The following is a 72,089-nucleotide window of genomic DNA, read 5'->3' as shown; positions in this document are numbered from 1 at the left end:
CCAAAGGAAATGCAAAATTTGCATGGTTGGGTGATGGTTTGGGGTGCCATGTCATCTGCTGGTGTCGGTCCACTCTGTTTCCTGAGATCCAGGGTCAACCAGCAAGTTTTAGAGCACTTCATGCTTCCTGCTGCTGACCTGCTCTATGGAGATGGAGATTTCTGTTCTAAATTGGCCCGCCAACTCCCCTGACCTTAGCCCCATAGAAAATCTGTGGGGTATTGTGAAAAGGAAGATGCAGAATGCCAGACCCAAAAACGCAGAAGAGTTGAAGGCCACTATCAGAGCAACCTGGGCTCTCATAACACCTGAGCAGTGCCAGAAACTCATCGACTCCATGCCACGCCGCATTAACGCAGTAATTGAGGCAAAAGGAGCTCCAACCAAGTATTGAGTATTGTACATGCTCATATTTTTCATTTTCAAACTTTTCAGTTGGCCAACATTTCTAAAAATCCCTTTTTTGTATTAGCCTTAAGTAATATTCTAATTTTGTGACACACGGAATTTTGGATTTTCATTTGTTGCCACTTCAAATCATCAAAATTAAATGAAATAAACATTTGAATGCATCAGTCTGTGTGCAATGAATAAATATAATGTACAAGTTACACCTTTTGAATGCAATTACTGAAATAAATCAAGTTTTTCAAAATATTCTAATTTACTGGCTTTTACCTGTATATATATATATATATATATATATATATATATATATATATATATATATATATATATATATATATATATATATATATATATATATATTGATATATATATACATATATATATATATATATATATATATATATATCAATATATATATATATATATATATATATATATATATATATATATGACAATTTTTACAACTGGAAATATCAACAACATTGTTTTTAAAACTGTCCAATGTCCAAACCTTAATGATGATGCATCCCAGCATCTTTTCTTCTTTACGCAGTAAGTCATACAAAGTCCTCATGTAAAGCTTCATGTCCTGATCTTACACAGATTCGAGTGCTGCAGATCAAGTCCACTGAAGTCGCTGCCAGTTTAATGCAGGGTGTTTACACGCTCATGACCCTGACTGCTGGGTGCTGACATGTCACATTTTCAAAGTCACATTTGAATATTCTACCTGTGCAAGATGATGTCACAGTCTTGCAGGGAATGTTGAAGTGGCGATGACTAGGTCGTTGGTCGAGTTCTTGCATGGTCAGCAAAAAAGAGGAAAAAAATGTGCCTTTTCTCCTGAAAAGTAAAAATAAATATTTAAATAATATGTTTAACTTCATTGTAACATACATGATATCAATACATACTGTAGATTTTATCAAATTATATTACTTACAAATTGAATCGTGTTATCGTTTTTTTTCTGCTGGTGTGCGTTTATAAAAAGAAAGAAAAAAGGTAATCAGAAAAATCCTTGCTTGTGTCAACTATTTTTTATTCAATTACTTGATCAATCTAACAAATTACATTATTAAAATAAAGGACAGCTGAATCCTAATTAATAATATTAAAATTTGATAATGCTCGCAGTCTGTTGTAGATACAATAATTATTGTATCTACTGCAGATGAGAGTCGAAACATGTCAGGTAAAGATTCCATCTAAATATACCGAAAATATTGTCTGATTACAAGAAAATTTGAAAGAGTATAATGATCACAGCGGCAGATTGTAGGTGCAGGTGCTCCAGTTATTGCAGTAACGATGGGGATAGCGTGGTGGGTAACCTCACTCCAAATGAGAAAATAATTGTTGAGTGAATGTTAAGCGATTGAGAGGACAATAGCTTGCTCCAAAGTAAGAAAAATTGATGCAGAAAACCGAATATTTAAAATTGAATGGATGGACTAATATATGTTTATTCTTCCAGAAGCTATAGTTCCACACCGCTGTGTCTCGAGCGGGAATGTGAAGTTCCAGGATGAGACCAAACACAGATCCTTTGAGAAGTGGTCAGCCAAGTATAGAGCCTAGTATGAAATAGCAATTGAATCTAACAAGCTTTTATTGTGATTGCACACTAAGAACGAAGAAATAGGCGCAAGCTGCCATGCAAAGCACTAACCAGGACCCATCAGGAGCAGTTAGCGCCAAAGCTGTGGAACAATAGAAGAAGGGATAAAGGGTGTTGAGTATTAAACTCTGCGACTGTTTTTTTCGGATATTGACCATGATGGGGTTCCGGTCAGAGAACACAGTCATCATTTGGACTCCTCCAACTTTAATGGTGCATATTGGTTTAGGTTAATTTATTTATTTAGTATCTATAAATCACAAGCAAACACCCATCAACATTTATGTCATTTAACTAAACACCAATATATATATATATATATATATATATATATATATATATATATATATATGTATATATATATATATATATATATATATATATATATATATATATATATATACATATATATATATATATATATATATATATATATATGCTCAAAGTAAAATACTAGAGACTTAATATATTGCATTTCTACAATGGCATGTGAGCTAGCCACATTAGCAGCAACAATGCTATCCTTAACAGGGAGATGTTAGCTCGTAACATTCTGACAACACAGCACCAATAATACTCATCAAACACCACTAAATGTTACACAAACACAGTGATGTCTATTAATAAACTAAATTAGTCTTATATAATAATCAACATACTCACATTGTCAAAGACTAGAGCACCGATTAAACGTTGCAGAGAAACAAGTCAGCACACATTAACACACGTCAAAAGGGAAGCGGAAGTGACACCTCCAGGAAGGAAGCGGAAGTGACACTGTCAAGAAATGCTTCAAAATAAAGTATCTGAAAACGTAGATAAACATGGAGAATTCTTAACAAAGGGGGAAGAAAGGGTGAAAAAAGAGGAAAAAAGAGAATGGAACCCAACAAAAGGTGGTTTGTTAATGGTTGTTTGCTGGTCCGAATAAGGATGAACAAAATGCATTACTTTTTGTGTGCCTTGGACTGGTGTCGAACCTGCGTCCGTGACAAACCGAAGTTGCACATTTTAAAGTCAGCTAACTGTATTAACGATTATTTGACTTTCATTACAGAATTGTTCCATAATTAATGAAACAAAAAAATGTACTTGATTTATAAGTATTCATTTGGTATTTGGTAAGAAACAAGATAACTAGGAAATTAATAACCCGTTTATGCGATTTTTATTACTCATAGTAATTATATGAATATAGTCATAAACGGTAATGTGTGCAAAATAGAAAAGAGGCAATAAATGCTAACCTGAAATCAGTTCAATAACAAAACAAACAGACACTTATTTCAATGTTCTATCAGTTACATGTATTTGCATCAACAAAAATACATACTTGCATATGAATTGGGGTAAAAAGCCCCTTTGCTATGATTTCCCAGTACGTGAAGAACAGAGAGTATAAAACCAACGTTTTGTACTCTCTGTTCTACTTCACTTCTGCCTGACCCGGGGTTCAGCAACCCGCGGCTCTCAAGCCGCATGCGGCTCTTCACTGCCGCCGTATGTTTTTTTGTTTGAGGACAAACATGACACAAACCTTCCCAATTGTTAGAAAGCCCACTGTTTAATGTGTTTGTGTGTATGCTTCACTGATGAGAGTATTTGGTGAACATTGTTTTGTCCTACTAATTTCGGCGGTTTTTGAACTCACCATAGTTGTGTGGACTGTGACGCAATAGTTTGTTTACATGTAAAATCTTCCACTCCTTTTTTGTCTCATTTTGTCCACCAAACGTTTTATGCTATGCGTGAATGCACAAAGGTGTGCTTTGTTGATGTTATTGACTTGTTGGGGTGCTAATCAGGCATATTTGGTCAGTGCATGACTGCAAGCTAATCAATGCTAGCATGCTATTTAGGCTAGCCGTATGTACATATTGCATCATTTTGCCTCGTTTGTAGGTATATTTGAGCTCATTTAATATCCTTTACTTTTATCCTCTTTGTATATAATTTAGTTTTGCATGTCTCATGACGCATTACCTGTATGTAATATTGGCTGCATTTCAGATAGTTGTTTGTGTGTCATGTTGTTCCAGACCACAGCAAACATTACCTAGCTTGCCAAAGATTGTAATAAATCTATTAAAAGAAGACAGCCTGCCGTTTCCTTTAACTTGGACACACAAAACTTTACCTTTGGCCATTAAAAGCCAGTCATTTCAAGGCGTTATCTCACCTTCTGAGTAGCCTCTGATTTACTAATGTTTTCTAATGTTGTAAAAATGTGTAGAATAAATATTACATTTCAATATTTCTGTCAACGAAGATTTGTTTCAGCCTGCGACACATAGTCATTTTGATAGTAGGCTAATATAGCTAATATAGACAATTACAACATGTGTTGTCTTCATTATATTACTTATAAACGGCTTTTCAATTTTTGCGGCTCCAGACAGATTAGTTTTTTGTATTTTTGTATTTTGGCTCTTTCAGCGTTGTGGGTTGCCGACCCCTGGCCTAACTCAACAGGTCACAAATTGCATTACATGCACAAGGGGCATGTTTTTGTACTAAATAAGCTGACTTTTTCCGTTTGATTTTAAGACCGCTTTTTGCTGCTGCTATTATCGCATTGTAAGGGCTGGTCTCCTAAAGCTTTAGTAAAACTTGGAAATAATGCTGTTCTTTCTCGGTGGTCCTTCTTACTCAACATATATGTCATCAGAAAGAACTTGGAATTGACCAGTGGGTTTTCCCTGAGAGGAAGACTGGTCGGACGTAACACCCTTTACCTGTCTTGCCAGGTACACGGTAAATGCTTCACAGTCTTATAAAAATGTTTTCCAGCATCCTGAAGCAGTCAGGCCACTGGCTTGGTGCATGGATAGAACCTAACAGTGCTCTCGACACCAGATGTTTTTAGGGTTTTGGTGCCTTGAAACCCCACTCAGAACTTTACCTGGTGTCGAGCTGAATAAATCACCCACTGCTTATCAGCATTACTCTGTCTACCCCATGGTAGACAGAGTTAATTATTGTTCACTGGTAAGATGTTAAATCCAGCAGGCCCACCAAGTATTCAGCAATTCTATCTATGTGCTCGTATCCTTGCGAGGACTCTTCAGCAGCCTAAAGAAGAATCAAACATTTGATAAAAATGAAATTGTTAGTTAATGAAACATAAAGATGCAATACACATGAGAAAAATAACTAATGTAATCATCAGTCTTGAATAATAAGACTATGGAAAAAAAAAGTACCATATCTTCCGACGGAACAAGTCCTGACCAGGTAGTTACACTGGGGCTGGTTGGATGTACTATGGGTTGCTGCCTCGGTGTACTGGGTTGCTGGCTGGATCTTTTGCAGGGTGGCTGTCTGGATGTGCCAGGTGGCTGGCTGGATGCACTGGGTTCTCTTCTAGCTGTTTTGCAACCCTCGTAGGACTGTTACCAAGGCCTCGTTCACGCAGAAGACATATCACAGTGATGCCACACGCATACCTTTTGGACATATGGAACCAAATATTTCAGTCACAATGCAAAGTATCACTTTTATCTTGGGTGACAGTGAGCCTTAACAAGACAAGAATGTCACAAAATTCTGATCGGTGAGCCAAATCCAGTTGTTTAACGATTGCCTGTCTCTAGGACAGGTGGGTGGATCTACGTTTGTCGTATTTCAACGTTTCCATCACGACATTGTACATATGGTCCACATCTACGACTATTCATTCCTTCTTATGGAGTACTTATGTGAGTCGGTTCGGTCCACAAGCAGGGTTGAGGCAAACTAAGTTGTACGGCATCCAAAAAAGTAGTGGGTGTGCAAAAATACGGTTTGGAGTAGGAGCCTGGCGGTACAGACTAGTTGGTTGTTGAGTAGGAGCCTTGCGGTACAGGGTAGTTGGTTGTGGAGTAGGAGCCTTGCGGTACAGACTACCGGTAGTTGGTTGTGGAGTAGGAGCCTTGCGGTACAGACTAGTTGGTTGTGGAGTAGGAGCCTTGCGGTACAGACAAGTTGGTTGTGGAGTAGGAGCCTGGCAGTACAGACTAGATGATTGTGGAGTAGGAGCCTGGCGGTACAGACTAGTTGGTTGTGGATTAGGAGCCTGGCGGTACAGGCTAGTTGGATGTGAGGCGAAGTACCAAAGTTTCAACGTGTCGGGAGATGCACTTGTCTTTTTGATCCCTTCCTAAATTAAATTTTCCAAATCCATTCATGAATTTCTGGTGGCCATCCCCCTGACCACAAAAGAAGGAGTTTAGAAACGTGTATGTCAGTCAAAGGTTTAAACAAGATTAACATACCATGTTTAGAACCGGAAGAAGCACAGTGATACACAGGTCAATATTAATTGCTGTCACTCAAAACATAATAACCTGAAAGTATTTTTTCAAAACAACATGTAGGACTTGGCAGTTAGAAGTCAAGTCAATGAAACAAGGAGGTCGATAAAAAGCATCATAGCATCGTAGCATAGGATGAGATCTGTAAACATTTTCAATAAATTGTAAAAAAAACAATAAATCTGAAACAATTTTTCAAGACAACATAACATCTATATTTGACAAGTAAATATATAAAATAAGGTTGTAAACCAGGCAGGTCAACAAAAAGGACAGCTATTTTTGATGAAACATTAAATCATTGTTTATAAAGTTAACATAACACTAAATAACATGACAAAGTGCTGCTGCTTCCTAGTTTTTCAGTGGCGACAGCAGTGGTCTCAGTCTGTCAAACATTTGAATTGTAATTATTACAAGGTTCAAATCATACATACACAGCATGATAATTCCAAGCAATTACTACTTGCTTGTCTTTCTCTTCTGGCCACTAAATTTGGTTTTAGCAGCGGCAGAATGGCTGCCACCAAATCTTGACTTTGTAAACTAAAATAAGAAAAAATATCTCTAATTTAAATGGGTATTTTGGTAATCTGAGGATGTAAATGTTTTTGTCATGTCAGTGATGTCACACCATCATTTAGTGGGCATTTAGTGGGTGAATACAAGCCTACAAGTGTTCCCTGCTGTTTAAATCTCTGATCCGAAGAAGTGTTGTTCACCCGATAATTGTCCATAGCGTTTTTACTCGTGCAGATTCTTCATTAATCACCCCAAGCGACGTTTGTAGGTTTTAGAACCTAACTAAAACAATTCTTACTTGCCAAACCGTCCCATGTGTGATGTCTCTAGGAGTGTTTTCATGCATATTTCTATGTGCTATTGTAATGATGACGCTACGTTAATGTTTCCGTGTTAGTATTAAAGGCCTACTGAAACCCACTACTACCGACCACGCGGTCTGATAGTTTATATATCAATGATGAAATCTTAACATTGCAACACATGCCAATACGGCCGGGTTAGTTTACTGAAGTGCAATTTTAAATTTTGCGCGAAATATCCTGCTGAAAACGTCTCGGTATGATGACGCCTGTGCGTGACGTCACGGATTGTAGAGGACATTTTGGGACAGCATGGTGGCCAGCTATTAAGTCGTCTGTTTTCATCGCAAAATTCCACAGTATTCTGGACATCTGTGTTGGTTAATCTTTTGCAATTTGTTCAATGAACAATGGAGACAGCAAAGAAGAAAGCTGTAGGTGTTGTGCCGGATAACGCACCCCCGCCGTAGAATGCACCCCCTGACTGTTGTGCCGGATAACACAACCGGTGTTTTATTGTTTACATTCCCGAAAGATGACAGTTAAGCTTTACCATTGGCCTGTGGAGAACTGGGACAACAGAGACTCTTACCAGGAGGACTTTGAGTTGGATACGCAGATGCGGTATTGTGAGTACGCATGCAGCTGCGGCTTCCAAACATTTGATCGCTTGCCCGTACGTGTGTGCCGCTATGTGCATGTCACGTACGTAACTTTGGGGGCTTTGGGGAAATATATGTGCTGTATGAACTTTGGGGAGGTGAACGATACTTTGGGCTGTGGGATTGAGTGTGTTGTGCAGGTATTTGAGTTGTAATGGGGGGTTATATGGACAGGAGGCGGGAGGTGTTTGTTATGCGGGATTAATTTGTGGCATATTAAATATAAGCCTGGTTGTGTTGTGGCTAATAGAGTATATATATGTCTTGTGTTTATTTACTGTTTTAGTCATTCCCAGCTGAATATCAGGTCCCACCCGCCTCTCACAGCATCTTCCCTATCTGAATCGCTCCCACTGCCCTCAAGTCCTTCATTCTCACTTTCCTCATCCACAAATCTTTCATCCTCGCTCAAATTAATGTCGCTTTCTCGGTCCGAATCGCTCTCGCTGCTGGTGGCCATGATTGTAAAAAATGTGCAGATGTGAGGAGCTCCACAACCTGTGACGTCACGTTACTTGTCTGCTACTTCCGGTACAGGCAAGGCTTTTTTTATCAGCGATCAAAAGTTGCGAACTTTATCATCGATGTTCTCTACTAAATCCTTTCAGCAAAAATATGGCAATATCGCAAAACAGCGCTCAGGGAGACAAGCAGGAAACTGAACCAAAATAAGAGCTCTGACAGAAAATAAAACAAACACAGAGGAAAAACTAAAACATAACCAAACTGTCAGTGACAAGCCTGACAAGTGTTTTGCCTGAAGGAAGACCACATTTCCCATGAGGACCAGCGCATAGTCAGAAACTACTGTCATGTACATACAAAGTGACACGATAATACCACAATGATTTAGTATGACTGATATTTCCACAGTAGGAACCTAAATATTTTATTCCAACTTTGTATTTGCGGTTTGCAGTCATTGCATTGTGTTTACGTTGATGATCCTTTACTGTCTTTTTATCCGGGTAGCCTCCCTTTTTCTTTTTTTAGCTCCTCAAGACAAAACTATTTTATTTTTTATTTTTTTTTTGTTATGCAGCTTTTGCCATGACAGCAGTAATTGCACGTAGGGGTTCGCATTGACTTACATCTTTTTTAACGAATTGGGAAAGGGGGAGTGACGTGTGCCGTAAAGCAAGTCAGCACATTTGTGGTTTTTTCTGTGGCAGGGTTCCTGCCACCCTTCTCAAAATTGTTTAGTGCCAGTGAAAGCGACACAGACCCAATCAGGCCATGACAGATGTGTCATTTAACTAGTTGTAAGTCCATGTATCATCCCAAAAGTAATGCTAATATTTTATGATGGTTGAAAAGTTACTTAGTGCTGCTTTAAGGTATGAAAATGTTCATGAATGGACCTTACTCATTTTTAATTGCAGACCCTCGACGCAGAACATTACAAACAGAATGAAACCTGCTCAGTGGTCATACCAAAGACTATAAAAATGGAAGCTACTGTCTCCCTTGCTTGACACTCAGCATCAAGGGTTGGAGTTTGGGGTTAAATCACCAAAATGATTCCCGAGCGCGGCCACCACTGCTGCTCACTGCTCCCCTCACCTGGGGGTGAACATGGGGATGGGTCAAATGCAGAGGATCATTTCACCACACCTGGTGTGTGTGCAGGGATGATGTTTGATAAGAAATTATCGAGTTCGAGCCCATTATCGAATCCTCTTATCAAACCGATTCCTTATCGATTCTCTTATCGATTCTCTTATCGAATCCAGATAGGTTGTTGTATATGGAAAAAAACACAATATTTGATTTCACAAAAGCTCACTTTTATATTATAAGAAAAATAATAATTAAATAAATAAATAAACATTGTCTGTTACCCCCCTCAAAAATTAAATAAATAAATATTGACTGTTGTTACCCAAAGTATATTAAGTGGGATTTTTCAGAAAAAAAAATATATGCAGTAACACAAAAAAAACCTTTCTCTGTGATCACTATAGATGAATAGCCATGCCTTGAGGCGTTTTTTCCAGTCCATTATTTTTGCTGCTTGTGTGACATCACAGGTAATGACGTAGCTCAGTCTAATGCAGGGGTCGGCAACCCGCGACTCTAGAGCCGCATCTTTAGCGCCGCCCTAGTGGCTCTCTGGAGCTTTTTAAAAAATGTATGAAAAATGGAAAAAGAAAAGAAAAAATCTATTTTTTGTTTTAATATGGTTTCTTTAGGAGGACAAACATGACACAACCCTCCCTAATTGTTACAAAGCACACTGTTTATATTAAACATGCTTCACTGATTCGAGTATTTGGCGAGCGCCGTTTTGTCCTACTAATTTTGGCGGTCTTTGAACTCACCGTAGTTTTACATGTATAACTTTCTCCGACTTTCTAGGACATGTTTTATGCCACTTCTTTTTCTGTCTCATTTTGTCCACAAAACCTTTAACGTTGTGCATGAAAGGTGAGTTTTGTTGATGTTATTGACTTGTGTGTACTGCTAATCAGACATATTTGGTCACTGTTTACAAAACAAACTAGCGAAAGGAATACCTTTGGGATACAGAAAACTAAATTCCCAATCAAAACACAGTTACAAAATACTAAACTGAGGGTCAGCAACATGCGGCTCTTTAGTGGCTCCCTGGAACATTAAAAAAAAAAAAAGAATTGAAAATGGAAAAAGATGGGGGAAATTATTTGTTTTTTGTTTTAGTATGTTCTTTGTTTGAGGACAAACATGACACAAACCTTCCCAATTGTTAGAAAGCCCACTGTTTAGTATGTTTGTGTGTATGCTTCACTGATGACAGTATTTGGTGAACATCGTTTTGTCCTACTAATTTTGGTGGTTCTTGAACTCACCAGAGTGTGGACCGTTTGTTTACACGTACAGTCTTCCAACTCTTCTTTGTCTTATTTTGTCCACCAAATGTTTCATGCTGTGCCTGAATGCACAAAGGTGCACTTTGTTGATGTTATTGACTTGTTGGAGCGCTAATCAGGCTTATTTGGTCAGTGCATGACTACAAGCAAATCGATGCTAACATGCTATTTAGGCTAGCTATATGTACATATTGCATCATTATGCCTCATTTGTAGCTATATTCGAGGTCATTTAGTTTCTTTTAAGTCCTCTTGATTCAATTTATATCTCATGACACACTATCTGTATGTAATATGGCTTTTAATTTTTTGCAGCTCCAGACAGATTTGTTTTTGTATTTTTGGTCCAATATGGCTCTTTCAACATTTTGGGTTGCCGACCCCTGGTCTAATGACTGAGCTACGTCATTTCCTGTGATGTCCCACAAGGCATTTCTTGTGGGACGGCATCCGTTCCCAGGGATTCGAATAAAGAACCAACTCTTTTTCTTTACTATAGTGGCCTCGATAACGGGAACCGGTTCTCAAAAAGGGATTCGAGTCCATGGAATCGGTTATTTTCTTATCGAACGGTTATTTTCTTATCGAACAACCGGGAGAACCGGTTTCGAACATCATCCCTATGTGTGTGTGTGACCTTTAACTTAACATTAACATTCATAGCACATTAATGCTTGCAGAGAGGCGTTAACGTCACTGTTTTAGATTCATACCACTAACAAGTATTTTGTTAGCTAAAATATGTGATTGTTTGCTTTATTCTAATAATATTGCTTATGTGTGCTTATTAAACAAACATTTGGTACTATAAGTTCAACATAAAGCGGTGAACCGTAGTTGACTTTTTAGAATTGCGACATCATTTTAAACTTTGGGATGGTTGCTTGGTTTAGAAGAAAAAAATGTACTCTCATTTATTTCAATTACTGTGAATGGGTTTATCTTTCTTCCACTCTTTTTTTATTTTGTGTTTCTTTCCTGTGTGGCGAAATGTGGTGTGTAACAGAAGTGATGTGCAATGATTGTTGGGACTAATTGAAAGGAAATCGTCCCTGATGCTTCGTGCGACTGCATGCGGACACACCGGCATCCGTGTCCAAGCAATCAGGGAAAAGGTACTCGGTTGTGTCGACTGGTAACTCTGAGCTCAATCACACTTTAGGAAGAGTCCCGTCATCCCTGAGCTGCAGGGTGGACAAATGATGCTGGTATTAGAAAGGGTCTCGCTTGACGTGGGAGACCACAAGGGAAATCATCCACATAGATGGATGCAAAATCAGCAGTGATGCACTCCAGGGTTTAGTGAGCAGATGCGAGGGAGAGCAAAACACTTATCAAGGAGAGGGAGGCATCAACTGTTTCCACACAATTATTTGACTGAGCACAGAGCAGCACATTTACTTAAAGTTAAAAGTTAAAGTACCAGTGATAGTCACACACACACTAGGTGTGGTGAAATTAACCTCTGCATTTGACCCATCCCCTTGTTCCACCCCTTGGGAGGTGAGGAGAGCAGTGAGCAGCACAGCGGTGGCCGCGCTCTGGAATCATTTTGGTGATTTAACACCCAATTCCAACCCTTGATATTGAGTGCCAAACAGGGAAGTAATGGGTCCCATTTTTATAGTCTTTGGTATGACTCGGCCGGGGTTTGAACTCACGACCTACCGATCTCAGGGCGGACACTCTAACCACTAGGCCAGTGATTTTCAACCTTTTTTGAGCGAAGGCACATTTTTTGTGTTGACAAAATCCGGAGGCACACCACCAGCAGAAATTATTAAACAACGAAACTCAGTTGACAGTAAAATGTCGTTGTCGCAATTGTTGGATATGAATTTAAACCATAACCAAGCATGCATCAATATAGCTCTGGTCTCAAAGTAGGTGTACTGTCACCACCTGTCACATCACGCCGTGACTTATTTGGAGTTTTTTTGCTGTTTTCCTGTGTGTAGTGTTTTAGTTCTTGTCTTGCGCTCCAATTTTGGTGGCTTTTTCTCTTTTTTTGGTATTTTCCTGGAGCAGTTTCAAGTCTTCGTTTGAGCGATATTTCCCGCATCTACTTTGTTTTTATCCTTCTTCGTGGGGACATTGTCGATTGTCATGTCATGTTCGGATGTACATTGTGGACGCCATCTTTGCTCCACAGTAAGTCTTTGCTGTCGTCCAGCATTCTGTTTTTGTTTACTTTGTAGCCAGTTCAGTTTTAGTTTCGTTCTGCATAGCCTTCCCTCAGCTTCAATGCCTTTTCTTAGGGGCACTCACCTTTTGTTTATTTTTGGTTTAAGCATTAGACACCCTTTTACCTGCACACTACCTCCCGCTGTTTCCGACATCTTTAAAGCAATTAGCTACCTGCTGCCACAAGACGTACCCCTGCAGCAACCACACTGAACAAAACTATAAACGCAACACTTTTGTTTTTGCTCCCATTTTTCATTGGTTGAAAGATCTAAAACTTTTACCATGTATACGCAAAAGACCTATTCTTCTCAAATATTGTTCATATATCTGTCTAAATCTGTGTTAGTGAGCATTTCTTCTTTGCCAAGATAATCCAACCCACCTCACAGGTTTGGCATATCAAAATGCTGATTAAACAGCATGATTATAGCACAGGTGTGTCTTAGGCTGCCCACAATAAAAGGCCACTCTGAAATGTGCGGCTTGATCACACAGCACAGTGCTACAGATGTTGCAAGTTTTGAGGGAGCGTGCAGACGGCATGCTGACTGCAGGAATGTCCATCAGAGCTGTTGCCCGGGAATTGAATGTGCATTTCTCCACCATAAACCGTCTCCAAAGGCGTTTCAGAGAATTTGGCAGCACATCCAACCGGCCTCACAACCGCAGACCACATGTAACCACACCAGCATCAAGCAGGTGCACCTCCATGATCGTCTGAAACCAACCACCCGAAAGGCTGCTGCAACAATTGGTTTGTATAACCAAATAATTTCTGCACAAACTGTGAGAAACCGTTTCAGGGAAGCTCATCTGCCTGCTCTTCATCCTCATCGTGGTCTCGACCATGACTGCAGTTCGTTGTCGTAACCGACTTGAGTGAGCAAATACTCACATTCGATAGAGAGGTGTTCGCTTCACGGATGAATCCCGGTTGTCACTGTTCAGGGCAGATGTCAGACAGGGGGTTAAAATGGGTGCTTGTTGGTCACTCTCCAGGTGGGAGTGTCACTAATCTCATATAAATAATTGTTTTTTTCTATTATTTTCGCTATTGACCGGTATAGTCCCAAAGATCGTCTGGTCGATCGCGGTCGACGGGTTGGCGAACCCCAGCTATATAGGCTGTCCGCATCATTCAATTTGTGGTCACTAAGCATTGCCCAAAAAACTATTACCACTCCACTTCAATTTAAAGACAGCATAAAAGTCCATTCCAGACTGTTAATAATGAATAAGTGCGGTTTGATCAAGTGAAATTAGTCAGAGAACAATGGCAGGTATAAAAAAAACACTAACTTTATATCAGATGGGCAAAATTTTGGTCAAATTGAGCAATTGTATGCGGTCCAAAAAGGTTAAAGATTGTCTGCCTGCCTTTTATCGTCCACCAAGTGTGGCTGGGACATCTTGAAAAAGCAGCAATCAGATAAGCTTTGTCTCAACATGTTTTCGTCGAAGGCTAAAGAAAAGATGCAAGTGTAAAGATAACTTCAGCTATAATCTTTTACGATCATGACTGTGCCATCTCAGCTGAAGAACAAATGAGAATTTATTCACTAAGCAATAAAACAGCTGCTTTCCAGTCTTCCAAATGCTCTACTTTGTACAATAAATTGACATCCAATTCAAAACTGCAGAACGGAGGGGAAATAACCTACTCAGTGGCCTAGTGGTTAGAGTGTCCGCCCTGAGATCGGTAGGTTGTAAGTTCAAACCCCGGCCGAGTCATACGAAAGACTATAAAAATGGGACCCATTACCTCCCTGCTTGGCACTCAGCATCAAGGGTTGGAATTGGGGGTTAAATCACCAAAAATGATTCCCGGGCGCGGCACCGCTGCTGCCCACTGCTCCCCACATCTCCCAGGGGGTGAACAAGGGGATGGGTCAAATGCAGAGGACACATTTCACCACACCTAGTGTGTGTGTGAGACAATCATTGGTACTTTAACTTAACTATAACTTTAACTTTAATTTGCAGCAAAGGAATCGAAGTCCCTTCCTGTGTTTTGTTTCGTATCACCAAGCCTGGTCAGCCATTACGTTCATGTTTGGAAACCAACACGTTTGTGTTTCTTCTACCACCTGCATCTTGTTTTTCTGAAGACTTTGGTGTCCACTCAGTCCATGGCAGACATTTTATTCCACAGATACTGGCCTAGTTCATGTTAAATTATTTTCATTTCAGCTAACTTTGTAGTTGTCATCTAATAAATTAAGTGACAACCAACAAACCAGGCACCTGCCCTATGATCCATGTTGCGCAAGGGGGCGCATCCTCTGAAATTCACTCAACAATGTTCATCGCTGCCTTTGGTCGTGTGCGCATGGAGCACCAAGTCAGACCCGGGAAGTGAAAAAAAAAAAAAGTAATCTGACACATACGCGTTGCCACTAGTGTTGTCCTGATACCAATATTGTGGTACCGGTACCGGTACCAACATTTTTTCGATGTTTTTCAGTACTTTTTGATACTTTTCCAAATAAAGGGGACCACAAAAATTTTCATTATTGGCTTTATTTGAACAAAAAATCTTAGGGTACATTAAACATATGTGTCCTATTGCAAGTTTGTCCTTAAATAAAATAGTGAACATACAAGACAACTTGTCTTTTAGTAGTGAGTGTCATGTCTTGGTGATCATGTTTAGTTTGGCTGTGTTCTGTTTGGTTTTTGCACTCTGTCAGTTCCTGTTTTTTCACTCCCTGTTTTGTTTCCATGACAACCAATCAGTTCACCTGTCCTCACGACTCACTCACCTGATTCATTTGAACTCACGCACCTGTTTTCAATCACTCCATGACTATTTAAGCCTGTCATTTTCTGTTGGGCAGCCTGGCGACATCACATTCAGTTCATGCTGCTCTTTTCTTGCCACGTAAGTTTTTTGTTTATTGAAGCCACTGTTTTGTACCTCCGCTGTGAGCGCCTTTTGTTTGTTCCTTTTTCCGTAGTTTTGCCTTTGTTCTAGTTTTGTTTTATGAGCCAAGTTTGTTCCCCGCCTTGTTCATACTTTTTATAGTCTATTATTAAATCATGTATTTAACTTCACGCCATGTCCGGTCCAATTTTTATGCATCTCGGGAAAACAAACCACGCCAAAGTCCAAGTCTTGACAGTATGTCGCCAGCCCGACCAACAGAAAAAGACAGGCTTAAATAACAGTGACATGATTGGTGACAGGTGAATCCCAACGTGGAACAGGTGAAACTAATGGGTAACCATGGAAACAAAACAAGGGAGTGAACAACCAGGAACTAAAAAGCGTCCAAAAAACAAACAGCACATGGCAAAACAAAAACATGATCAACACAGACATGACAGTGAGTAAACAAACAAAGGCTCCTAATTTAGTCTGCTGACATACGCAGTAACATATCGTTTCAAAGTAAATCAGCATCAAGCTAGTGCATTTTGACAAAACTGAAGCCTTACTTTTGAGCGTTTTCTTTTAGGCATCTATTGTTTGCATGGAAAATAAGAACATTAGCTAGAGTCAGTCTGCTTTGACAGTGGCTTAAGCAGATGCCAAATCAGCAACTGGACGTAACATCACATGCTGCCCAGGTGTCAAACACTGATTTTCCGTGAATCAGTACTTTGTAGTACTGACAGAATTCTGTCGGTACCTATAAAAGTACATAAAACCCCTGTATCCATTTGACAATATGATGAATACTATAGCCTTTATTATCATTGCACTGCAGGTGCAATGCAATTCGAGAGGGCTCCCACGGGGCTGCTGTGACCAAAAATGTTTGTTTGTATAGAAAAAGATCGGAACGGCATAAAGACCGGTATTCTACTAAAATAGAAATGTAAAACAAATACACATCAGTGAGTAGTGCAATATACTGATTGATGGAAACAAGAAGAAGCTTGTGCGTAGGAAGGTTACCTTTCACATTTGAGTCAATACCAATTCTCAGTACTTGGGAATTGATGCCCAACAGTACCAATACGTGTTGCTTTTGTGTGTGTTTAAATGTGTTAATAAATATTAATTGTTTAAAAATGTTTTATTGTTGTGTAAGTTGTTCCTTACACTTCTGTGTCTCATTTGCAAGTATTATATTATAGTGTAGACTTTGCAGAAAGTTAGATGGCAGTAGTGCTCTTGTCAGAAGTCCGTCTTTGGCATTAAGTTGAATATGCCATTTTTTTTTTCTTTTGTTAAGTTCAACAAAGTGTTTATACTGCAAGTATTACACTTATTACACACCAGCTGTTTAATTGTAGCCTGCATCTTGGTCAAATTGTTTGATTACCAAATTTGGAAGTGTTGAAAAACTCATGTAAAATCGCTAATGCTAATCGGTAGCATGTATATGGCAAATCCAATGTTAATTAGCATCGAGTTAACGCATTTTTAAAAGTGGAGCCTTTCCGTACTTTCGCCTCCATCTTGCTTTTTTGCCGTGGGAAATTGCCATGTTACCTATAGTCAGTGCGGCTGAGTCCCCTCTAAGCGCTCAACTGCTTGAGCCGGTGCCCAGTCTGCAACTGGACGTAACGTCACATGCAAAGGTATCGAAATATGGCACCGTTTGAGTTTACATAAATAGATCCACTGTAGTACCGACACACCTTAGTGTCTATAAAAGTCCAAAATTCGGTACTCATCCTTAAAGAACTTGTTCCATCGCTGAAATAGTCTGTTCATTTGATTTGTTCCTACTAGGGTTGTAAGGTATACCGATATAGTATAGTATCTTGGTACTAATGGATCAAAAACGGTACTATACTCTGCTTGAAAAGTACCGTGTGGAGGGGGGCGTGGTCGGCGCGCCTCCTGCAAGAATGGGGTGTGTATATTCCGGCCTCGAGGCACAGCTGGCAGGTGATTGGATTACCCAGCTGGGACTGATCATCCAATCACCCGCCATGCTTATCAGCAGCAGCCGGGCCGACACACGAAAAGGGAGTTGGATTTGCTGGTGAGTGGACGCACACTAAACATTGCCAGAGAGAAGACCAGAAAGACGACACGCCAGAAGGACTGAAAAGTCACGGAGCAGAGACTGAAAAGTTGTGTGCTGTCCTAGCGTGTGTGCGCGCTGCCAATAAAAGATATTGATAACACCAGACATCCGGGCTATTGTGAAGATCTGTCAGCATCAGGAGAGCCCACTAGAGAAAGACTTTCACATATCGGTTCCCCATTTAAAAAAAATTTTAACAAGCATGAAGGCACGTCGTGACATTGCTGGTTTCAAAATCTTTTTTCTTTAAAAAAAATGTATATTATTTTTATAAACTCATGAAATATGTCCCTGGACACATGAGGACTTTGAATATGACCAATGTATGATCCTGTAACTACATGGTATTGGATGGATACCCAAAATTGTTGTATCAGCCAAAACCAAACAACAGAAGAATAAGTGATTATTACATTTTAACAGAAGTGTAGATAGAACATGTTGAAATGGAAAATAAGCAGATAATAACAGTAAATCAATGGATCAATAATCAATTTGTACAGCTTGTCCTTTCTAATTTTGAAAAATAATAGAATGGGAAATGACGCAATATGCTACTTGTCCACAGACTAAATTAGGAGCCTTTGTTTGCTTACCTACTACTAAAAGACAAGTTGTCTTGTATGTTCACTATTTTATTTAAGGACACAATTGTTCTTCAATTGCAATAAGAAACATATGTTTAATGTACTGTACATTTTTTTGTTAAAATAAAGCCAATGATACCATTTTTTTGGTGGTTCCCTTTATTTAGAAAAGTACCGAAAAGTATCTTAAAGTATCAAAATACATTTTGGTACCGGTACCAACATATTGGTATCGGGACAACCTTAGTTCCTACTAATAAAAACACTAACAAAAAGAAAACCTGTTGTCTTTTTATTCGATCCATTGATTTACAACCAAATAAACTGCAACATTTTGTCAGATTTTTTTCGAAATTCAGCAACACCTGACCTTGTGACTTGATATTTAGTGGCTGGGGTGAATACATTTGTCCACGTAAATGCAGACGATATTTCACTCGATCCCTTCAACCCCTCATGTCTGCAGCACCAGTTGCCATGGTGACAGGCTTGACAAAAACAGTCAGTCCACTCGGTAAGACCAAGAATCCCCAAGATGCCCATACTTCACTAACCCAGCACTGTGTAGCTAATCATCCATGTGACCTTGACCTCACATTTTCCTGTTGGTAATTTGTAAAGAAACAACATTTGTTTGGCCCCTTCATCACTTCTTGCTGCAAGCGTTTTATTGAGTGCACATCTGTCACAATTCGTTTCAATCCGGTCTTATTTTTGAAGTAACACCTGGATTGATCAGCTGCTTTTGTGGAAACGTGAGCTAAAAGTTGAACCTGTGTTATTGTAGTATTAATACTGACCTGTACCCGACCTATTCGCCTCTCAAGAGTGCCCCATGGGTTGCGAAAGGCTCAAATGAGATTCAACACCAGGGGCCAAGGTGACAATTGGTAAAGGGTTGTCTCAGGCCTGGACATATATGGATCCCTTGAGACGGTCTGGATGAGTCAATCCGTCATTTCTACAGCCGGCAGAAAGGAAAGGATAATTGCCCGCCTCTCATGGCTGTCTTAAATTGCTTTGGGAGATAGAGCTAGTCATAAAGTCAAGAGTAACTAAGCACCTTGACACTGACAAAAGCCCGGCGGTACTTTCGGAACACGTTGTTTCTTGTGTGCCGATGCCTAAACTTGGAGGTGACAACTCTGTTATGTGCTGTGTCTGCTGCTTGTACAGGTAAGTAATTCACATTTCAATCCAGAATCAGAGTTCAAATCAGAAATACTTTAATAATCCCTGTGGGGAAATAAGATTTTCAACACAATCCCATTCAAGATCAGACAGCCCTGAAATCGGTAGGTTGTGGGTTCAAACCCTTCCCGAGTCATACCAAAGACTATAAAAATGGGACCCATTGCCTCCCTGCTTGGCACTCAGCATCAAGGGTTGGAATTGGGGGTTAAATCACCAAAAATGATTCCCGGGCGCTGCACCGCTGCTGCCCACTGCTCCCCTCACCTCCCAGGGGGTGCTCAAGGGGATGGGTCAAATGCAGAGGACACATTTCACCACACCTACTGTGTGTGTGTGTGACAATCATTGGTACTTTAACTTTAACTTAACTTAACAAACATTACAGGGAGACAGAACAGGATTGCTGACGGGTCTGCAAACTTCCGGCGACCCTTACAAAAAAGGTGAGAAACAGTTAAACGCTGTTTACCATTTCAGTCAAAGCCTGGGCCCCTGAACAGAGGGTCCAGACTGAGGCCAAGGGAAAAAAATCTAATAAGCCATAGCACACATATACAGGTAAACATGTGTGTAAGAGGAAAACATCAAAGAACACAAAGGACATTAAAGACATTAAAAGAGCAAAACTGATGCAACCAACCACTTCTACACACAGCCACAAAAGCAAAACAACAACAAATAAAAAAAAAAATATATATATACTCTGTGGTGGCCTCAGCGGTGTTCCACACCACCGTCTGCTGAGGTGGGGGGAGCATGGCCAGTGACAGGAGCAGACCCAACAAAGCAACCAAGAGAGCTGACTCCACCCTCGGCCGCCCGCCAGCTCTCGGCCAGTGTCCAGTCCACATGGATGAGCGAGGATGCGTCTAAGGAGACCGAGGTGTCCGATACCTGCTCATTCAGCCAAGGTCACTGTGAAGCTTGTTAATTAAATAATCCATTCATATTATTACACTGTGAAGTTCTGTTACGAAAAAAAAAAAGTGGAATTGTCCTTGCAGTTGTGCGATTTTGCCACAAAGAGAGTGCATTTTTACATTTACTACCAGAGGACAATGCAGAAAAAACAGAAAGAAAAGGAAAAACAACAAAAAAGGGTGCCGGGTGGGAGGGTGAGGACAGCATACACCAGCTGTGCAGTCCATAACAGATTCCCTTCAATCTGTGAATGTTATGTCAACATGAGGAACAAATAATCGCATATCATTCGCATATTATAATGAGGAGGAATATGCAGCTGTGGTACTGCTGTAGGTCAAAAAAAAAAGGGAAACCAATTTGATTATTTGATCATGCGCCTGTCATTCGCCCCTTAGGATTGAAAGGAAATTGATATGAGCAGCCAAATAACCTCCTCTTGCCCTACAATGTTGGACTATTTCTACGGTACAGTGGAATTTGTTCAATGGGTCCTTGAACAGGGTTCATAGATAGAAAAGTCTGTATGGTGAAGCGAAGTTTGATCATATTACGCCTATACTGGCTCACCTGCACTGGCTTCCTGTGCACTTAAAGGGGAACATTATCACAATTTCAGAAGGGTTAAAACCATTAAAAATCAGTTCCCAGTGGCTTATTTTATTTTTCAAAGTTTTTTTCAAAATTTTACCCATCACGCAATATCCCTAAAAAAAGCTTCAAAGTGCCTGATTTTAACCATCGTTATATACACCCGTCCATTTTCCTGTGACGTCACACAGTGATGCCAATACAAACAAACATGGCGGATAGAACAGCAAGCTATAGCGACATTAGCTCGGATTCAGACTCGGATTTCAGCGGCTTAAGCGATTCAACAGATTACGCATGTATTGAAACGGATGGTTGTGGTGTGGAGGCAGGTAGCGAAAACGAAATTGAAGAAGAAACTGAAGCTATTGAGCCATATCGGTTTGAACCGTACGCAAGCGAAACCGACGAAAACGTCACGACAGCCAGCGACACGGGAGAAAGCGAGGACGTATTCGGCGATCGCCTTCTAACCAACGATTGGTATGTGTTTGTTTGGCATTAAAGGAAACTAACAACTATGAACTAGGTTTACAGCATATGAAATACATTTGGCAACAACATGCACTTTGAGAGTGCAGACAGCCCATTTCAGGGCTGTCTGCATTTAAATGTTTTTAAGCTAAATTATTGGTAAACACAGTTTATGTATAATAATTTACGTAAAACCGCGAGTAATGAATAAAGTTTTCATCAATTAATATATTCTGTAGACATACCTTCATCCACTCTCTTTTCCTGAAAGCTGATCTGTCCAGTTTTGGAGTTGATGTCAGCATCTGCTTTGAGTGTCGCAGGATATCCACACATTCTTGTCATCTCTGTCGTAGCATAGCTTTCGTCGGTAAAGTGTGCGGAACAAACGACTGACCATTTCGTCGGCTTTCCCCACAGCCTCGTATTTTGAACAAATTTCGTCCAATTTCTTGCCACTTTCGCATCTTTGGGCCACTGGTGCAACTTGAATCTGTCCCTGTTCGTGTTGTTACACCCTCCGACAACACACCGACGAAAGTGAGAAAATGGCGTATTGCTTCCCGATGTGATGTCACGTTGTGACGTCTTCGCTCCGAGAGTGAATAATAGAAAGGCGTTTAATTCGCCAAAATTCACCCATTTAGAGTTCGGAAATCGGTTTAAAAAATATATGGTCTTTTTTCTGCAACATCAAGGTATATATTGACGCTTACATAGGTCTGGTGATAATGTTCCCCTTTAAGATGCGACTTCAAGGTTTTACTACTTACGTATAAAATACTAAAGGGTCTAGCTCCATCCTATCTTGCTGATTGTATTGTACCATATGTCCCGGCAAGAAATCTGCGTTCTAAGAACTCCAGCTTAATAGTGATTCCCAGAGCCAAAAAAAGTCTGCGGGCTCCAGTACTCTGGAATGCCCTCAGTAACAGTTAGAGATGCTACCTCAGTAGGAGCATTTAGCATCTTAAAACTTATATGTATACACTAGCCTTTAAATAGATACACCCCTTTTAGACGAGTTGATCTGCCGTCTCTTTTCTGCTCTGCCCCGCTCTCCTGCTTGGAGAGGTTATTAGATGACCACGGATGTTGCGCTAGCTGTTCAAAGTCGGGTTCATCAGTTGGGGACGTCTCTGCGCTGCTGACTTGTCCCCACTCAAGATGATCTCCTGCTGGCCCCACTATGGACTGGACTCTCACATCATTAACTAGATCCACTTGACGTCCATTGCACCGGTCGCCCAGGGGGGTCCCCACATCTGCGGTCCCCTCCAAGATTTCTCATTGTATCCCATTGGGTTGAGTCTTTTATTGCACTGATGTAGGATCTGAACCGATGATGTCGTTGTGGCTTGTGCAGCCCATTGAGACACTTATGACAAAGGGCTATGAATAAACTTTGATTGATTGATTGAAAATTCTCCAAAAGAAACAATGTAAAAGTGAATAACGGGGTGCAGCCTTGATAACAGTCCCTGTTTTATTACACTTTGGACACAATATGAAGTGTTATACGTACTATATATCAAACTAAAATGACACAGGGGTGATGGATCAGCTCTTTATTGATTAACAAAGTCAAAACAACGACTAAGTGAACATCCTTCATTGGATACATGAGGACTTTGAATATGACCAATGTATGATCCTGTAACTACTTGGCATCGGATTGATACCCAAATTTGTGGTATCATCCAAAACTAATGGATAGTATCGAACAACAGAAAAATGATTATTACATTTTAACAGAAGTGTAGATAGAACATGTTAAACGAGAAAGTAAGCAGATACTAACAGTAAATGAACAAGTAGATTAATAATTAACTGTCTACCACTTGTCTTTAATAATTTTGCCAAAATAATAGAACTGCATATGTCAGCAGCTAAATTAGGAGCCTTTGTTTGCTTACTTACAACCAAAAGACAAGTTGTCTAGTATGTTCACTATTTTATTTAAAGACAAACTTGCAATAAGAAACACATGTTTAATGTACCGTAATATTTTTTGTTAAAATAAAGCCAATAATGCACTTTTTTGTGGTCCCCTTTATTTCAAAAATTACCGCAAAGTACCGAAAAGTATCGAAATAATTTAGTTTATGTATTTTATTACTACGCTGCTGTATGCTTAAAATGACAAAAACCCAAAAATATACATGTTTTTTTTATAAATGTGCCTGTTACATTTCACACATACTTACAATATGTATATATATACATATATATATAAAGTATATATATTTACCAGCTAGAATGCATTAAAAAAAGAAAACATATTTGCTCTTGTCTCACATAAGGATTGTGATAGGCAGAATTCCCCCAAAAGAGCAGTTCCCCTTTAAGCTGCTTTAGGTACATTTCAATGCAAAAACCTGAAGAGTGGCAATAAGTTGAATTTAGCATATACCACAGTTTTGTCTATAGCGTGCAACAAACCTGTACTAAAAGTTAGCGTTTAATGGACAAATTGAATGGTATTAATTATTTATTTGATGCCTTTCAAAGGACCCAAGGTCGCCAACTACACGTAACGCTGACTGCATCTGTGAGAGAAGGGTTTATAGATGGAGTGGCATCGATCGGTTTGTGGATATTGTCACCTTGTCCTGTTGAAAGCCATCATGACACAGAACGGGTCCTGAGTCAAGAGTGATGCCCACACACTCAACTGCCAATTGATGCCAATGCACAACCTGAGTCTTTATCTATAAACCCTTTTCTTTGTCTTATGGTTACTGTGCAGCATGAGTAGGGGCCTTAATTTGGGTCCAGGAACGGTGTGTGTCTTGAAAGACGAGCCCGTTGATACTCCATTTTTGGTTACACATTTGTCAGGATCTTTCGGTGGCCATGGATGAAGTGCTGGCTGTCCAGAGTCGGGACCCGGGGTGGACCGCTCGCCTGTGCATCGGCTGGGAACATCTCTACGCTGCTGACCCGTCTCCGCCCGGGATGGTGTCCTGCTGGCCCCACTATGGACTGGACTTTTACTATTATGTTGGATCCACTATGGACTGGACTCTCACAATATTATGTCAGACCCACTCGACATCCATTGCTTTCGGTCTCCCCTAGAGGGGGGGGGGGGTTACCCACATATGCGGTCCTCTCCAAGGTTTCTCATAGTCATTCACATCGACGTCCCACTGGGGTGAGTTTTTCCTTGCCCGTATGTGGGCTTTGTACCGAGGATGTCGTTGTGGCTTGTGCAGCCCTTTGAGACACTTGTGATTTAGGGCTATATAAATAAAGATTGATTGATTGATTGATTTGGAGAAATGTAAGATCAGTGCATTTGTCCGACCTTGGTGCATTGCAAGAGGGTTTGCTTGTGCGTGCCAACAATCCTGCCTCGTTCAAGGACAGAGGCTGTGATCACACTGCAGGTCAATTTCGATTTTGACGCATCAGATGACCGAAAGGACAAGATCACCGGTACAAGCGGCCGAAATGAGTTTTTTCCACCGTGGGGTCTTTCCCGGAGAGATAGGGTGAGAAGCTCTGTCATTCAGAAGGAGCTCAGAGTAAAGCCACTGCTCCTCCACATCAAAGGGAGCCAGATGAGGTCAGGATACCTTCCTGGGGAGGTGTTTAAGACAAGGTCGACCGGTAGGAGGTCACAAAGAAGACCCAGGACACGTTGGAGAGACTACCGGTATGTCTCCCAGCTGGCCAGGGAACGCCTCGGGATCTGCCCCTGCGATCCGATCTAAGATAAGCAGAAAAAGATGAATGGATGGATAAAAGATGCTTTCACGTCATTGTGAACTGTACGATTCAGATTTTTTCTTTCACATGTGGGTGTAAATCTCATATTTATCCGATGCAACTGTAGCCTGAATGCTCAAGTTGTGTTAAACTAATCAATACGACATCAAACAACAACAGAGGTAGACGGTCGTGAAAAGAAATGGTGGCCGAATGAGCATGAAACAGTCAAAGACGTTCGAGAATTTACGTCTGTAGGCCTTTTTCAGTTCAGGAACATTTGGTTCCTGGAACTATAGGTTCCTGTAGCGGTGTGTGGTTTGTGCTTGCACTGTATTTCACAGTTCAGGGTAGTTTATACAAATCAGACTGATGAAGTATGGAGGAGTGGTTTAGTTTCTACACATATTTTACTAAAAAGTAAGTAAATGCAATAATATCCAAAACACTATGACTTAAAAAACAAAGTGTACCAAATTGTTCATAAAAAGTCAGGCTTTTGTCCGCAATGTCCAACAGTCAGAAAGTCGTCCTCTCAGTAAATGATTAATTCATGAGGGTCAGGGGATTCCATTTGTGTCCATTTCAGCTGTAAATAACAATATATAAATAATAAAGGTCAGTGTTTATCTCACGGCGACAACACAAACACAATGGCTTGAGCATTAGCTTGTTAGCATTAGCATTCTGTTCACTCAGGTTGAGGCTAATAACTACACAAACGGAGTGTCACTGACTACTTTTACAACATGTAATAAAGTACATAGTTAATATGTTATGTTATTTACCTTCATTCATTCTCGTATACAGCCTCCTTCATTTCACATTTATCCAAAAAAGTTAGAGTAGTAAGCAGCTGAGGTCGTTGCTTCGAGTCCGGCTTCACACTCCTCCGTAAATACGTTTAAAAGAGTCCATCCACTACTTGTAGCTTCACATATCGAAATTAAGTGTGTAAAACTAACAATAAACTGCATACAGCTTAAAGACTTCGGCTGAGTAAAAACACTGCAAGATAGTTCCACTGATCAGCGTTATTCAGCACAAAGATGCCTCACCAAAGTTCCCGGAAGTCGAAAGTTCCTTTCCGTTCTTCTTTCTCTCTGTTGTCAAGTTTGTTGTCATAGAAATACACAATAATGTTATGTTTGTTGTCTTCTCCCTGCCTTCTCTATTGGTTTTTCAGTTTCTTCCCCAGTCTTTTGTTCCCAACGAGGCACACCTGCTGCTAATCACTTCCTGGTAGCATTTAAGCGCGTCTCCACCAGCTGGTCCCTGCCGGTTATTGTTCCTGAACTCCGCTCTGATATGTGCTACCTTGATTCTGCTTCCCTGGTATGTTACCTTCGCATATTTCTGTAATATTGACCTCATTGTGTTTTTGCTTTCCTAGCCACCTTGTTTTGAGAGGGCTAGTTTTTGCCACGCTGTGTGCGTCCTGACCTTTGCTCCGCCAACCTCTGAAAGAGACTCCTTTTGTTATATTTCCCATGGTGTGCACTTTTGCCCCATCACCCTTAGTTACCATTTTGGACTTATTAAATATTTTAATTTGTTATCGCATACCTTGCCTCCATTCTCTGCATCCCGGGGTCCACCCTTGAACTCAATCCTAACAAATAAACAAGTCGGGCAGTTATTGGTGGAAACACAGGGAAACTTAATTGTGGGAAAGTTCCTGAAAAAGTTCCTGGGGTGGAAAAGGGCGTAATCTCCTACCAGACACACCTTCCTCGAAACAGATGTCAACGCAAACTGCGAGAGCCAAATATCTTGCCCTCTTCCTTCTTAATATCCTACATAAAATAATTTGGTTATGAAAATGTTGACTGCGAATGCGCAAAATCCTTGAAATTCCCACAAATGCGCCTGGACTGAGGTCTGCTAGAATCTGAATTGTTTCCGTAAACAATGTGTGACGTCATGTTTTGTGTGCATCCAACATTGCATTGTTTTTTTTTTTATTGTGAACGACTACATACAAAATAATCGGATTTAACAAAAAAATCTGCATTGGACATTATACTCTACGGTGTGAATGTAGCCAAATAACACATGTTTGCCTTTGCAACAGGATGTCATTGAAGACAGATTTTGTTTCTACAAACGTACTTTTGAACAGCATGTTTGAGTTCAAATGCAATTTCAAGATATTTTTGTTCACTTGCTCCTACTGTATTTCTTCCTTTTGCAATTTGATATTGTACTTTCAATATGGTTGTAAATCACTAGCGCAAAAGTGCAAACACACTGTATTTTTTGGTCTATAAGGCGCGCTTAAAATCCTTTCATTTTCTCAAAAATCGACAGTGCGCCTTATAACCCGGTGCCCCTAATGAACGGAATATTTCTGGTTGTGCTTACCGACCTCGAAGTTATTTTAATTGGTACACGGTGTAATAAGTGTGACCAGTAGATGGCAGTCACACATAAGATATACGCCAGTAAACGACACCAACACTTTAAATGTTCCGCTACACCGCTACAACAAAGATGACGGAGAGAGAAGACGCTGTCGAAGGTGAGCTAAGTAAATAAGACCGCCCACAAAACGGCGTATCCTGAAGAGACGCTCAGAAAGCTACTCGAAGATGATCTGTAAAACATAATCTATACAACATGTTGAGCAAAGAACCACCATCACATGTTATGTAGTGCAGTGGTTCTCAAATGGGGGTACGCATACCCCTGGGGGTACTTGAAGGTATGCCAAGGGGTACGTGAGATTTTTTTTAAATATTCTCAAAATCGCAACATTTCAAAAATCCTTTATAAATATATTTATTGAATAATACTTCAACAAAATATGAATGTAAGTTCATAAACTGAACATCAAATCAAGTAGGCTATTCCATTCATTACAATGCAACAATGCAACAATGCAAAATTCAGTGTTGACTGCTAGATTTTTTGTGGACATGTTCCATAAATATTGATGTTAAAGATTTTTTTTTTTTGTGAAGAAATGTTTAGAATTAAGTTCATGAATCCAGATGGATCTCTATTACAATCCCCAAAGAGGGCACTTTTAAGTTGATGATTACTTCTATGTGTAGAAATCTTTATTTATAGTTGAATTACTTGTTTATTTTCCAACAAGTTTTTAATTATTTTTACATCTTTTTTTCCAAATAGTTCAAGAAAGACCACTACAAATGAGCAATCATTTTGCACTGTTATACAATTTAATAAATCAGAAACTGATGACATAGTACTGTATTTTACTTCTTTATCTCTTTTTTTCAACCAATTAGGGGGTACTTGAATTAAAAACATTTTCACAGGGGGTACATCACTGAAAAAAGGTTGAGAACCACTGATGTAGAGCATAAGGAGGTGTTTTACATTTAGAAAAAAATCATAATATGACCCCTTTAAAGCACCTTATAATCTGATGTGCCTTTTGTATGAAAAAAGACCTGAATAGACCCGCTCATCGGCAGTGCGCCTTTTAATCCGGTGCGCCCTATGGTCCTAAAAATACGGTAATTTTAATACTGTCTTAAAATATTGTTTAAAGGAGGTGTTATCAATAGAGTACAGCTGACTTCCACTAAGGATTTCATAGTCAAATATGATTTGTTAGATTTTTCCCATAGTCAATGATCAGTTTGTGCCCTCGAGCATTTTTTTTTTTTTTCATATGCTAATATGTATGCTAGCAAGAGCACAGCTAATTGGGATACCCACAAATAAACATACAGTATCAGAATCAGAATCAGAATCAAAAATACTTTAATAATTCCCAAGGGGAAATTAAGAATTTCAGCACAACCTCATTCAAGAGTAGACAAACATTACAGGGAGACAGAACAGGATCACTGACGGGTCTGCTAAACTGTTCTAAGCCATCGTCTGCTCGGGTGGGGGGAGTATGGCCAGAGACAGGAGCAGACCCAACAAAGCAACCAAGAAAGCCGACTCCTCCCTCGGCTGCCCAATAACTCTCGGCCAGTGTCCAGTCCGCATGGATGAGCGAGGATGCGTCCAAGGAGACCGAGGTGTCCCATACCTGCTCATTCAGCCAAGACACTGTGAAGCTTGTCCGTTCCGGCGCTCAGTGCCATCTCCGCAGCCCTGTCTCTTCATCCGGACCTCCTCCAGTTTCTCCAAATGTACTCTGGTGTGGCAGAGACCCAGCAACTGGTCTCCATGGCCAAAAGGCTCCCAAGAGGCAGATCCAGAAGTTCACAAAAAAGCACCACAGAAGTCACGAATGTGCCACCCCTTGTCACACAGTCCCAAAGGGTCCCGAACCAAAAGGCAAAAAAACCCCACATGAAAACAAGAGAGAAACATCAGGAACACAAAACATACTTGCCAACCTTGAGACCTCCGATTTCGGGAGGTGGGGGGTGGGGGTGGGGGGTGGGGTCGGGGGAATGGTTGGGGGCGTGTGTAAGAGGGGAAGAGTATATTTACAGCTAGAATTCACCAAGTCAAGTATTTCCTATATATATATATATATATATATATATGGGAAATACTTGACTTTCAGGGAATTCTAGCTATATATATATATATATATATATATATATATATATATATATATATATATATATATATATATATATATATATATATATATATATATATAAATAAATAAGATAAATACTTGAATTTGAGTGTTCATTTATTTACACATATACACCAACATAACACTCATCTACTCAATGTTGAGTTAAGGGTTGAATTGTCCATCCTTGTTCTATTCTCTGTCACTATTTTTCTAACCATGCTGAACACCCTCTTTGATGATGCATTCTGCTTCGTCTCCTTGTTGTGTGCGCAATTGTGCACTGCACTCTCTAAAAGCCCGAAATGTTATTGTCACTTATGCATGTACAGTTGATGGCAGTATTGTCCTGTTTAAGAGTGTCACAACATTGCTGTTTACGGCAGACGAACTGCTTTACGGTAGACGAAAACGTGACTGCTGTTGTTGTGTGTTGTTGCCGCGCTGGGACGACGTTAATGAAACTGCCTAACAATAAACCCACATAAGAAACCAAGAACTCACCCTTGATCATTCTATAGTTATAACGTGATTGGGCAGGCACCCTGCTTATATTGTGGGAAAGTGTACGTGAAAACAGGCTGTCGACACATCACTCAGGTCCGCCTGAATTTCGGGAGATTTTCGGGAGAAAATTTGTCCCGGGAGGTTTTCGGGAGAGGCGCTGAATTTCGGGAGTCTCCCGGAAAATCCGGGAAGGTTGGCAAGTATGCACAAAAGGATGACACAAGAGCACAGCAGCGACTACAGCGGCGCCAACTTGGAAAAAAGATATAACAAAAAAAAAACAAGAACATATACACAGCATAGTTTGGTCAGGTCCTCAGATCGGCTACGCTCGGCTGGGTTTCGGCTCTGGCGGAGCGCAGGGAAAACGATTGACTTGACTATAAAGAAGAAGCAAACGCTGTAATAAGCGTTGTGTAGGGTGAACCAGCGGAAGGATCATTACTATTGCCCAAAGGGGAGCAGGGAGGGAGATTTCATGCCTGAACGAACCATTCGGAACTATACCCTGTTCCTGTCTGAGGATTCCATGTCTGCAGATTCCTAAACGTTTGAACCAATGATAATTGCCGATAGTATGACATCAGATAATCTTCTTCTTCATAGAGATCTAGGCTTTTTGGGGACATCTTGGTTCAGAAGCCTTTGGCAAGCTGCAGTGTTAAGTGATCTGAGGCTGTCAACTGAGGTAATTATGTGCCGTCTCCTGCTACTCCATATGAGAAAAGAGGGGTGACCATCACTCTCTATTATGCCCACGTGTTGTGGCAGCCTTCCACTTTGTTTAGCAAATGAAATGCTTTTCCACCTGAGTGCTCGAGAAAAACAGGGTATAGGTGGGGGCATCGGATGCCATATATGAGAAAGGTGGGTGTGAGTGTCGTAGCTGTTGTTGCATAGAAGAGAGACCTGTTTAAAATCTCCGATACAAGTAGCGCTGGAGCACGGTTATTTATTGTATTTATTTATTTTCAAAGCTGGACAGCCAGTTAGCATCTAAATGTCCTCCAAAGCACCCAAAGTTGGTATTTTTTTTCCATTTTAGTGGAATCAGTCACAAAATGTACCGTATTTTCTGGACCATAGGGCGCAACGGATTATAAGGCGCACTGCCGATTAATGGTCTATATTTTAAATCTTTTTTCATGCAAAAGGCACACCGGATTATAAGAATAAGGCGCATTAAAGGAGTAATATTAATATTATTGTTTTCTAAATTAAAAAAAACACTTCCTTGTGGTCTACATAACATGTAATGGTGGTTCTTTGGTCAAAATGTTGCATAGATTATGTTTTACAGATCATCTTCAAGTCGCTTTCTGACAGTTGTGCCGTTTTGTGGGCGGTCTTATTTACGTGGCTCACCTTCGGCAGCGTCTTCTCCCCGTCATTTTTGTTGTAGCGGTGTAGCGTGCAAGGACGGGAGTGGAAGAAGTGTCAAAAGATAGAGCTAACTGTTGTATAAGACATTCAGACTTTACTTAAATCAATAACGGATCAGCATCTCCTCATCCGGAAACAACAACACAAGAAATGTGTCCCGTGAAAAACCGTCCGACCGGAACTCTCTAATAACTAAAGTTTCTTGGGTGAATAATGTAAACTCACTTGTAGCGCTTCCATGGCAAGTTTACAGACATATATAAGTAAGAACTTTACACTACTTTGTATTAGAAATGGCAACGGCGAAGGATGAATGTCCCATAACAAGAAGAAAGGCGGACCCGTGCACATTTTCAGGATTTATGCAGATCCCAAATATAGATCAGCAGGTACCAGAAGGTAAGAAAAGTTGCTTTTGCATAATATTGCGAAACAAAACGGCAGATAATATGTCTTACCTTATACACACGCACTATAATAATACTTGTATATTTAATGCGCTGACACTCCTTCAAGCAGTGCGGCTTTATAGCTTACCAAAGTCGTACTAAAACATTTTGATAGATTTTTGAGCGCCGTGTGTAATGTACTATATTTTCAATGGAACATTTAAAATGTTGGTGTTGTTTACTTGAGACATGCCGCATGTCATCTGCGGCAAGCTCTGCCGGCATTTCCGCTGGCAGCACGCCAGGACACGCCCCTGCTCGCTCTGGCCGCATCGCAGCCATGCGCCGGCAAAGCTGCAGGCAATCACTAATTCTGCACACCTGGGACTAATGAGGGCGGGCAGCATAAAGACCAGCGGACCCGAAGATCCTTTGCCGGAACGTAGTTCACTCTCGCAGTAAGCATCCCGTCTCTGGCTTCCCTCCCTTGTACTTGCTCTCTCTCTCTGTGTGCCCTTCCCTGTTCCCATGTGTGTCCATTGAGTCTCCCGCAGTACATCCTCCGTCTTCCGTGATCGAGCAGTGTGTCTCGACCTCCCTCTGGATTCCGGACTGCCTTCCCCGATCCTCGACCCCTGCTTGGACACAGACATTGTTGCTTCTCTCCAGCCCCCGACCGCTTGCCTGCCCACGGACTGTCTTCTCGCTTTGCCCCTTTGGTCTGATGAAGGATACATCCAACACGCACAGACAACAAACCCTGGTAACATTTACATGGTTAATTCTACACATCGTTTTGAACCTATCACTTAGAGTAGCGTACACATCCCGTACATTCATCAATAGGGTAAATAAATCTGTGGTGTCGTCTCCTACCCCCGCCGTACATAACAATAATATGTCTTACCTTATACACACACCATAATAATACCCGTATGGTGCGGCTTCATAGCTTACCAAAGTCGTACTAAAACATTTTGATAAATTTTTGAGCACCGTGTGTAATGTTCTATATTTTCAATGGAACATTTAAATTGTTGGTGTTTACTTGAGTCATATTGCTATCATAGTTTTCATCAGTTTATATCCTAAAATCACAAAGCCAAGCAGAATTACAGGACACTGTGCCACGCTTATTGACAATATTTTTACCAATGATTTTGATAATAACACTACAAGTGGTCTACTTATAACCGATGTTAGTGATCATCTGCCAGTTTTTACAATATATGATGGAAACTACAAGAAGAACACGGAAGACAAAAGGACATTTCGAAGACTGTGCACAGAGAAGAGGATGATTGCTTTCAAAATTGAGCTACAAAAGCAAGATTGGGACAATGTGTACAATGAAAATGAGGTTGATGAAGCATATGAACATTTCTTAAACAAGTTCATAATACTTTATAACAAACATTGTCCATGGATACAACTCAGTAATAAGCAGAGAAAGAATAATCAACCATGGATGACAAAAGGATTAAAAAATGCTTGTAAGAAGAAGAATACACTATATAGGAAATTTATAGCACAAAGAACTACAGAGGCAGAAATTAAGTACAAAAAGTATAAAAACAAGTTAACATACATACTACGATTATGTAGAAAAGAATATTACAGTGAATTATTGGACAAGAACAAAACTAATATGAGAGCAACATGGGGCATCCTCAATAGCATTATTAAAAATGGCACTAAGAGGGACTACCCTCAATACTTCTTAGACGGAAATAAAAAAAATGACAACATAAACGAAGTAGTTGAAAGTTTCAATAATTATTTTGTAAATATTGGACCAAAATTGGAAGAAATGATTCCAGACCCAGTTTCAATTGAGGACTATAATGATACCATAGAGCGAAATTCCAACTCCATGTTCCTCAGTAATGTGACACAGGAGGAAATAGTTACAATCGTGAAAAAATGTAAATCCAAGACTTCAACTGATTGTAATGAAATTGATATGGAAACGATAAAAAAGGTTATTGAAGAGATCTCAGGACCATTAATGTATATTAGTAACCTATCATTTCAAACAGGTATATTTCCAAACAAAATGAAAATAGCTAAAGTTGCACCAATTTACAAGACTGGCGACAAACATCAATTTACAAACTATAGACCTGTTTCCTTACTTCCACAATTTTCTAAAATCATTGAAACACTGTTTAATAACAGATTAGAGAGTTTCATAAATAAAAATAGAATACTCGAAGAAAATCAATATGGATACAGAGCTAATGTTTCAACTTCGATGGCTTTAATTGAAATTACAGAAGAAATTACCAATGCTATAGATAATAAAAAATGTGCGGCAGCAGTTTTTATGGATCTAACTAAAGCATTTGACACAATTAATCACAATATTTTAATCAAAAAACTAGAACGATATGGCATCAGAGGGTTAGTCTTAAACTGGATAAGAAGTTATCTAATGAACAGGAAACAATACGTGAAGGTAGGCGAACACACCTCTACAACGCTAAATATATCCTGTGGTGTACCTCAGGGATCAATACTAGGACCTAAATTATTCAATCTATATATAAATGACATTTGTAAAGTTACAAAAGATTTAAAGTTAGTATTATTTGCGGATGATACAACAGCGTTTTGTTCAGGAGAGAACACACAGAAGATACTACAAATAATAACAGAAGAAATTAACAAATTAAAAAGATGGTTTGACAAAAACAGACTATCGTTGAATCTCAGTAAAACTAAAATAATGCTATTTGGTAACAGTAGAAGAGAAAGTCAAACACAAATACAAATAGACGGAATAGAAATTGAAAGAGTAAATGAAACCAAATTTCTAGGTATAATAATTGATGATAATTTGAACTGGAAATCTCACGTAAAAAATATACAACATAAAGTAGCAAGAAACACGTCAATAATGAATAAAGCAAAACATGTTCTAGACAAAAAATCACTTCATATTCTCTACTGCTCACTAGTGTTACCATATCTGAGTTATTGTGCAGAAATATGGGGAAATAATTACAAAAGTACACTTCATTCATTAACGGTGTTACAAAAAAGATCAGTTAGAATAATACATAATGTTGGATATAGAGAACACACAAATCCTTTATTTATTGAATCAAAGATTCTGAAATTCTACGACATAGTGAATTTGCAAACAGCTAAAATTATACACAAAGCGAACTATAACCTGCTACCCAAGAATATACAACAATTCTTCTCAAAAAAAGAGGAGAAATATAATCTTAGGGAGAAATGTAATTTAAAACATTTGTATGCACGTACAACACTTAAGACCTTCAGTATATCAGTATGTGGAATTAAATTATGGAATGGATTAAGCAAAGCAATCAAACAATGTACTAATATGATCCACTTCAAGAAACTCTTCAAACTTAAAGTGTTTACAAAGTACAAAGAAGAAGAACCATGATAAACATTCTGAATGTATTTAACTCATCCATTCTTTCATTCTTTCACTCACAAAATAATCTTACTTATTTCAACATATGAAATGTAACTTACTTCACCAATTATTATTTATTTACTTATTTTATTGTGATTACTTATGGAGTATATTGTGAATAAATTGAGAACAGGAAGTGAACAAAAAGTTTTAGCAACTGTTAAGTAAAAGAAAAGGGGTAGGATTAAATAAGCTCTGCTTCTTCCTACTCCTTTTCGAACATGTTGAAAAGAGAAACTGGAGATTGTGATGTATCATGTTGTATACTTGCATGTTCGAAATAAACTCAAACTGAACTGAACTGAACTGAACTGAATAGTGCAGTCTACACTTATCTCTTACGTTTGACTGCCATCTACTGGTCACACTTACGTGGTTATAAGGCGCACTGTCGAGTTTTGAGTAAAAAAAAATATTTTTAGTGTGCCTTATAGTCCGTAAAATATGGTAAACCGGGTATGTTATAGTCTGCTATGAGCTAGCAGCTACACAAGAGCATGACTGCAAATGTAGCTTACCACCATTATAGTGGAATAAATGAATACTTTGTCTTATAAAACGCTTTGGGTGTTTAAAAATGTGCCGTATAAAATCTAATCCATTATCATTATTATTAATTGAAGACAGGATAAGTTCATTTCAGACGGTTAATAATAAATGGGTTCATGGTTTTTGATATCCACCATTATTCTCTATTTGAGTAATTTCACCTGATCAAGTCCTTTTTTTTAACATTCCACACTGTAATGTACTTTTTTTTTAGCCTTTCATTTGTTTTTTTATTGTAAATTTGTTTTGCCTTATATTTTATTGTTTTCTGTTTTGTAAATGTGTTTTACTTTTTTGTTATTGTCTTTTCTGTGACGATCTGTCGCTTCCTTTCTGTTTGTTTCCTTGTTTTGTATCCACTTCCTGTCAGTGCTCTTGTTTTGTTTCCACTTCCTGCTTGTTACGCTGAGCGCTGTTTATTTCCTCACCTGCTGTTGATTGGCAGCCAGTCCACACCTGCTGCCAATCAGCATGTGTCCTATTTATGTCTTGTCCCGAGCACTCCTCAGTGCTCAACGATCGCTTTATGCTGGGAACTATTACATGCAAGACTGCTTCTCCTCTGTTGATGATAATAAAGATCATCTTACCTGTTCATCGTCTGCTGGTTCCTGCATCTTGGGGTCACAAAAACAGCAGCCATGCGAGTTCCTCACACTTTTCTGTATTCTAAATGTGTTCTGCCTTTTGTTATATTGTTTAGTCCAAGGGTCGGCAACCCAAAACGTTGAAAGAGCCATATTGGACCAAAAATGCAAAAAACAAATATGTCTGGAGCCGCAAAAAATGAAAAGCCTTATACAAGTCTTATAATAAAGACAACACATGATGTAAGTGTCTATATTAGCTATACTAGCCTACTATCAAAATGACTATGTGTCGCAGGCTGAAGCAAATCTTCGTTGACAGAAATGTTGAAATGTAATATTTATTCTACACATTTTTACAACATTAGAAACCATTAGTAAATCAGAGGCTACTCAGAAAGTGAGATAACTCCTGGAAATTACTGGCTTTTAATGGCCAAAGGTATACATGTGTGTGTCCAAGTTAAAAGAAACGACAGGCTGTCTTCTTTTAATAGATTTATTACAATATTTGACAAGCTAAAAAACATTTGCTGTGGTCTGGAACAACATGGCACACAAACAACTATCTGAAATGCAGCCAATATTACATACAGATAATGTGTCATGAGACTTGCAAAACTAAATTGTATACAAAGAGGGTACAAGTAAATTATATTAAATGAGCTCAAATATACCTACAAATGAGGCATAATGATGCAATATGTACATACAGCTAGCCTAAATAGCATGTTAGCATCGATTTGCTTGTAGTCATGCACTGACCAAATAAGTCTGATTAGCACTCCAACAAGTCAATAACATCAACAAAGTGCACCTTTGTGCATTCACGCACAGCATGAAACTTTTGGTGGACAAAATGAGACAAAGAAGGGTTGGAAGATTTTACCATGTAAACAAATGGTCCACACTCTGGTGAGTTCAAGAACCATCAAAATTAGTAGGACAAAACGGTGTTCATCAAAGACTGTCATCAGTGAAGCATACACACAAACATATTAAACAGTGGGCTTTCTAACAATTGGGAAGGTTTGTGTCATTTTTGTCCTCAAACAAAGAACATACTAAAACAAAAAACAAAAAATTTCCCCCATCTTTTTCCATTTTCAATCCTTTTTTTTTTTTTATGTTCCAGGGAGCCACTAAAGAGCCGCATGTTGCTGACCCCCAGTTTAGTATTTTGTAACTGTGTTTTGATTGGGAATTTAGTTTTCTGTATCCCAAAGGTATGCCTTTCGCTAGTTTGTTTTGTAAACTTGTTTTGCATGTTATTGTATTTTTTTGTATTTGAAATGTGCCAGCCCTTTTTTTTTTGGTAAACTTGTTTTGCTTTTTTGTTATTTAGTTGGTTTTCTGCATTCTAAATGTCTTTGGCATCGTGTTATTATGTTTTATGTGTTTTAAATGCGGTCAGTGTACCTTCAAAAATGAAAATAGAAAAAAATAACCCAAAATGTGTTTTTTGAGTTGCAATTAAGAATTGGAGATAGAATGAACGGAAGGTACACGGATCAAATTTGTTTTACCTTTTTCAATAAATCAATCAATCAATGTTTATTTACATAGCCCTAAATCACAAGTGTCTCAAAGGGCTGCACAAGCCACAACGACATCCTCTGTACAGAGCCCACATAAGGGCAAGGAAAAACTCACCCCAGTGGGACGTCGATGTGAATGACTATGAGAAACCTTGGAGAGGACCGCATATGTGGGTAACCCCTCCCATCTAGGGGAGACCGAATGCAATGGATGTCGAGTGGGTCTGACATAATATTGTGAGAGTCCAGTCCATAGTGGATCCAACATAATAGTAAGAGTCCAGTCCATAGTGGGGCCAGCAGGAAACCATCCCGAGCGGAGACGGGTCAGCAGCGCAGAGATGTTCCCAACCGATGCACAGGCGAGCGGTCCACCCCGGGTCCCGACTCTGGACAGCCAGCACTTCATCCATGACCTGTGTGTCTCCCCCACTCCACAAGGGAGAGGGGGGAGCAGAGGAGAAAGAAAAAGAATCGGCAGATCAACTGGTCTAAAAAAGGGGGGCTATTTAAAGGCTAGAGTATACAAATGAGTTTTAAGATGTGACTTAAATGCTTCTACTGAGGTAGCATCTCTAACTGTTACCGGGAGGGCATTCCAGAGTACTGAAGCCCAAATAGAAAACGCTCTATAGCACGCAGACTTTTTTGGGGCTCTGGGAATCACTAATAAGCCGGAGTTCTTTGAACGCAGATTTCTTGCCGGGACATATGGTACAATACAATCGGCAAGATAGGCTGGAGCTAGACCGTGTAGTATTTTATACGTAAGTAGTAAAACCTTAAAGTCACATCTTAAGTGCACAGGAAGCCAGTGCAGGTGAGCCAGTATAGGCGTAATATGATCAAACTTTCTTGTTCTTGTCAAAAGTCTAGCAGCAGCATTTTGTACCAATTGTAATCTTTTAATGCTAGACATAGGGAGACCCGAAAATAATACGTAACAGTAGTCGAGACAAGACGTAACGAACGCATGAATAATGATCTCAGCGTCGCTAGTGGATAAAATAGAACGAATTTTAGCGATATTACGCAGATGAAAGAAGGCCGTTTCAGTAACACTCTTAATGTGTGACTCAAACAAGAGAGTTGGGTGGAAGATAATACCCAGATTCTTTACTGATTCGCCTTGTGTAATTGTTTGGTTGTCAAATGTTAAGGTGGTATTATTAAATAAATGTCGGTGTCTAGCAGGACCGATAATCAGCATTTCCGTTTTCTTGGCGTTGAGTTGCAAGAAGTTAGCGGACATCCATTGTTTAATTTCCAGAGGTGGGACCAAGTCATTGCTTTGCAAGTCACAAGTAAGTCTCAAGTCTTTACCCTCAAGTCTCAAGTCAAGTCCCGAGTCAAGACAGGGCAAGTCCGAGTCAAGTCCAAAGTCAAGACTGGAAAGTCTCAAGTCAAGTCCCAAGTCCTGCATTTTGAGTTTCGAGTCCTTTCAAGTCATTTAACCACAGACTAATATATTTACACAGATTGTGTATGCTTTTAAAACGCTGTATTTATTTATTAAAACAAGTGCATTTGAAATTGCAGGGAAAAAGATAGTGCTGACATTGCACTTCAAAATAGCACTATTAACCAGTCATTTTAAACATGTAACTCATTCCTTTACAGAATAAACACATTTGAAAAAAAAAACAAGTGCAACTGTACTTATTTGCACAAAAGTGTTAACATTGTATTTCCATGGCATATTGCATTGTAACTAGTTCCACAGCAGTTTCTATCCTGTTCTTACCTTATCTCATTGATCTCATCTCATACTGTATGTGTGTTTATGTGTGCGTACACATGAAAAACATAACAAATATATGAACATAACAATGAACAGAGTTGTACTTTTTAGATGTCAGGACCCTATGCAATATGTACACATATTCTTAATATAGTATACATTTTAACTGACCTTTATTTGACTATGTTTGTCTTTTTGTAGGTGGCTAAAATACGCGGTGCTGCTGACTGCCGTCTAACGTTACGTTACTGTGTGTGATACATTGACTAACGTAACGTTATGTATAGGTACCTCATGAAACCCTGCTTAAAAAAAAATCACTTGACAAAAAGTATGAATAAGGTAGCAAACTGCAGTGGACGCAACAGATTGCCGTGTTTGCAATGACGTTATAACCATAGACATCTTATAAGTAGACGCAGCATTGGTTGCTGTGACGTGAGCAATTTGGCCGCCATCTTGAAGTGCTGATGAGGAGCCGGCGAGCAGCCGAAACTGACAGATGACAGGTAGAAAACAAAGATGGTGGTGTTCACCGTTTTCCTGCTCAAATGAGCGGACTGTTGAAAATAGGAATCGGGGGATTACTTTTCACAAGTGAGATTTAACATTAACGTACTATTGGTTGTATTTTATGAAAATAATATTACCACAGAGTTGAGAAGGATCAAAGATCTTCAATATTTGTATGTGAAAATCACAAAGAAATCTTCTGGGGGAGGATGACGCCCCTACAGGGGTTTGGTTTACAAACTTTCAGCCCCACCTAAAACAAAATTCACCAGCCGCCACTGATTATGATGCATTCTCATTTTAGGCAAAGTATAAGACAATACTTTCTTAACAGTATAATTGTAACCAGGAATCAGTCTTCAAGTAACAATATTCAAATACTAACATTGTTGGGTTGAACAGAATTTGGTTTTATTCTGAATCCAGTGAAACAGATTGGTGGTTTTAGCTGATATGAAGACTTTCAGGTGTTTATATATGTTTAAGTATTTGGCAGACGCTTTTATCCAAAGCGACTTACATAAAATAATACATATAAAACAATCACTGCAAACATTATCATTTAAGGGAAGAATGTAATAGAAAATATCAATACAAAGTGTCAAGACAGAATAAACTCTCTGCTGCTGAAGCAACAGAGATACAGTCTATAGGTCCCTAAGATATATAGATATCTAATGTATTCATACATTGTTTATGTAGGATACACACATATGTATATATAACCTAATCATATTGTTTCTTCAATTTAAAAATAGATTACCGTTTTTTTCCCCCTTCTCTGGGATTATATTCCCAGTTTTGATCTCGGACGTCTGGTCACTTATAGCGTATAAGAATATTATATTACTGTTAAGCAAACTATGAATAATAAAACACGCCAAAACATGTGTCTGTTATCATGGCTACACGTATGACAAAAAAGGGGGTGAAAATCAGTCGTATTCAGTGAGGTAAAATGAATTAAATGCGCTGACAGTTCATTGCTCCTGCCAAATTAATTGCACTGAGTGGAGCGGATCACCACTCCAAGATGGCGGCCACGCGCCTCGTCTGCGCCAGTAGGCAGTAGCGCTCGATGCTGCGTCTACTTATAAGATGTCTATGGTTTTAACGTTAGCAGTGAGTTTGCAGCCTCACTGATTTAACTACACAGCAAATAAAAGTCACGTTACTTAGCCAATAAACGTTATCTTACATTCAAAACTTACCCTTCTTTGTGCAACTTCAAATGTCGAACGAAGTTGGAAGTTGTTGCGTCTCCGTCTGTAATATTCGAACTGCGTGATTTGCATACCGCAATTCGTTTTTTGTTGACCAAGTCGTAGTTTTTATACCCGAACGAAACCAACTTTAACATAATTGTTTATCACTGGCACGTTGTTGGACAACTCTAGTTCATTGGTTGTCCTGCAATTTGATTGGATGAATGCTGTGTGATGAAAACAACGTATATCTAATTTGATTGGCTGTTGTACTGACAGCACACCAGCTGACAGGAATAACACGCTGATAGACAGACGAAGAAAATGAAAAATACGGAGGGCTCCCAAATAACTTTTTAAGCTTTGGATTTTGGGGAAAGTGGCAAGTCATGTCAAGTCATGTCAAGTCAAAAGGCTCAAGTCCAAGTGAAGTCACAAGTCATTGATGTTAAAGTCTAAGTCGAGTTGCAAGTCTCTTCACATTTTGTCAAGTCGAGTCTAAAGTCATCAAATTCATGACTCGAGTCTGACTCGAGTCCAAGTCATGTGACTCGAGTCCACACCTCTGTTAATTTCACTAAGACACGCCTCCAGCTGACTACAATTCGACGTGTTGGTCAGCTTTAGGGGCATGTAGAGTTGGGTGTCATCAGCATAACAGTGAAAGCTAACACCGTATTTGCGTATGATGTCGCCTAGCGGCAGCATGTATATACTATAGAGTGTAGGGCCAAGAACCGAACCCTGAGGAACTCCGCACGTTACCTTAACATAGTCCGAGGTCACATTGTTATGGGAGACGCACTGCATCCTGTCAGTAATTTTAATTCAATGTTTTAATAATGTTGTTATTTTGTTTTATGTTTCTGTATTGTACATTTGTTTGGTCTTTTGGTATTTTCTTTTCTGTATTGTATTAATTTGTTTGTTTTTTTTGTTTTCTACAATGCACATTTACTCCATGCAATGTAAGTGTTCACATGTTCGTAATATAAGTCTGTCAAATGGAATATTCCCGGAAAATAAAAGCAAAACAAAACAACTCTTACGCTTTGACATTTTACCAGGGGAAGACCTGCTAATCTATAAATAGCCGATGCTGTTCCACTTGTTTCAGGCAGACTCTGCTGCCATAACGTGCATAGATTAGCATGGGATCCCCCGCCACCTGGACCCTGACAGCATCATGAAAAATGATTGGCAGGAGTCATTATGGGTATCAATCATCATTTGTTTCCGCACATTAGGACCATGTGTATAATCGAGCCTCCGGCCAAGGTCAAAATTACACTACCATTCCATCCGAACGAGAAGACTAATAGCCACATCACACGACAATTACACCGTGTGTGGCATGTGGCATGAGTGCACATTACGTTTTTTGAGTAGCATGATTAATCCTTGCTATTTGTGGGCTAATACGACTAATTTGGCTGTACGTAATGGCTCCAAATTCCCCCCCAAGTTGATTGCCATTAGGTTTTTATTACGCACCTTGTTTCTGTTTAGCTTGTTAGGAGATGAAGGAGTTCTGTAGGTCGACAAGAGGCGCGCAAGACTGCGCGTCTATATTTAGCAAGGGTGGTCTTGTCATTGAGCAAGGGATGTTTGGATATACTTGATGCAAATAGCCTCATTTCCTCCCTCTCTGCTGCAATAACTGACTAAATCTGCAAGATGAAGGAAAGCCTAGAGGCCTAGTTAGAGAAGGTGAATGCTCGAATAAATTTCAATATGAACGGTTTTATCAAGTCACTTTTTGATAGGGTGAGTGTAATATTGTTTGGATCCACAGCTGTGAGATAAGAGAACAGAGTGGCTCGTGGAAATAATTTGGTTGAAGGTAATGTATTCCTTCTTTGGAAGACGGAAAGTGGGAAATGTTTCTCAACGGTTGTCGACTTCATGCCGCCAATAAACCCTGGTATGAAAAAGAAAATCTACGTACAATTTAGTTTTTATTTGTGTATTGTTTCACATGATGCATTTTGTATTTTCCGGACGATAGAACGCACTGGTATACAAGCCGCACCCACTAAATTTTAGAAGACAAGAATAGTTGTTCATATATTAACCGTACCGGACTATAAGCCACAGATTTATGAGGTATTTACACAGAAATATTTTGTAAATGTTGTTGTGTTTTGGACCAGTTGTTCCTCCCAGGGAATTCAAGTCACAAGTCGCTCCCAAGCTCTTTACAACACTTAAAGCTGAGTTGAAAAACCACCAGAGACAGAATAGGTATTTTGTAATATATTTGCAAAGCTTTGCATATACATTGAGACCAGTCCAGCATAGAACATTCAATCAAGCCGCCAAGATGGTCTGCCCCCCCCTTGAAAAACCCTCTCCCCTCTTAAGTCTCTCTCTCCCACCCACGCAGACATGTCCCTCCAGCCAAAACACATGCCCACTGTCCTCCGCACCTGGGAATAAGAAAAGATAAGAGAAAGGAGTATCTCTCTTTCTTACATCAGAAGATTCAAGGTTAAGCACACAGTTTTTGCAGAAAACCAAAAGACCACAATTGGAAGAAAAACACTAGCTGTTTTGTAATATGATTATGAAATAAAAGAAGTAACACTTAAATTCGGATACATGTAAATATCTGCCTCCGACAATGTTTATTTACATACCCTAAATTGTTTCCATGTTGTCTGTAACATGGCAGTAAAATGGCTGAACAAACAAAACAGGAGTTATCATCATGGACTCACTAGCCATACTTGCCAACCCTACCGAATTTTCCGGGAGACTCCCGAAATTCAGCGCCTCTCCCGAAAACCTCCCGGGACAAATATTCTCCCGATTTTCAGCCGGAACTGGAGGCCACGCCCCCTCCAGCTCCATGCGGACCTGAGTGAGGACAGCCTTTTTTCACGTCCGCTTTCCCACGATATAAACAGCGCGCCTGCCCAAACACGTTATTCCATGCCGATGAGCATGGTGCAGATGGAGAAGATCTTTTCGGCGTCCGTGTTGGCGCACATGTTGCCAAAGCCGAGGCTGGTCAGGCTGCTGAGGGTGAAGTAGAGGGCGGCGATGTACGAGCTGCGCACCGACGGGCCGCCGACCGTGTTGTTGACGTAGGGCATCTCCAGACGTTTGCCCAGCTCATGGAGCCATCCTTGGGGAAGAGACGGGAGAACAACAGGGTGACAAGAACTAAATCATCCAGACTAGAGATAAATTGTATTATTATGTTTATCTTACCTAAAAATAAATATATTCATTAATTAAAAATAAAAAAAACTAAATTTGTATTATATTTTGCTAAAAACATCAAAATTAATTGTATTTTTATTTGTATTTTTTCTGACTCCTTATTACATCCAGCCATAGAATTATACATTAAAATAAACATATTTGAAATAATTAATTTTAAATGTTCATAATAATTCATTTAAAATGACCATATTTAATTATTAAAATAATTGCTTGTTTATCAACAACTTTAGCATTTTATTCATTACATTTTGAAGCTCTCAGAAGCCAAGTTATGTAATATTCCTTAAGATTTATTTATGCAAGTTTGAAGTATCAATTATCTAAGCACAGTTTTGTTTGCATATTTTCAGGATGTAGATATATGAAATACTTGACTTGGTGAATTCTAGCTGTAAATATACCACGCCCCCCACCCCACTTCCCGAAATCGGAGGTCTCAAGGTTGGCAAGTATGCCACTAGCTGCGGAAGCCAGCTCTCCAATCAGCTAAACAGAATCAATAACTCCATGGTGACATCTGTACTGCGGAATTTGTTAAACCAAAACAAGATACAAATTGTGATGATCCGTTGCCCGGATCATGTTTGTTTAGTTTTTGATTCCCCTCAGTTCCTGTTTCAGCACCCCTGGGTTTGTGTTTCTTGGTTGTCATGTGTGCTGATTATTTTCACCTGCCTCTGATTAGTGTTCGAGACGCTCACCTTCTCCCGGGCACTAATCAGAGAGCTATTTATTCCTGCCTTTTGCCACACTCGGTCTGGCTGTTGTATTTGCTTCCATGCAACACTTTACGCCGTTACCTTTTCAATTCCTACACTGCAAAAACTGAAATCTAAGTAAGATGAAATATCTCAAATAAGGGTGATATATTTGCTTATTTTCTGTCTGATAAGATAATTCTTCTCACTAAGCAGATTTTGTGTTAGAGTGTTTTACTTGTTTTAAGGGTGTTGGTCCTAAATGATCTCAGTAAGATATTACAGCTTGTTGCTGAGATTTTATGACCTATATTGAGTAAAACATGCTTGAAACTAGAATATCAACTGTTGCAAAGCTGTGTCATCAACACTCACAAGTATAAAAGTACTTTTTTAAAGTAATCAATTCTTACTTCAAGCATGAACAAAAAAAAATCATGATTTTGACACAAATGTGTCTCATAATTAAAACAGATGATGATGATGTTTTATTTTCAATGAAACATTAGAAAATACGTACTCATATAGTAGTACAGTTGGCACAGTACAGTAAACTGACATTAACATTTAAACATTTGACATTTCAAAATTTTTTTTACAGAAATAGTTCATGCACATTCCGATAAATTCTTCAAAATTGCAATAAAAAAAAATTTGGCCGGGGGCCGGGCTGTAAATATGCGCGCTAATTGACTGAAAGAGCACGCACTTGGCACTATGATGTCATGTTATCGATGGAAAAATGCATTTTTAGACCATATGATTTGCCTGAGCAGCTAGGAGACCCCAAGAGTAACAAGCGGTTGCCTTGTTGCCTTTCCATTAAGAACAATAAACTCGTTTTTAGCATAAGTTTGCTGGTTTCAAGAAATGAATTATGTCAAGATAATGGCACTAGCATTTACTTAGTTTAAGAATATCTTTCATCATATTGAGCAAAATGGTCAATTTTTTTTTACTACCAAGTGCATTTGTTATTAGTGAGAATATACTTATTTGAAGGTATTTTTGGGTTCGTTGAGGTTAGCTAATTTTACTTGTTTTGGAAAGTCTTGACAAGCCGCATTATCTTGTTCTATTAGCAGATAATTTTGCTTAGTTCAAGTAAAATACCCCTAATTTATTTTTTTTTTTCTTGTTTTTGAACACTGACTTTTTGCAGTGTATTCTTGTTTTTCGTTTGCTAAGCTTTGACTTTGTTCCCCGTGCATGCGGCACACGTTGCTTTTGTTTGTATCCTGTATCCTGTCTGATTTTGTGGACAATATATCATTGTCTCACCTGCACGTTGCTTCTGGCGTTCCTGTTGCATCCTTGGGATAACAATCCATGCATCACCATGCGACCACAACGTGACTAAAAAAGAATGCCATTGTAAGTTAAAGGGGAACATTATCACAATTTCAGAAGGGTTAAAACCATTAAAAATCAGTTCCCAGTGGCTTATTTAATTTTTCGAAGTTTTTTTTCAAAATTTTACCCATCACGCATTATCCCTAAAAAAAGCTTCAAAGTGCCTGATTTTAACCATCGTTATATACACCCGTCCATTTTCCTGTGACGTCACATAGTGATGCCAATACAAACAAACATGGCGGATAGAACAGCAAGCTATAGCGACATTAGCTCGGATTCAGACTCGGATTTCAGCGGCTTAAGCGATTCAACAGATTACGCATGTATTGAAACGGATGGTTGTAGTGTGGAGGCAGGTAGCGAAAACGAAATTGAAGAAGAAACTGAAGCTATTGAGCCATGTCGGTTTGAACCGTATGCAAGCGAAACCGACAAAAACGACACGACAGCCAGCGACACGGGAGAAAGCGAGGACGAATTCGGCGATCGCCTTCTAACCAACGATTGGTATGTGTTTGTTTGGCATTAAAGGAAACTAACAACTATGAACTAGGTTTACAGCATATGAAATACATTTGGCAACAACATGCACTTTTAGAGTGCAGACAGACCAGTTTTCATCAATTAATATATTCTGTAGACATACCCTCATCCGCTCTCTTTTCCTGAAAGCTGATCTGTCCAGTTTTGGAGTTGATGTCAGCAGGCCAGGGAAGCTAGGGTCCATCTCTGTCATAGCATAGCTTTCGTCGGTAAAATGTGCGGAACAAATGTCCAATTTCTTGCCACTTTCGCATCTTTGGGCCACTGGTGCAACTTGAATCCGTCCCTGTTCGTGTTGTTACACCCTCCGACAACACACCGACGAGGCATGATGTCTCCAAGGTACGAAAAACAGTCGAAAAAACGAAAAATAACAGAGCTGATTTGACTCGGTGTTTGTAATGTGTTTGAGAAAATGGCGGATTGCTTCCCGATGTGACGTCACGTTGTGACGTCATCGCTCCGAGAGCGAATAATAGAAAGGCGTTTAATTCGCCAAAATTCACCCATTTAGAGTTCGGAAATCGGTTAAAAAAATACATGGTCTTTTTTCTGCAACATCAAGGTATATATTGGCGCTTACATAGGTCTGGTGATAATGTTCCCCTTTAATAATACTAACGCAGACACGTGTTCGCATATTAGCTCATGCAACAACGCCAGCTTGATTATATTACAATCACACGTACAAATATGAATGACAACACTCCAACAAACTTCAAAATATGGAACAGTTTAGTAAGTAAGAATTGTTTTAGTTGTATTGTAAAACATACCTACGTTGCTTGGAGTGATGAATGAAGAATCCGTATGAGTTTAAACACTTATTTTCTTTTTTTTTTTTCATTTATTTATTTATTTCAGGCAATGACATAAAAAAGTACAAAGTTGACAACACATAATAATATAAATTAGCATAGTGCAAAAGGTAATGTATAGTATGTAATGCATGATTGTCCAGTTTTGCCTGAAAGGGAGTGGGAAGAAGATAACTTATTTAATCCCACCCCCAGTTCTCCATTTAGTGTTAAAGGGGAACATTATCACCAGACCTATGTAAGCGTCAATATATACCTTGATGTTGCAGAAAAAAGACCTTTTTTTTTTTTAACCGATTTCCGAACTCTAAATGGGTGAATTTTGGCGAATTAAACGCCTTTCTATTATTCGCTCTCGAAGCGATGACGTCACGTTGTGACGTCACATCAGGAATCAATCCGCCATTTTCTCAAACACCGAGTCAAATCAGCTCTGTTATTTTCCGTTTTTTCGACTGTTTTCCGTACCTTGGAGACATCATGCCTCGTCGTTGTGTTGTCGGAGGGTGTAACAACACGAACAGGGACGGATTCAAGTTGCACCAGTGGCCCAAAGATGCGAAAGTGGCAAGAAATTGGACGTTTGTTCCGCACACTTTACCGACGAAAGCTATGCTACGACAGAGATGGCAAGAATGTGTGGATATCCTGCGACACTCAAAGCAGATGCATTTCCAACGATAAAGTCAAAGAAATCTGCCGCCAGACCCCCATTGAATCTGCCGGAGTGTGTGAGCAATTCAGGGACAAAGGACCTCGGTAGCACGACAAGCAATGGCGGCAGTTTGTTCCCGCAGACGAGTGAGCTAAACCCCCTGGATGTCTTGGCTCACACCGTCCCTTATGCCACCGAAGATGATCAAGAGAAGAATATCGACCCTAGCTTCCCTGGCCTGCTGACATCAACTCCAAAACTGGACAGATCAGCTTTCAGGAAAAGAGAGCGGATGAGGGTATGTCTACAGAATATATTAATTGATGAAAATTGGGCTGTCTGCACTCTCAAAGTGCATGTTGTTGCCAAATGTATTTCATATGCTGTAAACCTAGTTCATAGTTGTTAGTTTCCTTTAATGCCAAACAAACACATACCAATCGTTGGTTAGAAGGCGATCGCCGAATTCGTCCTCGCTTTCTCCCGTGTCGCTGGCTGTCGTGTCGTTTTCGTCGGTTTCGCTTGCATACGGTTCAAACCGATATGGCTCAATAGCTTCAGTTTCTTCTTCAATTTCGTTTTCGCTACCTGCCTCCACACTACAACCATCCGTTTCAATACATGCGTAATCTGTTGAATCGCTTAAGCCGCTGAAATCCGAGTGTGAATCCGAGCTAATGTCGCTATAGCTTGCTGTTCTATGCGCCATGTTTGTTTGTGTTGGCATCACTATGTGACATCACAGGAAAATGGACGGGTGTATATAACGATGGTTAAAATCAGGCACTTTGAAGCTTTTTTTTAGGGATATTGCATGATGGGTAACATTTTGAAAAAAACTTTGAAAAATAAAATAAGCCACTGGGAACTGATTTTTAATGGTTTTAACCCTTCTGAAATTGTGATAATGTTCCCCTTTAAGAAAATTACAAGATAAAACGGCTCTTGTACTTCTGGTTCAAAGCTTTAAACAGCAGAAAACAGTGTAGCCATTCACCCAGCAGCACCTGCAGTGAGCGAACCCGTTCAAAAAAAAAAGGCACCGTAGCACAAACAATAACATAACTTTACAATGTATTTGCATGTGTTTTATGAAAACTGTTTGCTTTATGGCCGTTGGCGGAGAAAAATCCTTCCCTGTCTGTTGTTTGTTTACTTTTTTTGATCTGACTGGCTGTGTCATCACAAATAAACAGGTTGCAAAGCAAATCCACTCTGCAGGCTTGCACACACACAAAATAGATCCACCGAAAATACACGAACCCCACCCCCCACATACCGCGTCTTTGTTGCTTCACCCCACGGGGTGTGACGGAAAAAGGGAGTAGCGCCTCTGGTGGTGGCAACTTCCGGCCAGATGCCCGTCCCCTTCGCCTGGAGTTGTGCGTCTTAATACGTACAGTATATTGTGTTTTGCTCAAGGTTTTTTCCTGGTCTCAAACTAAGCTCCCCACCCAAGAGTTTAGTTGGGACATCTCGCTCCTCTATTTGAGAAGGACTGCTGTAACTGTATGTGTGTTTTCAAACGGGTTTGTAGTAAAAAAATTAATATCGTCACACTTCAAAGATTTGGAACCGGCTTAATGAGAGCCTCAAGATGCTGTATCCATTCTCCAACTTCAAAAAGAAACTGAAAACTTACTTATTAACCACTTATCTTTAATGCCTAATGAATGTATGTATGTATGTGTATGCTTACTTTAGTACTATTATCTTGTGTTAATCATATAGCGTTGTTTTTTTGTTTTGTTTTTTTGTTTTTTTTGTTGTTGTGCTTGCTACCATGTTTCATCATTCCATGTATAAACTGTCCTCTGGACCCCCTGTCAAAAGCTTCTTCTAGCTTATTTGGGGGACCTTTCACGTACCAACATCTTTAAATGATGATATTCACTACTATTGTAATTGTTATATGGTATTGTGAAATAAACTTGAACTTGAATATATTAACTTCAAGTGCAATGACAATAAAGTTTGATTCAACATGCCACCCATATGTCTTTTTGTATCACACCTGAGACCGATAGTTTGATACTGCCGGTACCAAAATGTATTTCGGTACTTTTCGGTACTTTTCTAAATAAAGGAGACCACAAAAAATTGCATTATTGGCTTTATTTTAACACAACATATTAGGGTACATTAAACATATGTTTCTTATTGCAATCTAAGAACAATGTGGTCCTTAAATAAAATAGTGAACACACTAGACAACTTGTCTTTTAGTAGTAAGTAAACAAATAAAGGCTCCTATTTTAGCTGCTGACGTATGCAGTAACATATTGTGTCATTTAGCATTCTATCATTTTGTCAATATTATTAAGGACAAGTGGTAGAAAATGAATTATTAATCTACTTGTTCATTATTGTTAATAGCTGCTTACTTTCTCTTTTAACATGTTCTATCTACACTTCTGTTAAAATGTAATAATCACTTATTCTTCTGTTGTTAGATACTTTACATTAGTTTTGGATGATACCACACATTTGGGTATCAATTCAATAGCAAGTCGTTACAGGATCATACATTGGTCATATTCAAAGTCCTCGTGTGTCCAGGGACATATTTCCTGAGTTTATAAACATAATATAAATCATAAAAAAAGCGAAAGAAGATTTTGTGATGCTAAACAATATCGATGTAATCATAGTAGTATCACTAGATACACTCATGTGCTTGGTATCATAACAGTGGATGTTAGGTGTAGATCCACCAATGACGTTTGTTTGTATTGTAGCGTCCTGGAAAAGTTGGTGCTGCAGGGAATTTAGGGAATTTGTTCTGTAGTGTTTATGTTGTGTTGCTGTTCAAATATTTTCCCGAAATGTGTTTTGTCATTGTTGTTTAGTGTGGTTTCACTATATGGCACGTGTTTATGACAATGTTGTGTGACAGTAGTGTGACATGTATGGCTGTTGACTAAGTAAGCCTTCATTCACATGTAATTAGTGTGTTTAAAGTTTAGATGATCGTCTTAATGGTTAATGATCGGACTTGGCTTTGTCAACTATAGACAAGTTTTATCACATTCATTAGCATGACTGCGGTGAGTGGTGAAGCATGTAAATTGTTGCGTTTGGACCAGTTGTTCCTCCCAGGGAATTCAAGTTGCTGGTCACTCCCAAGCTCTTTCATGACACGTAAAGCTGAGTAGAAGAACCACCAGAGACAGAATAGGTATTTTGTAATTTTATTTCCAAAGCCTTTGGAAATAAACTTGAAACCAAATCCAGTACAGAAGCGCTCACTCGCACAGCTAAATTGGTCTAAACTCCCATACGGAAAACTTCTTTTTTATCTTGTCTCTTTTGCCCCCACCCTACTTGTCCCTCTTACTCCACAGCTGGGCAAAGGGAAAGATAAGAGAAATAATTTATTACTACTCCCCCTTTCTCCCAGCTCACTCCAGGTCCCTTTTGTTTATTATCTAAAGTCGGTTTTAGACGAGAAACAGAGATCTCCCCCTTCACATTCTCAAAAGTTGGCACACAGTACTTGCAGACAGGGGCGCCGAAAAGGGGGGGTAAAGGAGACGGATTCTAGGGGCCCATGATGGAGGGGGGCCCAGAGAGGCCCCTAATGATGATGAAATTATAATACAGAAAAAATAATGACACTGTGTTGGGGGCCCTGTAAAGATTCTTTTCATGGGGCCCAAAATCCCTAGTGGCGCCCCTGCTTGCAGACAACCAAAAGATAACAAATAAAGAACACTAGCTGTTTTGTACTATGACTATTGTTTAAAAGAAGTAACTCACAAATATGGATATATCTAATTATCTGCCTCCGTCAATAGCTATCAAGAAATAAACATACTTGAATAATCTCCATGGAGACAACGATTAGTGATTTAGAAGTAGTTACAACACTGCTGACTACGGACAGACATTAGCCGCTAGCTAGCTAGCCATGTCTTAAAGCAGCTCTTCCTGCGGGCGTTTCAGTGTTATAACTTCACCTTTATCTTTAGTTTTCAAGCCAACATTCGTCCGTTCTCCCTTTTCTGTCTACACACTGTGTCTGCTTATAAGTACTCTGTGATTGTGCGCTGCCGGACATGCTCGTCTGCATGACACGACGACGACGGGTGGGGTACCGATACTTTTTAGAGGCGGTGTAGTACTGAATATGATTCATTAGTATTGTGGTACTATACTGATACCGGTATACCGTACAACCCTACCTGAGATCATTAGCTGTCATCTCAGTTTTAAAGAGGAATAAAGTAATAAATCATACCTTTTAACATTTTTGTATTTGAAAATTAGGGACATTTTATCGAGCACAAACTAGTTACGGATTGTCACAATCCTAATACCGCCTGTCATTGTTGGACTTGGTAATTGTTGTTGACTGCATTGTTGTGTCAGAAGGCCTACTTAACAGCCTGTACTCAACATGACAGCTCAATCAGGCAGATTTAGAGCGAAGCCTCGTTGTTTCATCCAGAAGGACGCGAGGTGTCAGGACTTCGGCGAGGTGAGTCATGGACTCTTGCAACTTCTTCAAGCATGTCCGATTGAGCGCTAGCCCTCATAAAGTATGGTAAAAAATAGGGTACTTCACCCCCGGCTTGGGCATCGGCCAAACCTTTTCCTTCCGATGCAGTTCATGAGTCCAATGGCAACTTTGTTGACCTGTCAAACTGCTGGGCAAGCACCTGTAATGGTAGTTTGTCTTTGACTTGCCCGTGTAAGACCCCCGTGACATCTGGGCATCCATCAAGCCACTAGCGCTCTCGCCAAGCCTGTAAGAGCAACAAAGAAGAGATGAATGCCACTAAACTACACTAGTGTGTTTACAGGAGCAAAGCATGCAGTAGAAAACGCTAAACACTCCATTAATGATAAAGTAGGGCTTGGGGATATGGCTGAAAACTGTCACAATATAAGTGTTTTATATAGGTCGATATCAATAATTATTAACATTTTATTATGACCTATCGGAAATAGGGACCGGGAGAAAAATAAATAAAATGTAAAAATGTGTAATTCAAATTCTTTCTTTCGTTGTGAAATGAGTTTTTTACACAGAAATATTTTTTACATGTTTATTTACATACCTTAACTGTATCCAAATGGTGTCTGTAAGACGGCAGTAAAACAGCTGTCCAAACAAAACATAAGTCATCATCATGGACCCACGAGCTGCAAGCTCTCCAGTCAGCTCAGTTATCATGTCAACACAAGCAAGATAACACTCAAACAATCAATGTAAACAAAATTCAAAAATAACATTGAACACTGAACAATAACCAACTGAAATGAAGGTGCAACATAAGGAATATGTAAGAAATACTTAATGATGTGCAACAAAATAGTGTGAAAATGTAAAGATAGGGAAACCTGACAATAACTTTTTTTTTTTTTTTACAGCTGTGTAACATTTAATTGGTCTGGTATTCTTGTTTAAGTAGGGAAACTCATGCACATAATCACGTTTCGTCAAACATATATTAACGTTGCTGCCCTACGGGAAACTGGGTAACACATGGCACACTGACAAAGCTTAACCTATTGTTTCTATAACAATCTACAACGTTAATATAGTTGGCTTCTCGTTCTTCCCCTCCATTTGTCTGCTTTCTTTTGTATTTCAAGTTATCATTACATATATGTAGTGTTGCATTTGAACAATTGTATTGTTGATAATAGAGGTATTATTTTTTTTTATTATTCATTATCAATAGTGCTATTTCTATCGGTATTTGTATTGCTGCATTTGTAGTGTAATAATGTTCATTGTCATTTCTGTATTATTTATTTCACGAACCGCTTCTTTGCTGTCACTTTTACCATCATATTTGTATACATCCTATTTGCTGATGTTGTTCTATTTTTTGTTGTTGTTGTCTCTCTGTCTTATCCCTCTCTTGTCCCCGCAATTTCCTCCTGTGTCTTCCTTTTTTTCTCTTTCTATCCCCTCCTGCTCCGGCCCAGTTGCACCAAATAATAATATAAATACATTTAATAAAGTCAAATACAAATAAGGCAACAAGAGACGTATCCTACACTTCTCTTTTGTAAAGTAAATTTGTACAGCCGATATGGGCATCTACATCTACTATACAATTTGCCTGAGTAGCTGGACAGGACCAAAAAAAAAAGTACGGAAATTAATTTGTTATGCAGTAATTATTATTTGAATATTATTGGACCAAATTACTATTATTTTAAAGAAGCACATTTTGTATACATTGTATTTTTTTTTTACTTACACAGGCCCGCACTTTAATTCCTGCCTGTTGTTTACCAGAATAGGGAACGCAAAGGACTACGGTCCGTTTTGAAAAATGTTTAAAAACTGCCACATCGTCGGGGTGACTTTTCTTGGTTTATCCACAATTTATTCGCTCTCTGCAGCACTGAGTTTTAGTTTCTCTTCTCACTCCATGCAGAGAATCAACAGCAAGATGGCACAAGCAAATTTGATACTGTTACGTGATTGGCAGTTAGCGTGTCCTTCCCATTGCTCAGTGATCGCTTCCTGTTTTGCTAGGTTTTGTCAGTGCAACCGACCTTGCTTTGTAACTTTTAAATGATTCCAACAAAAAATATATACAGTACATGCCAAAAGTTTGGACACACCTTCTCATTCAATGCATTTTCTTTATTTTCATGACTATTTACATTGTAGATTGTCACTGAAGGCATCAAAACTATGAATGAACACATGTGGAGTTATGTACTTAACAAAAAAAGGGTGAAATAACTGAAAACATGTTATATATACTAGTTTCTTCAAAATAGCCACCCTTTGCTCTGATTACTGCTTTGCACACTCTTGGCATTCTCTCGATGAGCTTCAAGAAGTAGTCAACTGAAATGGTTTTCACTTCACAGGTGTCATAGTTTTGATGCCTTCAGTGACAATCTAAAATGTAAATAGTCTTAAAAATAAAGAAAACGCATTGAAATGAGAAGGTGTGTCCAAACTTTTGGCCTGTACAGTGTATATATATATGTATATACAGTACATATAAACAAGGTAAATAGTCTTGAAAATACAGAAAAGGCATTGAAATGAGAAGGTGTGTCCAAAACTTTTGGCCTGTACTGTGTGTATGTATATATATATATATATATATATATATATATATATATATATATATATATATGTATATATATATATATATATATATATATATATATATATATATATATATATATATATATATATATATATATATATATATATATATATATATATATATATATATATATATATATGTCGAGGTTACTGTAGTTTATCTGTTGGGACGGCGTGGCGCAGTGGAAGAGTGGCCGTGCGTGACCCGAGGGTCCCTGGTTCAATCCCCACCTAGTACCAACCTCGTCATGTCTGTTGTGTCCTGAGCAAAACACTTCACCCTTGCTCCTGATGGGTGCTGGTTAGCGCCTTGCATGGCCATTTATCATTTATCATTTATACAGTGCTCAATACCGGGGTAGAGCGATATATACGTTAGGTAAGAAAAAAACACACACAGAAGCTACTTCATCCCTACAAGCCGGTTTCCCTGCTCTTCAGGGGATTTTAAAAATGTAATTAAATCCCCTGAAGAGCAGGAGAATGCCAAGATTGTGCAAAGCAGTGACCAGAGCAAAGGGTGGCTATTTTGAAGACATATAAAACATGTTTTCAGTTATTTCACCTTTTTTTGTTAAGTACATAACTCCACGTGTTCATTCATAGTCGTGATGTCTTCAGTGACAATCTACAATGTAAATAGTCATGAAAATAAAGAAAACAGATTGAATGAGATGGTGTGTCCAAACTTTTGGCTTGTACTGTATATTTATCAAACTTTAAAACATGTTTTTTTTACTGATATCGATTACGTGTCTGTGGAGGGAATACTTCGAAGACCTCCTCAATCCTACCAGCACGTCTTCCTATGAGGAAGCAGGGCCTGGGGAATCTGTGGTGGGCTCTCCTATTTCTGGGGCTGAGGTTGCCGAGGTAGTTAAAAAGCTCCTCGGTGGCAAGGCCCCGGGGGTGGATGAGATCCGCCCGGAGTTCCTTAAGGCTCTGGATGCTGTGGGGCTGTCTTGGTTGACAAGACTCTGCAACATCGCATGGACATCGGGGGCGGTACCTCTGGATTGGCAGACCGGGGTGGTGGTTCCTCTCTTTAAGAAGGGGAACCGGAGGGTGTGTTCCAACTATCGTGGGATCACACTCCTCAGCCTTCCCGGTACGGTCTATTCAGGTGTACTGAAGAGGAGGCTACGCCAGATAGTCGAACCTCAGATTCAGGAGGAACAGTGTGGTTTTCGTCCTGGTCGTGGAACTGTGGACCAGCTCTATACTCTCGGCAGGGTCCTTGAGGGTCCATGGGAGTTTGCCCAACCAGTCTACATGTGCTTTGTGGACTTGGAGAAGGCATTCGACCGTGTACCCCGGGAAGTCCTGTGGGGAGTGCTCAGAGAGTACGGGGTAACGGACTGTCTTATTGTGGCGGTTCGCTCCCTGTATAATCAGTGTCAGAGCTTGGTCCGCATTGCTGGCAGTAAGTCGGACACGTTTCCAGTGAGGGTTGGTCTCCGCCAGGGTTGCCCTTTGTCACCGATTCTGTTCATAACCTTTATGGACAGAATTTCTAGGCGCAGTCAGGGCGTTGAGGGTATCTGGTTTGGTGGCTGCTGGATTACGTCTCTGCTTTTTGCAGATGATGTGGTCCTGATGGCTTCATCTGGCCAAGATCTTCAGTTCTCGCTGGATCGGTTTGCAGCCGAGTGTGAAGCGACTGGGATGGGAATCAGCACCTCCAAGTCCGAGTCAATGGTTCTCGCCAGGAAAAGGGTGGAGTGCCATCTCCGGGTTGGGGAGGAGATCTTGCCCCAAGTGGAGGAGTTCAAGTACCTCGGAGTCTTGTTCACGAGTGAGGGAAGAGTGGATCGTGAGATCGACAGGCGCATCGGTGCGGCGTCTTCAGTAATGCGGACGCTGTATCGATCCGTTGTGGTGAAGAAGGAGCTGAGCCGGAAGGCAAAGCTTTTGATTTACCGGCCGATCTACGTTCCCATCCTCACCTATGGTCATGAGCTTTGGGTCATGACCGAAAGGACAAGATCACGGGTACAGACAGTCGAAATGAGTTTCCTCCGCTGGGTGGCGGGGCTCTCCCTTAGAGATAGGGTGAGAAGCTCTGTCATCCGGGGGGAGCTCAAAGTAAAGTCGCTGCTCCTCCACATCGAGAGGAGCCAGATGAGGTGGTTCGGGCATCTGGTCAGGATGCCACCCGAACGCCTCCCTAGGGAGGTGTTTAGGGCACGTCGGACCGGTAGGAGGCCACGGGAAAGACCCAGGACACGTTGGGAAGACTTTATATCCCGGCTGTCCTGGGAACGCCTCGGGATCTCCCGGGAGGAGCTGGACGAAGTGGCTGGGGAGAGGGAAGTCTGGGCTTCCCTGCTTAGGCTGCTGCCCCTGCAACCCGACCTCGGATAAGCGGAAGAAGATGGATGGATGGATGGATGGATGGATGGATGGATTACGTGTCTATTGCAATATACATTGATATCATTTTATCGGTCCAGCCCTATAATAAAGTCATGCATATCCCATCAAAAGCTCTCACCTCGTTAAAATAGTAATAAAAAAATCCCAGCATATCGTAACAATTCCCACGCACCATGAAGATGTGCCTCCAAGGGACTTGGACGGTTGTTGAGATGACGTCAGTGCAAATCCAACTGCCAATGCCATGCCGTTCGCCATAAACCCTTCCTGAATTTGAACGCGAGTGCAATTAAATGCGACCATGTGCAATGTTCGTTTGTGACTCTCAGCACTGAAGTTTTTGCAGGCATTTTGCCACTGCCATCTGGCTAATGCGGCCAATAGCAATACAGCATCATTAACAAATAGCTCCTTGACCAGCCATTCCCTTTTTCTGTACACACTGTACATATGTTCCCATTGTGCATTTAGGGCTGTAACGTGCACGTCTGTCAAAATCCCACTTCACTGTACTGCCGTTTAATTATTAGAGGTTTTACATGTCTTTAATAAAAGCTGAGTTGTTGAATTTCAGACAAACGTAACAATAATTTCAATGGCGAAAGTCCGTGCGCAGCAAACATGACTACACCCGTGGTGGTATCAGCGCCAGCCTCTGGTATCACTAATACAATACAAGGCAAGCAGCGCCAATTACTTCAACACAACGGGGTGGGAGAAATTATTCATGGCTTGGAGCTCCCTTTTATGCTGCATGCTGTTGTCCCGCCTCGACTCTTATCTTTGAAGCCAGCATTTTTGCAGTTCGACTGTCAGGTGGATACTAGATTAGACAAACTTTGGAGGGGAGCACTTAAGGAGAGTCCTGGTCCGTTTGCAATTGCGCTGGTTTGGCACGGATTTCCTTTCCGATCCGATGCTAAGTAAAACTCAGGCTGGAATCGGCGATATGAATACGATACCGATATATGTGCGACTATAGGTAACGTGTCTGTTAAAATGTCAAAAGTTATGTATTTTCAATTACCGTATTTTTCGGAGTATAAGTCGCACCTGCCGTAAATGCATAATAAAGAAGGAAAAAAACATATATAAGTCGCACTGGAGTATAAGTTGCATTTTTTGGGAAAATTTATTTGATAAAACCCAACACCAAGAATAGACATTTGAAAGGCAATTTAAAATAAATAAAGAATAGTGAACAACAGGCTGAATAAGTGTACGTTATATGACGCGTAAATAACCAACTGAGAACGTGCCTGGTATGTTAACGTAACATATTATGGTAAGAGTCATTCAAATAACTATATCATATAGAACATGCTATACGTTTACCATACAATCTGTCACTCCTAATCACTATATTTGATGAAATCCTATACGTCTAGTCCCTTACGTGAATGAGCTAAATAATATTATTTGATATTTTACGGCAATATGTTAATAATTTCACACATAAGTCGCTCCTGAGTATAAGTCGCACCCCCGGCCAAACTATGAAAAAAACTGCGACTTCTAGTCCGAAAAATACTGTAATAAATGATCTATTTAAAAGATACAACAGTAAACATGGAAGAAAGAAATAGCAAAAAATCGGTATGTAATGAGAAAATGTTGCTATGTTTAAATTAATAATTATTAATAATATACTTAGTCACCTATAACACAAAGTTGTGTCTTTAAATATATATAATAACGGTGTTTATCTAATTTAAAATGGCCCTTCATACTTGACTTTTTAGTTTGCAGCCTTTAGTGGAAAGTTTAAACACCATTGATCTAAAATATTAGAAGCTCTCAAAACAAAAATAAAACATAGTTGAAATATAAATACATTTTAATTTGGTATAAAGAAAAACAATACTAACTCATGAGTTAATTTGAAAAAGTATTACATCCATAATTAACACTGTTAAATATGTAACTGAACATTAATATTTGTGTATGGGCAGAATTTTTGACACACTGGGTTATGAAATGTTATTTATGTGTTTATTATAATATTTTAAAACATAATAAAACAACAGTAAAAATTTTACAAAATGGAGATGAGAAAAATAAATTGAGAAAGAGCTGAAATCTTCTAACTAAAAATAAAAAATAATATAAAAAATCACCTGTAAAAACAAGGCTAACACACTATCAGTTTTTAGCATTTTAGCATTTCTGGAGGAAAGTTCTGTTGTCAGATGATCAAAAAAATGAGCTGTTTGGCCACAATACCCAGCAATAATTTTGGAGGGAAAAAGGTGAGGCCTTTAATCCTAGAACACCAGGCCTACCGTCAAGCATGGTGGTGGTAGTATTATGCTCTGGGCATGTTTTGTGGCTAATGGAACTGGTGCTTTACAGAGAGTAAATGGGACAATGAAAAAGGAAGATTACTTCCTAATTTTTCAACACACGTCAAAAGTGGTAAAATAATGGCTAAATCAGGTTAGAATTAAGGTTTTAGAATGGCCTTCCCAAAGTCCTGACTTGGCTGCAAAGAGTGGTCAAGACGGCTCAGAAGATCATCGGCCGCCCTCTCCCCTCTCTGACGGACATCTACACCTCCCGCTGCCTCAACAGAGCCAGTGCCATCATCAAGGACAGCACCCACCCTGGCTCTGACCTGTTCCACCTGCTGCCCTCTGGGAAGCGCTACAGGTGCATTAAAACCAAAACAAACAGGCTAAAGAACAGCTTCTTCCCCAGGGCCATAACCATCCTGAACGGACTGCCCCATTGTCCCTCATAACTGCCTTCTCTTCGGTGCAATAACCCATTCCACCAACCACCCTGTTTTTGTTTTTGTTTTTTTCATGTATATATTCATTTCACACCATATTCATTGCACTTCTACATTTTTTATATTTTTATATATTTGCACATTGTTTTTCTAGCATGCACACATCGCACTGTATGGAATGGCCTCAATCTCGTTACCTTGCGTAATGACAATAAAGCTGATTCTGATTCTTCTGATTCTTCTAAACGTGTGGACAATGCTGAAGAAACAAGTCCATGTCAGAAAACCAACAAATTTGTAACCAAATATTAACATTGCTGTAAGTATACTTTTGACCCAGCAGATTTGGTCACATTTTCAGTAGACCCATAATAAATTCATAAAAGAACCAAACTTCATGAATGTTTTTTGTGACCAACAAGTATGTGATCCTATCACTCTATCACAAAAAATAAGAGTTGTAGAAATTATCGAAAATTCAAGACAGCCATGACATTATGTTCTTTACAAGAGTATGTAAACTTTTTGACCACAACTGTATATATATATATATATATATATATATATATATATATATATATATATATATATACCAATGTGGCCCCAGTATGCGTTGACTTTTCAGTATGGTTTCCTTGGTGGAAAGAGTTTGTGCACCTCTGTACTAAAGTATCAATATTTTGATTTGAGAATCAATATTGGAGCATAAAGATATGGTATTGATATTTTAGTATGGATCCACACATCACTATTCAATATAAACGGTGCACTGCAGACCAGCATTAAAATGGCAGCAAAACACAGCAAAATCACAAATGCCTACCGTATTTCTGGACTAGAGAGCGAACCGGCATATAAACCGCATCCACAAAGTTTTCATAGACCTTTTTTTCTCCATATAATAGCCGCCCCGGACCATAAGCCGCATATATGTACGTTGTGAAATTAGTTATTTACACAGAACTATTTTTTAAATGTTTATTTACAGACCTTCACTGTATCCAAATGGTGTCTGTAAAACGGCTGATCAAACAAAACATAAGTCTTCGTCATGGACCAACTAGCAAGCTACCCAGTCAGTTAAACAAATTCAATAACTCCACGTTGACATCTTGGTGAATTTACTGAGGAATTTGTGAAACTGAAACAATATAAAAAGAATGCCGTTCTAAGTTAATAATACTAACACAGACACTCGTAAACGTGTTTGCATATTACCTATACTAACAATGCTAGCTTGATTACATTACGATAGCACGTACACATATGCATGAAAACACAAATATTAAACATGTGACGGTTTATTACCGTTAAGTATGAATCATTTTAATTATATTACAAACGTTGCCTGGAGTAATGAATGGAAAAAAAACATACGAGTAGAAATAATATAGCCGGAACGGCATTTGTACTTCCGGTTCACGGCACTAACCAGAAGGAAATACTCTCGATGTTCAACTCGCAGCACCTGCAGTGAGCGAACTCATCCAAAATAAAACCTTAAAGGCATGGCGAAGATAAAAATAAAATAAAAAATGGTGTCTTCTTTTATACTTCCTCCAAACGAGCTGTATAGAATGTGCACTGTTTGGTGACATTTTTCCCAAGTGTGACAGCAGCAGATATTTCCATATATGGCGGAGATTTACACAAAGTGTCCAAAGCTGTAGTCAATAATTAAATTGTCCTATCTTGCTGATTGTATTGTACCATATGTCCCGGCAAGAAATCTGCGTTCTAAGAACTCCGGCTTATTAGTGATTCCCAGAGCCCAAAAACAGTCTGTGGGCTATAGAGCGTTTTCTATTCGGGCTCCAGTACTCTGGAATGCCCTCCTGGTAACAGTTAGAGATGCTACCTCAGTAGAAGCATTTAAGTCCCATCTTAAAACTCATCTGTATACGCTAGCCTTTAAATAGACACCCCCCCCACCCCTCCATTTTAGACCAGTTGATCTGCCGTCTCTTTTCTGCTCTGCCCCCCTCTCCTGCGTGGAGAGGTTATTAGGTGACCACAGATGGTGCGCAAGCTGTTCAAAGTCGGGACGCCGGGATGGACCACTCATCTGTGCATCAGTTGGGGACGTCTTTGCAATGCTGACTTGTCCCCACTCAAGAAGAACCCCGGCTGGCCCCACTATGGACTGGACTCTCACACTATTAACTAGATCCACTCGACGGGGGGGGGGGCGTGGCCTGCGTGCCTGCAGCAAAGCGGGGTGTGCCAGGACCAGCTTTGAAATCAGCGACAGGTGCGTAGATGGCTCACCTGGGCCTGGTTATCTAATCACCTGTCGCTCTGTTAAAAGGCAGCACCCGGGAGGACAGAGGAGTTGGAGTGGGAGTTGGAGCTGGAGGAGAGTTGGAGCGAGAGCAAGAGAAAAAAGGACAATTGCTGATAAGCCACAGAAGGACTTTGTTTGAAAAAATAAAACTTCATTGCGAACCTGAATCTTGCTCGCATGTCAATGCTTGGTGGTCCGAAGAACCCACTGGAGGGCAACCTCCACAGGGCTATATAAATAAACTTTGATTGATTGATCGATAAGCTCCTTCTTTTTCCTCTATCCTCTTGTTGTGGGGCAGACTGGCTCGTACATGCACATGCATCATCCATTTCTTATACAAAGTAGCATACAGTTCTGATGTATACTTGTCAGTAGATTCGCTATGGAAGCGCTAAAGACTACAACATGGCTGACGGGGAGGAGTCAAAGTCAAAGTGGAGGCACATAAATAAGACTGCCCACAAAACGACACATGCTTGTCAGAAAGCGGCTTGAGGATGGTCTGTAGAACATAATCTATGCAACATTTTAACCAAAGCACCGCCATTGCATGTTATGTAGACCACAAGGAAGTGTTTAAATGTAGAAATTCAAATTATAAAACTGTAAGACCCCTTTAATATCAAACATATTAGTATGTCTTTGACTAATTATGAAAAAACTTGAAGATTTTGAGGGACGAAAACATTTACCGGTACACCCAAAAACATGTCAAATACGTTTGGAATCGTTGGGTGGAAGCAGTACGTTCCTTGAAGATGCCAAACTTGTATAAACCCAGGGCATGCCAAGGTCTGGGAACAAAAATATCTTGAGCATTTATGAAGTGCAGGTGCGGCTTGCAAGAAGTGAATGCAAAAAAGGAGCTCTATTATTTAGTAGCAGACACAAAAACAGGAGCCGTCAGTAGAGCTCAGGGAAATCAAAGCTATGAAAAACAGAACAATAGTTAGATTTTTCTAAATGAGGGAAAAATGCAATAATTATACATGACCATGGTGGGACTAGCATGTTTGAAATAATAAGTATTCTTGATAAGCAAACACCAATGAATCCCTTTATAGTGTTTTTTTTTAAATCACTGATTAGATGGATCCAAAGAAGACTTTTTGTAAAACCCCTTTCTGATATGACAGCTCTCCTGTTTTTATGACAAGGCCGCAATGAAGTGCTGCCCCTTATTTGCATATCATGTCATCAGTTTGTCACTGGGAAGCTACATTTGTTGAGATTTAAGTGATATGCAAACCAGTACCACCACTAAAAGCACTTAGCTCTCTCCAAGTACCACCATAATGACCAACATTAAGATACAGTAGCGTAATAGGCCTAAGTAGTCATTAAAAACAAGCCAGAGGTTGTTGTTTTTTTAACAAGTGTATTGAATAGTTTTGGCCACTGCAACATTACAAACAAACTACATTTGTGACAAATGACATCGTCACTGGCGGACGAGGCTTAACATGTTACACACCGAGTAAGAGCAAAAGCAGACAAGAAGGCATGCATAAAACTACCCAAGGAATAAGTGAGAAGTAACAATAACAGGAAATGAACAGGAAGATTAATAAAGGTCTAGAGCAGAGGTGTCAAAGTCGTTTTCACTGAGGGCCACATCACAGTTATGTTTGGCGTCAGAGGGCCGCTTCCAACAGTGAATACTATTATTATGCATTTTATTAGTAGATTTGTTTTTAACTAAAATGTAAAAACAAATATAGTAAGTTGTAATAATTTCACCTCAAAATGTTGTGTATATTACTGTAAATGGAAAATCAGTACTGCTGTTTTTATGGTAAAAAAAAAAAAATGCAGCTCAGTTGCCAGAATTTTACTGTAAAATGTACATTTGTTTGTTTTTACTGTAAATAAAACAAACTGTAATTGTACAGTACAATTTTGGCTCCTGAGCTGCCAGTTTTTTTTGTTTTTTGTTTTTTACCGTAAATCAACAACTGTAGATTTTCTGTTGTATTACTGTAAATGTCAAAACACCACAGTTTACTAAAAGTACTGTTTTTTTTCATTTCGTGAAAAATGCTGTACAAAACCACAGTAAATTTCACAATTTTACCATGAAATCTATTGCTACTTTTACATTATTATTAGTATTTATTTATATTTAAAAATAGTTTGAATGTTTGATAATATACGTTTGCATAATTAGACACTATTTAAGGTAATATCATTTGCGATTACATGGAATACATGTATTTTTTTTTCTCTCCTGAAATAGAAAGAAAGAATATATTTGGTAAGAAAAGTTATAGTACTTTATTGATACACATTATTTCCAGGCTTTCGAGGGCCAAATAAAATGAAAGGGCGGGCCTTGAGAGGGAATAATATAACAGTGTTGCTGTGTAGCGGCCAGGCGTACACGTAAGGTATTTTCAATATCTCAGTATACGATCGATATGATTGTTATTGTTTACAAACTTAGGTAATAAGTCTCTGGACACACTAGAACTTTAAGGGCAAAAACAAATGATTTTTTTTAGTAGTGGTTTGTTTTTGTTATTGTGTACTATTGGCTTTTTTTTTGCTCTAATAAATGAAAGAAAATACAGAATTACCGTATTTTCCGCACCATAAGGCGCCCTGGGTTATAAGCCGCGCCTCCAATGAACGGCATATTTCAAAACTTTGTCCACCAATAAGCCGCCCCATGTTGTAAGCCGCATCTAACTGCGCTAAAGGAATGTCAAAAAAACAGTCAGATAGGTCAGTCAAACTTTAATAATATATTAAAAACCAGCGTTCTAACAACTCTGTTCACTCCCAAAATGTACGCAAATGTGCAATCACAAACATACGTATATCAACATGGACAGAGCTGCGTGAAAAAAGCCACCAGGCCTCTTCGCGTAAACTTAAACTTACCTTAACCACTCGCTCATCTTTTCTTCATCCATCCCTTCGAGTTAGCTTTTATGATGACGCCGGCTGGAAAGGTCTCTTTTGGCAAGGTCTTCCTTTTGAATATCACCATGGGTGGAAGTTTCTGGCCATTAGCATGGCAAGCTAGAACCACAGTGAAGGATGACTTCTCATTCCCTGTGGTGCGAATATTCACCGTACGTGCTCCCGTTGTATCCACAGTGCGGTTCACAGGAATATCAGTTGCTGTGAAATAGTAATCCGTGTGCGGATGGAGAGATTGTGTCTTTTCATGAACCGGATCCCGGTCGCTTAGTAGGAGCCATTTTGTGGTCTTTACAGATGTAAACACACAAAGGAAATGAAACGTATGGTGATATCCGCGCTTTTCTTCTTCTACGCGGGCGGGTGGTTGCTTACAGTAGAAGAAGAAGCGCTTCCTGTTCTATGGGGGCGGGTGCTTACCTTGGCGGTTGCTTGCGTAGAAGAAGAAGCGCTTCCTGTTCTACCGGGAAAAAAGATGGCGGCTGTTTACCGAAGTTGCGAGACCGAAACTTTATGAAAATGAATCTTAATATTTATCCATATATAAAGCGCACCGGGTTATAAGGCGCACTGTCAGCTTTTGAGAAAATGTGTGGTTTTTAGGTGCGCCTTATAGTGCGGAAAATACGGTACATTAAATATTGTGTTTATATTGTTACACTGATTGTAAATAGTTTTTTTTAATTACGGTTGATACATGTGATCAGTATTGACTGATCTCAAGCATCCCTTGTTAGAACCTTTAGGTATGAGTTAACTTGAAAAAATAAAATTAAATTAATTAATTGCGTGCGGCGTACCCCAGGGATCAATACTGGGACTAAAATTGTTTCATCTTTATATAAACAACATTTGTAAAGTTACAACGGACTTTACGTTAGCATTATTTGCAGATAACAGGAGAAAACACGCAGAAGCTAATGCAAATTATCACAGGAGAAATTATGATTTGACAAAAACAGACTTGAATCTTTGAATCTCAGTAAAACTAAAATAATGCTATTCGGTAACACCAGAAGGGAAAGTCAAACGCAAATACAAATAGTTGGAGTCGACATCGACACAGTAAAATAAATAAAATTTTTGTGTTTAATAATGGATGAGAAAATGACCTGGAAATCCCATGTAAAAAATATACAACATAAAGTGGCAATGCATATTTCTATAATGAATAAAGCAAAATATGTACTGGACCAAAAAAATCACTTCATATTCTCTACTGCTCGCTGGTGTTACTATATCGGAGTTATTGTGCAGAAATATGGGGGAAATACTGACAAAAGCACACTACATTCACTAATCGTGTAACAAAAAAACAAAAAAAACATAATGTTGGATATAGAGAACATACAAAAAAAACATTTTGTTTATTGAATCAAAAATATTGAAATTCAATGATTTGGTGCATTTGCAAACAGCTAAAATGATGTACAAAGTGGACTAACCAATAACAATTTATTCTTGACAAAAGACGAAAAATACAACCTTAGAGAAAAATGTAATTTAAAACATTTGTATGCACGTACAACACTTAAGACCATTAGTATATCAGTATGTAGAATGTATTAATGGAATGGGTTAAGCAAGGAAATAAATAGTAATATGATCTACTTTAAAAGGCTGTTCAAACTGCAAGTGTTTACAAAGTACAAGAACAAAGGATTTTGATAAATATCTTGAACTTTATTGAATATGAGGAGATACACTATATTGCCAAAAGTATTTGGCCACCCATCCAAAATGATCAGAATCAGGTGTCCTAATCACTTGGCCCGGCCACAGGTGTATAAAATCAAGCACTTAGGCATGGAGACTGTTTCTACAAACATTTGTGAAAGAATGGGCCGCTCTCAGGAACTGTCATAGGATGCCACCTGTGCAACAAATCCAGTCGTGAATTTTCCTCGCTCCTAAACATTCCAATGTCAACTGTCGGCTTTATTATAAGAAAAGTGAAGAGTTTGGGAACAACAGCAACTCAGCCATGGAGTGGTAGGCCACGTAAACTGACAGAGAGGGGTCAGCGCATGCTGAAGCGCATAGTGCAAAAAGGTCGCCGACTTTCTGCACAGTCAGTTGCTACAGAGCTCCAAACTTCATGTGACCTTCCAATTAGCCCACGTACAGTACGCAGACAGCTCCATGGAATGGGTTTCCATGGCCGAGCAGCTTTTTCTAAGCCATACATCACCAAGTCCAATGCAAAGTGTCGGCTGCAGTGGTGTAAAGCATGTCGCCACTGTACTCTAGAGCAGTGAAGACGCCTTCTCTGGAGTGATGAATCACGCTTTTCCATCTGGCAAGTTGATGGATGAGTCTGGGTTTGGAGGTTGCCAGGAGAACGGTACATTTTGGACTGCATTGTGTCGAGTGTGAAATATGGTGGAGGAGGAATTACGGTGTGAGGTTGTTTTTCAAGAGTTGGGCTTGGCCCCTTAGTTCCAGTGAAAGGAACTTTGAATGCTCCAGGATACCAAAACATTTTGGACAATTCCATGCTCCCAACCTTGTGGGAACAGTTTGGAGCGGGCCCCTTCCTCTTCCAACATGACTGTGCACCAGTGCACAAAGCAAGGTCCATAAAGACATGGATGACAGAGTCTGGTGTGGATGAACTTGACTGGCCTGCACAGAGTCCTGACCTGAACCCGATAGAACACCTTTGGGATGAATTAGAACGGATACTGAGAGCCAGGCCTTCTCGACCAACATCAGTGTGTGACCACACCAATGCGCTTTTGGAAGAATGGTGGAAAATTCCTATAAAAAAACACACTCCGCAACCTTGTGGACAGCCTTCCCAGAAGAGTTGAAGCTGTAATAGCCGCAAAAGGTGGACCGACATCATATTGAACCCTTTGGGTTAGGAATGGGATGGTTCATATGTGAGTCAAGGCAGGTGGCCAAATACTTTTGGCAATATAGTGTATAATCAGTCTCATACGTGAATTATAAGTGACTGTATTTATTAAGGGATCTGTTATATTTCATTGATTTAATTATGTTCCAAAATGAGGACAGGAAGCAACCTTATGTGTTCGTACATGTCTAGAATTTGGAAAAGGGTTTGGGAGTAGGGTTGTACGGTATACCAATTAGTATAGTACCGGGAAATTAATGAATCATATTTGGTACTATACCGCCTCTAAAAAGTACCGGTCTGCCCCCGATTGATTCCCAAATGTGTGGTACCATCCAAAACTAATGTAAAGTATCAAACAACAGAAGAATAAGTGATTATTACATTTTAACAGAAGTGTAGATAGAACATGTTAAAAGAGAAAGTAAGCAGATATTAACAGTAAATGAACAAGTGGATTAATAATTCATTTTCTACCACTTGTCCTTATTAATTTTGCAAAATAATACAATGGAAAATGACACAATATGTTAAATTAGGAGCCTTTGTTTGCTTACTTACTAATAAAAGACAAGTTGTCTTGTATGTTTACTATTTTATTTAAGGACAAACTTGCAATAAGAAACATATGTTTAATGTACCCTAAGATTTTTTGTTAAAATTAAGCCAATAATGCAATTTTTTTGTGGTCCCTTTATTTAGAAAATTAACGAAACATACTGAAAAGTATCGAAATAATTTTGGTACCGGTACCAAATTATTTGTATCAGGACAACACTAGTTGGGAGTAAACAACCTTGGCTTCTTCCTACTCCTTTTCGAACACAAAGAGAAATGTATATGATGTCTCACTTGTAACTGTATAAATGTTCCAAATCAACTTCAACCAAACCAATTGTAAACTGAAGCACCTTGCAGTGTATTTTATAGTTCCACATTTAAACAAATAAGGCTTCTCTTTTCTGTAAAAAAAACAAAAAAAACAAAAAAAAAAACTTGCAGGTATCTTCTGTCATGACTTGGTCTTGGGTGTTTGCTTTTCCGGAATGCAACGGAAAGTTGGCTCGGGCGAGACGGGAATGTAAGTACATTTGTATTTAACACTATAACTACAAAACAAGGAAGTAAACAAAAGGCGCGCACAATGGCGGAGAACAAACTATGAGAAACAAAAAGACTATAAACATGGAACAAAAACTTACTTTGGCATGGGACATGAAGCAGGATCTTAGAGGATGAAGAGTGTACAGAAGCATAAATGTGGAGATGTCGTCAGAACGACAAACTGAAAAGAATGAACTTAAATACTATGGACATGATTAGTGAAAGCAGGTGTGTGACTCAAAACGTGAAACAGGTGCGTGACGTGACATGTGAAAACTAATGGTTGCTATGGTGACAAAACAAAAGTGCACAAAAAGTCCAAAAACCAAAACGAACATGACCAAAACAAAAACATGATCACACAGACATGACAGAGCCCCTCCCTTAAGGACAGATACCAGATGTCCAAAAAGAAAAAAAAAATTAACAAGAGTCATGGGAGGGCGGGAGGGGGACATGGCGGTGGGTTGCCAGCCCAAGTGGCCCCGAATCCACCGAGGCAAAGTCAAGTGGCGGCGGCAAGTGGAACGCCGCTGCAGCAGGCGAGGCGGGCGCCCAGGGATTGGCCACATTCGTGGCCGACTGGGAGGTGGGCGCACTTGGCGTGGCGGACGACCAGGTAGCGGCCATACCCGTAGCTGACGAGGAGGCAGGCGCATCGTCATCGTGGCAGGCGTGGCTTGGCGTGGTGAGTCAGGCGGCAAAGCTCGGCGTGGCGCGTCAGGCGGCGAAGCTCGGCGTGGGTCTTGGTCTTGGTCTTGGCGTGGGTCTTGGTCTTGGCATGGCGGGTCTTGGTCTTGGTATGGCGGGTCTTGGTCTTGGCATGGCAGGTCTTGGTCTTGGCATGGCGGGTTTTGGTCTTGGTCTTGGCATGGCGGGTCTTGGTCTTGGTCTTGGCATGGCGGGTCTTGGTCTTGGTCTTGGCATGGCGGGTCTTGGCGTGGAGGGTCTTGGTCTTGGCGTGGAGGGTCTTGGTCTTGGTCTTGGCGTGGGTCTTGGTCTTGGCGTGGGTCTTGGTCTTTGTCTTGGCATGGCGGGTCTTGGTCTTGGTTTGGGTCTTGGCGTCGTGGAGCTGCGACTGGCGGCACTTGACGTGGAGCTGGTACCGGAGCTTGGCGTGGTGCGGCTAGGCGTGGTGCGGGTACTGGAGCCTGCCGTGGAACTTGGCGTGGTGGGTCTTGGCGTGGTGCAGCGACATGTGCTAGGCGTGGTGCAGCGACAGGTGCTAGCCGTGGTGCAGCGACAGGTGCTAGCCGTGGTGCTGCGACAGGTGCTAGCCGTGGTGCTGCGACAGGTGCTAGCCGTGGAGCTGCGACAGGTGCTAGCCATGGAGCTGCGACAGGTGCTAGCCGTGGAGCTAGCCTTGGAGCAGCTAGCCGTGGTGCTAGCCTTGGAGCAGCTAGCCGTGGTTCTAGCCGTGGTGCTGCTACTGGTGCTAGCCTTGGTGCAGGTGGAGGTGGCCTAGCTGGGGGTTGCGGCTTGGCATGGCGAAAGACCGGTGGTGGTGGCCGAGCTGGAGGCTGTGGCTTGGCAGGTCGGAAGACTGGTGGGGGCGGCCGTGCTGGAGGCTGTGGCTTGACATGGTGATGCTGAGCCACCCCACTTGAACAATTCCCAGCCCTAGCCCCCCCCTCAAGGGGCGGATACCAGACGCGCTCCCTGCGGTCTGGAACTCTCTGTAGGGGTGGGCGGAGGAGGGCAGCAACTTCCCATTTAAATAGTCC

This window comes from Nerophis lumbriciformis, linkage group LG23, assembly GCF_033978685.3.
Source record: "Nerophis lumbriciformis linkage group LG23, RoL_Nlum_v2.1, whole genome shotgun sequence".
Lineage (NCBI taxonomy): Eukaryota > Metazoa > Chordata > Actinopteri > Syngnathiformes > Syngnathidae > Nerophis > Nerophis lumbriciformis.
This window is presented reverse-complemented; position numbering follows the sequence as displayed.